Below are 72,089 nucleotides of genomic sequence, written 5' to 3'. Positions count from 1 at the left end.
ATCATAATAACAAGTCATACTCATCATCATCGATCATACAATTTCTACTCGATACCACATCATCATAGTCATCTAACTAATCCTACTTAGTTGTTCTTAGCACATGATCATGAGTATTATTAACTAGGACCTACTACCTTCTCTTAGGTAAAATAGCATAAAACAAGATAGGCCCTGACTCTCCATTATGGAGAATGGAGATTATCCTGTCTTCAATTCTTGCCTTTCACACGATGTTGCTTCCAAGTACCTCCTTACGACTGTCCACACATTTTTTCCATTCTATGATTTTCATGTCTCCACTTCTTTTAGAAATCCGATATGGATAGGTGAGACTCGTAGGATGACCTGGCCGTATGTTCAAAACATCAAGGCGACCATTCTGATACATCAGATGAGGCACACAATCATTCGGGATTTTCTATTGAAAAACATAGTAATAACTTCGTAGTTAGCAATGTAGTTATGTTTTAAAAGAATTTATGCAAAAGATGCATGGATGTCGTAATAGTAAAAAATCTTACCATGGCATCTCCATGGATGTTACCGTAGTTCAACACGTGCACTAATGGCATGTATTGACCATAATGTGGAGGAGTTTTATAATAGATATTTTCTCAAGATCGGTACAAAATGCGACGAGATGATTTTTCTCCTGATAAGTTAACTCAAAGCCATCAGTTTAGGTTCTGTCTACCATGTTCCACACATTGTTTGAACAATGAAAATAAGTTGTCAATGAAAATAAGCTGTCAACTATTTTGAAATGAACAGTATAAATTAATTAACAACTATGTTTGAGAAACTCACATAGCGGTAGAATTGGAAGCGTATCAACAAGGACCCAAATGTCCATATTGTCTTGGTCGATGTCAGGATCACCAAGATCCATGGTGACAAGCATACCCTCATAAAAAACATACATCTTGCAAAGTGCTTCCCAATTTTTGCAACCAAAATGGATTATGCTCTCAGAATTATACATATTTACTTCGAAATCCATATCATGATGGGTCCTTAGGTGAATTTTGTTTGTTTCGAAATTTTCATGGTCTTCAAAATCCATCCTCTCCAAGACATAGCGTCTTGCATGGAATGGGATAAGCTACTCGAATTGTAAAAGATGAAAATTACACGTTGAAATAGTTGAAGTCATGCTTAATTACGAAAAAACACTTTTCGTCGTTGCGTACCATTTCAACATCGAAGGTCTCCTGGAGCTTAATGCTGAAGCGCCGATCTTCATCCAGGTGAGGCCTGTCGCACAGACCTCGGTCGTCGTTGCACTGGCTGCACTCCCCCGGGAGACTTTCGTCGTCCGATGATGACATTTCCTACGTTCATAATTCAAAGATTAAACTTATACAATTCAATATATGTACTATAAAAATTAAATTAGATCATTATTATTCATCACGGGTTGACTATCGGTTTGTCGAGTCTATATGGTGGAGACTCTCCCTCACTGATTCCTCTCTGACATTTGCGACCGTCGGTGATGGTTGTTACTCCTCCTTCCCCTAGTGCATAACAATGGTCTAGCACAAGGAGAAGAAGGAGAAACGACCCCCACGACAACAGTCGTGATTCTTCGTCCTCTCTCATATATGGTGGATACACTCCCTCATTGATTTTTAGACCGTCGGTGATGGTCGTTATTCCTCCTCCACCTAGTGCATAAAAAGGTATAGCACAAGGAGAAGAAGGAAAAATGACCCCCGCGACAATAGTCGGGCTTCTTCGTCCTCTCTCATATATGGTGGATACACTCGCTCACTGATTTTTCGACCTTCGGTGATGGAGCCTCGACAGACTTAAAGTCAACCCGAAATGTCGTTTAATTATTTTTCGAGAAAATCCAGGCCAGTCGATATTTCCTACATATTCTAGCACAAGTCATGCCAGAATTTACAAAAAAAATCCGGCATGACCTTTGCTAAAAAAGGACATATCGAGCGCCTGAAATTTGCCGGAAGGAAATTAATCAACACTCCGGCAAAACATAGGCCACTATAGGAGGTGTAACCTGCAAACATGGCCGACCACTTGGGCAAGCACATATCCTATTTGAGCAACACAAGATATACATGTTTATATCTACATCATATGAGCATCCAAACTTGATGGAGTAGTTTTCCAATTTGAGCATTCAATAAGCAAAACCAAATCGTAAAATAAATTAGTATTCAAATTAGCATTCATTCAATAAGCAAAACTAAGCCATCTCTTTCGTCCATAGATAGTCGAATATTATCACTAATAGATATCGAATAGTATCATACATATAACATCACTAATACAGCTAAAACCGTAGCGAACGATGGGTATCAGTGCGGGCGGTGGACACCCAAAGAGAAGGAACCATCACAGGATCATAGCTCCATTGAGACCCCTAAAGAACCTCCCAGGTATTGGAGAACCTGCCCTCCAACGCAACCATGTAGCGACAGACGTGCTCGTCCTCCTCGCTGACACGGTGACATACCACCTCCGCGGAGTCCTCAAGCCTCCGCACCGTCACTGGCCCAGCCGACCGCCACCAAAGAAGGTTCGGGTCAACGACGGGCTGGCTCCTCACCAAGATACGCCCCCCGGAAGGTAGCACCGCCCAGTACCAGCCCGGTGGAGCCCAGTCCCGGACATGGCTCCTCACCAAGCCCAGGCCTCCTCCGCCGAGTTGACAACGAGGATGCAGGATAGGAATCATCGACGTCGATGTGGGAATAATTGGTTTAACTAAAAAAATAAACTAGTTCTATTAATTTTCTTACTAAAAATAAAGTAGTTCTATAGTAAAATTTTAATTAGATCATCAAATCTCATATACCTAATTTTTCTTACTAAAAATAAACTAGTTTTATTAATTCAACTAGTTCAACTAAGCACTTACTATAAATAAAATAAACTAGTACTTACTAAAAATAAACTAGTTTAACTAGTTCTATTAATTTTCTAACTAATTCTATTAAACACTTACTAAAAAACAGTAAAAAAACTATATTGAATTTTTCTATAAACTAAACACCACTACCCTAAATTAGCATCTACTTAATTAGTTACCTAACCTACTTCCCTAACTAAAAAACATCTAAGTTAATTAACTAAATTCACCTAAGTTAATTAACTAAATTCACCTAAGTTACCTAACCTAATGAACTAAATGGAGGGAGGAGTACCTCATGGTGGTGGAGGAGGCCCGGCAGGGGAGGAGGCCAGCGGGGGAGCAGAGCCGGTGCGGGCAAGGGTGGCTGGCGGGGGAGGAGGCCGGCGCGGGGGAGGGTGGCCGGCGGGGGAGCAGAGCCGGCGCGGGTGAGGGCGGCCGACAGGAGAGCTCCGGCGCGGGGAACGACGGTGCGCGGGGGACGGTGGCGGCGATGACGGCGGAGAGAGGCGAGTGAGTGTGTGAGGGCGGGGGAGTGAGAGAGAGGTCGAGCGCAGTCCCTTGGGATGGATAAAGAGCCCGTAGTAGTCGCGCTTATATGTAGAAAGCGCTACTGCTACGTCCGGTAGCAGTAGCGCTTCATACATAAAAGCGCTACTACGTACTATGCCTGGCCTGCCGGCAACGGCCTGGCAATTGTAGTAGTAGAGTTTTTTTAATAAAATGACGCTACTGGTAAGTGCATAGTAGTGGCGCTTTTTTATAAAAAGCACTACTGATAAGTAGTAGCAGCACTTTGTTATAAAAAGCGCTACTACTATGCTACTGTCTATAAGAATTTTCCTAGTAGTGATGGCCCGCGAACAAGTTCATCCTGCGATTTGACTACATCTACGACATGTTCCACATGACCAAGCTGGATTTCCAGTTCATCCGCATGTATGCGCTGTATCTGAACTACTTTGTCAGGGTCGAGAATATCAAATATATCTGCGTCGCGGACCCGTTCTATATGCACGAGAGCTTCTTGGCAGTTGGCAAAGAGCACCATGGCTATGCAAGCAAGTACCTCGGCGAGTTCATGATCGCTAATAAGGACAAGGAAGTGATTCTCTTTCCTTATCATCTCACGTAAGTCATCCGCACATATCATTTCGTAAGTGTTAATAATTCCTTTGTAGCAGGGAGGCTAATTTGAGGTGTACTTAATTTGCGCAGCGAGAGGGGGGGTCCTCATCGTTCTGTCCTTGGAATACTCCCATGCGATGCACTTGGACTCATCGAAGAACCTCAGGAAAAAGGATTACAAGCACATAAAGAGTGTTCTCGATAGTGCTCTGTTAACCTTCAGCCTGTCTGGTGGATATATCAAGGTGAAAAAGTACAAGAACCGCGGGCTGGCTTTCAATCATAAGATCTACTTCTGCCGCATCCAGCAACCGCACACCAGTATGGCTGATGGATTCTACCTCATGCATCACCTGCTCGAGTACAGAAGGATAATCAACGCCTTCACATGTCAGCTACTACCAACGATGCCGATATTGTCAGCTGGGCGACAAGCATAGGAACGACACCAGATCATTGAATCAGAGTTGAGTTTTATCACGTACAGTGTGAACTTTCCCAAGTGATCATGAAGTAGGTCCTTGAACCAACAGGGATGTTCTACCATGGGCCAATCACGCGGGAAGATGTCCGAGCACTGCTACTCGCTCAACGTCTGGACCTTAAGCCTTTCAACAAGCTCGGGTGCTTCCTCCCCGACTATGAAGATTGGACCACCGACATGGAGGACTGCTTATTGATGACAATGTGTCACTACTGTCTTTCTATGGCAAAACTTTGAATTTATGCACGGCGGAACTATGTGATGTAACTAAACCGTGGTCCTTAACTAGCATAGATCGCTCTAGTTAATTAGTTTGGGCATCAGGAACTTCGTCATTTATGTTTACTATTGGTTGTTTGTATTTTTCTAATTATGCCGCTTTGTTTTCTTAAGTACATTATGTTGCATATTATCGTTCAATTCATCAACTCATGATGCAGGTACATAGATCAAAGATGGCGAAGAGCTATGATACGTCTCCAACGTATCTATAATTTTTCATTGCTCCATGCTATATTATCTACTGTTTTGGACTATATTGGGCTTTATTTTCCACTTTTATATTATTTTTGGAACTAACCTATTAACCGGAGGCCCAGCCCAGAATTGTTGTTTTTTGCCTATTTCAGTGTTTCGAAGAAAAGGAATATCAAACGGAGTCGAAATGGAACGAAATCAACTGGAGAAGTTATTTTTGGAAGGAAACCTACCAGATAGACTTGGACCCTACGTCATAAGATGAAGGAGGAGCTCACATGGGTAGGGGTGCGCCCACCCCCTAGGGCGCGCCCCCCTGCCTCGTGGCCACCCCTTCGGTCCACCGACGTACTCCTTTCACCCATATATACCCACGTATCCTAAAACTTCCAGAGAGCACAATAGATCGTGAGTTCCGCCGCCAGAAGCCTCCGTAGCCACCGAAAACCAATCTAGACCCGTTTTGGCACCCTGCCGGAGGGGGAATCCTTCTCCGGTGGCCATCTTCATCATCCCGGTGCTCTCCATGACGAGGAGGGAGTAGTTCTCCCTCGAGGCTGAGGGTATGTACCAGTAGCTATGTGTTTGATCTCTCTCTGTCTCTCTCTCGTGTTCTTGATTTGGCACGATCTTGATGTATCGCGAGCTTCGCTATTATATTTGGATCCTATGATGTTTCTTCCCCCCTGTACTCTCTTGTAATGAATTGAGTTTCCCCTTTGAAGTTATCTTATCGGATAGAGTCTTTATAGATTTGAGAACACTTGATGTATGTCTTGCCGTGGATATCTGTGGCGACAATGGGATATCACGTGATTCACTTGATGTATGTTTTGGTGATCAACTTGCGGGTTCCGCCCATGAACCTATGCATAGGGGTTCACACACGTTTTTGTCGTGATTCTCTGGTAGAAACTTTGGGGCACTCTTTGAGGTTCTATGTGTTGGTTGAATAGATGAATCTGAGATTGTGTGACACATATCGTATAATCATGCCGATGGATACTTGAGGTGACATTGGAGTATCTAGGTGACATTAGGGTTTTGGTTGATGTGTGTCTTAAGGTGTTATTCTAGTACGGACTCTAGGGCTGTTTGTGACACTTATAGGAATAGCCCAACGGATTGATTGGAAAGAATAACTTTGAGGTGGTTTCGTACCCTACCATAATCTCTTCGTTCGTTCTCCTCTATTAGTGACTTTGGAGTGACTCTTTGTTGCATGTTGAGGGATAGTTTTATGATCCAATTATGTTAGTATTGTTGAGGGAACTTACACTAGTGAAAGTATGAACCCTAGGCCTTATTTCCTATCATTGCAATACCGTTTACGCTCACTTTTATCATTAGTTACCTTGCTGTTTTTATAATTTCAGATTACAAATACCTTTATCTACCATCCATATACCACTTGTTTCACCATCTCTTCGCCAATCTAGTGCACCTATACAATTTACCATTGTATTGGGTGTGTTGGGGACACAAGAGACTCTTTGTTATTTGGTTGCAGGGTTGCTTGAGAGAGACCATGTTCATCCTATGCCTCCTACGGATTGATAAACCTTAGGTCATCCACTTGAGGGAAATTTGCTACTGTCCTACAAACCTCTGCACTTGGAGGCCCAACAACGTCTACAAGAAGAAGGTTGTGTAGTAGACATCAAGCTCTTTTCTGGCGCCGTTGCCGGTGAGGTGAGTGCTTGAAGGTATATCTTTAGATCTTGCAATTGAGTCTTTTAGTTTCTTGTTTTATCACTAGTTTAGTTTATAAAAGAAAATTACAAAAAAATGGAATTAAGTTTGTCTCATACGCTTCACCTTTTTAATATATTTCGTGAGTATGATGTAAAGGATAATTGTGCTCAAGTGCTAGAAGAAGAAATCTATAAAATGTTTGGCACTAAATATTTGAATGATGAGCATGATTGCAATGTTGTTAGTATGAATTCTTTGAATATCCATGATGCTAATGATATGCAAAGCCACAAGCTTGGGGAAGCTATGTTTGATGAAGATGATATTTTTTGTCCCCCAAGTTTTGATGAGCAAATTTATTATGATGAAAGCATGCCTCCTATCTATGATGATTATTGTGATGACACGTAAGCTTTAAAGAATAATGATAACAATGAAACTTGTCATGTTGATTTCAATTTTCAATCACATGATAATTATTTTGTTGAGTTTGCTCCCACTATTATTCATGAGAAGAATTTTGCTTATGTGGAGAGTAATAAAATTTATATGCTTGTAGATCATGAAAATAATGCTTTAGGTGATAGTTATATTGTTGAATTCATTCATGATGCTACTGAAAATTATTATGAGGGAGGAATATATGCTTGTAGGAATTGCAATAATATCAAGTTTCCTCTCTATGTGCTTAAAGTTTTGAAGTCATGCTTGTTTTGCCCTCCTATGCTAGTTGATTATTGTTCCCATAAGTTGTTTGCTCACAAAATCCCTATGCATAGGAAGTGGGTTAGGCTTAAATGTGTTAGTTATATTCTTCATGATGCTCTCTTTATGTTTCAATTCTTATCTTTTATGTGAGCATCCTTCGAATCATCGTGCCTAGCTAGGGGCGTTAAACGATAGCGCTTGTTGGGAGGCAACCCAATTTTATTTTTGTTCCTTGATTTTTTCTCCTGTTTAGTAATAAATAATTCATATAGCCTCTGTTTAGATGTGGTTTTATGCTTTTAATTTGTGTTTGTGCCAAGTAGAACCTTTGGGAAGACTTGGGGAAAGTCTTGTTGATCATGCTGTAAAAAACAGAAACTTTAGCGCTCACGAGAATTGCTGCCATTTTTATTTGGAGAGTTATATTTAGTTAATTCTTTTTACATATGATTAATAGACAAATTCCTCAGGTCCAGCAATTTATTTTAGAATTTTATGAGTTCCAGAAGTATACGTTTGATTCAGATTACTACAGACTGTTCTATTTTTGACAGATTCTGTTTTTCATGTGTTGTTTACTTATTTTGATGAATCTATGGCTAGTAAAATAGTTTATAAACCATAGAGAAGTTGGAATACAGTAGGTTTAACACCAATATAAATAAAGAATGAGTTCATTACAGTACCTTGAGGTGGTGTTTTTCTTTCTTATACTAACGGAGCTTACGAGTTTTCTGTTAAGTTTTGTGTTGTGAAGTTTTCAAGATTTGGCTAAGGATTCGATGGACTATGGAATAAGGAGTGGCAAGAGCCTAAGCTTGGGGATGCCCAAGGCACCCCAAGGTAAGACTCAAGGACAACCAAAAGCCTAAGCTTGGGGATGCCCCGGAAGGCATACCCTCTTTCGTCTTCGTTCATCGGTAACTTTACTTGGAGCTATATTTTTATTCGCCACATGATATGTGTTTTGCTTGGAGCGTCAATTTATTTTGTTAGGATTTGCTTGCTTTTATTTAGAACAATATTTTGCATCTTTTATTTCAATAAAAGTGGCATTGATAGCCTTTACTATGACTATTTTAGAAGTCCACATGTTGCTGTTTGAAAACCGAAAGTTTACCACTGTTGCAATAATTCCCTAGAAAAGTCAGAATGTGATATAATGTTGAAACCTTTTGCATATTAAGCTATGATAAATTTACTACAGTGGGAATTTTCTTTCATAATTTTTGGAGCTATGGAAGTATGGATGTTGCAGCATTCTTTACAGACTATCCTGTTTAGGCAGATTGCTGTTATGTTTGCATTGTTTGCATATGTTTGCTTCTTTAATGATTCTATTTGTGGATAGGACTATTAAATATGCAGAGGCATTTAGTATGCAATGTTGAATAATAATTTTAGCGATTTGCTACAGTAGAGTATGATAAGGTTTTGGCAATGGTTTATACTAACTTATCTCACGAGTCCTTGTTGAGTTTTGTGTGGATGAAGCTTTTGAGATTTAGGGAGACCGTGATATGAGAGGAATTAAGGAGACACAAAAGCTCAAGCTTGGGGATGCCCAAGGCACCCCAAGATAATATTTCAAGAAGTCTCAAGCATCTAAGCTTGGGGATGCCCCGGTTGGCATCCTACCTTTCTTCTTCAACAACTACCGGTTAGTATCGGTTGATCCTAAGTTTTTGCTTCTTCACATGATGTTTTCTATTCTTAGAATGTCATTTTCTTTTTCTTTGCTTGCTGTTTGAATAGAATACCAAGATCTGAAATTATTAAATGTTAGAGAGTCTTCACATAGTGTCGGTGTACTAGAGTAGGGGTACCCTAGTATCCCGAACTTGTGCACGGGCAGTCGCAGCATCCCGCGGCAAGGCTTGCCGGGTGACCGCCAAGGTCCTCCGTGGTTCCTTTGGAGCCATTCAAGGACAAAGTATCCAAGCCAAGGAGACAAGGCCCCGGCAAGAGGAGCTTGCCGGGAAGGCCAACCAAGGCACCTCAAGGAACTTGCCACGACGCGCCACGCGTCCCGGCAAGGCCCGGAAGTATCCAAGCCAAGGAGACAAGACCCCGGCAAGAGGAGCTTGCCGGGAAGGCCAACCAAGGCATCTCAAGGAACTTTCCGTGACGCGCCATGCGTCCCGGCAAGGCCCGGTGAGCGACAAGCTCCTAGACGCGACAAGACAACGACCGCGGCAAGGCGCTTGCCGCGGCAAGCCACCACTCTGTGCCCGCGCTCCAGCACATCCACCAACGTGTCACTCTGGGACCCTTCCAAGCGTACGTGGCGGGAGGCTGTGCAGCCAGCGGTGCACGGTGGCAAGCGGCACTGACAAGATTGCCATCGTGGCGAGCGGTGGCGTCCCTGACGGTCCCTTTTGCACTATTTAGGCGACGCAGACGGACATTTAATGCCCTGGTCCCCTGCCATCAGGGTTAGGTATGATACACTGTAGCAGGTTGCTGTACCAACCGCAACACCTTTCCATTTTTACCCTTGTCTACGTTGCCACCTGTCGGTGACCCCTTGAGCATATAAAAGGAGGCCCATGCGCAACGTAGAGGGGGGGGGGGGAGGAAGAGAACACTCAGGCTCGGTCTCATTAGCTGCTGGGGTGTACTGTAGCACTCCGCGCTCCCGAGCAAGAACTCAATACAAACCACAAAGCAGGAGTAGGGTTTTACGCATCCGTGCGGCCCGAACCTGGGTAAACTGCTCGTGTGCTTCGCCTCGATCCGCTCTTCGTGCGACCCTCGCCCCCGCCGAATCGAAAGGGACTCGGTCCGCCGGTCCCATAGGTGCTCGTGTATTAGTGGCCCCCGACATCTTTGGCGCGCCAGGTAGGGGGGTCGAGGTTGTGTGAACCAGATCCGGCGTTCACACGAGCTAGATCTTCATCATCTTCACCGACATGCCGCCGAAGAAGAAGGCTTCGGAGGCATCTGCTCCGTCCGCGCCAAACCCACCACCGCCGGAGCAAACGGCTGATGGGGCAGACGCCGGCGGAAGAACGGGCATCGACGAGGGAGCTCACGGTGCTGCCAGGTCCAAGGACAAGGCTGCACTGCCCATCGGCGGCGTAGCCGGCTCCCTCAACGACCGGGCGCACTCCAAGACCTCGGCGTCCGTACACGCACCGCGCCCATCTCAGGAGGGGCGGGACCGGCAGCGTCATGGTACTCACGGTACCATGCGTTTGCTGGACCAAGATCGAGCTGGTGGATCTCGGAGTGCTCAAGACCAGCATGCACGCCAACATGCTGGCATGAGCGAGGCACGGTCGCCTGGACGGGATACTGCTCCTTCTAACATAGTTAGAAGTCCGAGCATATCCCGCTCCTCGCACCGTTCGCCACCGCCACCCGCCACTACAGCAGAAGCTTTGGCGCGAGCTCAACTGCTCCTGGACTACCCTCCAACGGCAGACAAGATCGACGACTGGAGGGCCACCATTCAGAGTCTCATCGGCTTCGCCAACGGCGACACTCAACGGCAGCCGAGCACGTCGCAGCCGCTGCAAGTAAGCCAGGCACGAGCCGGTGGCGACAAGACCGGTGGGGGTGCAACCACTGTGCACTCTCCGCCCCGAAGGCCAAGATCGCGGACTCGCCGGATCCACCTCGACAGCGACTCCACCGCGTCATCAGATCCACGAGCTCGTCGCGATCAGCGCCAAGTTCTTCACGAACGACAGCAAGAAGACGCTCGTACTCGCATCGAGCGCCGAAGAGAAGCGCGACGTCAATCGGACCAGCGCGCTGGGCCCTCTGTCGACATGCATGCGCCAGGGGAACCAGGTGACTTGCCATACGCAGTAGGTTGCCCTACGTTTACTCGTGAGCTGCGGCAAGTCCAGTGGCCCAGCACGAAGAATTTCAAGCCAGACGTACCAGAGAAGTACGACGGCAAGTCGCATCCGTCGGAGTTCCTCAGCATCTATACCATCGCGGTGCAGGCTGCCGGGGGGCGGGACGACAAGATCCTTGCCAACTACTTCCCGCTGGTGCTCAAGCCCAACGTCAGGTCCTGGCTCATGCACTTGCCGGACGACTCCATATCCTCCTGGGCAGACCTATGCCATCAGTTTGTCGGCGCCTTTACAGGCGGCCACAAACCCCATGGCCAAGAGAGTGACTTCATCTGCTCGCCCAAAAGGAAGGAGAGCCCCTGCGCAAGTACATTCAGAGATTCAGCCGTGTACAGCACAACATCCCAGATGTCCACCCTGCCGCGGTCATCAACGCGTTCCATCAGAACGTGCGTAACCGCAGGATGCGGGAGGAGATGGCAATGTGCAAGATCAGAGACGTCAGTGAGCTGTATGCCCTGGCCGACAAGTGTGCACGTGCTGAGGAAGGGAGGAAACTCCCCAGAGAGAATACAGGAGCAGGAGGATCTGACAGCGAGGATGCTGCCCCGGCAAAGAAAAACCGGCGGCGGAACAATAGGAAGAAGAAAGGCAAAGATGTGCTAGTCATTGAGCAGTCCGGCAACGAAGGAGGTGCCAAGAAAGCCAAAGCTGGTAGCTCCGGCAAGGAGATTGCCGCATGCACCAACTGCCAGACTGTGGCGGTCGCCGACAAGCAGGACAGCACCAACAAGCAGTACTGCAAGATCCACCGCACCAAGGGCCATGACCTCCAGAGCTGCAAGAAGGTCGAGCAGCTTGTCCAGCAGCAAAAGGCTGAATACGAGCGACGCGACAAGGAGAGGGCCCAAGGAAGCGCTGGAGAATCCGGCAAGAAGCGCGCCGGCCGGGGAGGACGCCGCGGCAAGGCCAAGCAGCGGCAAGGAGACAGACCTCCCCGCGGCCGCGACAAGGATGAAGATGACGACGATGACGAAGACATGGATGGTGTCGAGACCAGTGAGCAGGAGTTCCAGAAAGCCACAGAGGTCTTGTGCGTTGACGATGGTGCTTCTCTGCATATTTCGCACCGCCAACTCAAGCAGTGGGTGCGGGAAGTCAATGCGGCGGAACCACCTGTCGAGTCACGCAAGCTTCTGAAATGGTCCAGCATGCCTATCATCTTTGATATTGAGGACCACCCTGATCGCACAACTGCGGTCGGGTGCTTGCCGATGTTGGTTTCACCAACTATCAGCAACCTCAAGGTCACAAAGATGCTAGTTGACAGCGGGGCCGGCTTGAACCTGATCTCCTCCGCTGTACTCCAGAAACTCCAGATCCCTGACAGTGAGCTTGAAGAGACCGGCATATTCCAAGGAATCAACCTGGGAAGGAGCAAGCCGAAGGGGAAGGTCACGTTGCCAGTAACATTTGGCAGCGAGGTGAACTTCAGGACTGAGAGGGTCACTTTTGACGTTGCCGATTTTCCATTGCCTTACAATGGGATACTCGGCCGTCCAGCACTCGCCAAGTTCATGGCAGCCTCTCACTACGCATACAACATGCTGAAGATGCCAGGCCGGATAAGTGTCATCTCTGTCCCTGGCGACAAGAAGGATGCTCTTATCTGCGCCGACAAGATCTACCGGGAAGCGGCAGCCGCAACAGATCGCAAGTCACCTGCCGTTAAAGCTCCCGGGGGGAAGAAGAAGACCAAGTCCAGCAAGAGTTCTGATGCCCACTCCGGCAAGCGCACCTCTTCGGAGTGCTGCGCTGCCGTCGAGGACGCACCATCGAGCTCCACCGACAAGTGTAAGAAGACAATGGCAGCTCCGCCAGAGACCAAGAAGGTGTCCGCCAAGGAGGACGGCACTGGTGGTACCTTCACCATCAGTGCCACTCTCGACCCTAAATAGGAAAGCGCGCTCATTGCTTTCCTGCGGGCGAACGTCGACGTGTTTGCGTGGCAACCGTCTGACATCCCCGGTGTACCCAGGAAAGTAATTGAGCACCATCTTGCCGTTTGTCCTCATGCGCGGCCCGTCAAGCAGAAGGTCAGGAAGCAAGCAGTGGAGCGCCAAGAATTCATCGCAGAAGAGATCAAGAAGTTGGAAGCAGCAGGCCTTGTCAGAGGAGTGCTCCATCCTACGTGGTTGGCCAATCCTGTAGTCGTGCGCAAGGTGAACGGGAAATGGAGACTTTGTATCGACTTTACCGATGTTAACAAAGCTTGTCCCAAAGACCCATTTCCTTTTCCGCGCATTGACCAGATTGTTGACTCCACGGCCGGATGTAACTTGCTTTCATTTCTTGACGCATACTCAGGATACCATCAGATCTTCATGGTAGAAGAGGATGAGGAGAAGACCACATTCATCACTCCATGTGGCACGTACTGTTTCATACGGATGCCTTTCGGTTTAAAAAATGCTGGTTCAACATTTGCAAGGGTAGTCCATGTCGCTCTTGAGCCACAAATACACAGAAATGTGGAAGCCTACATGGATGACATAGTGGTCAAGAGCAAGGACAAGGCAACTCTGATTCAAGATTTAGACGAGAAATTTGCAAATCTGCGCAAGATCAGCCTCAAGCTCAACCCCGAGAAGTGTGTGTTTGGAGTCCCCTCCGGCAAGCTTCTCGGGTTCTTTATGTCTCAGCGGGGAATCGAAGCCAATCCCGACAAGATCAAGGCCATTGAGCAGATCGAAGCACCAAAGCGCGTCAAGGATGTACAAAGACTTGCCGGTTGCGTGGCTGCTCTCAGCAGGTTTATCTCTAGGTCTGCTGAGCGCGCCCTGCCGTTTTTAAAAATATTGAAAAAGGCAGGTCCAATGAAAGTTGCTGCAAGACTTGAAGAGATACCTGTCCTGTGCTCCAACACTTGTCGCACCTAAGCCACAAGAGAAGTTGCTGCTGTATATAGCAGCAACCAATCAAGTGGTTAGTGCTGCGTTAGTAGCAGAGAGGGAGGCAGAAGACGAGCCAGCAACCACGGCAGGCGCATCCAGCGACAAGCAGGGGGCTTCCTCGACAAGCTCTGGTCCCGACAAGGATGGATCTGCGCAGACGCGCGAGGAGATACAGAAGAGAATGGTACAGTGCCCAGTTTACTTTGTCAGTTCCCTTCTGCAGGGGGCTAGGTCAAGGTACTCTGGCGTGCAGAAATTGCTTTTCAGCCTTCTCATGGCCTCGAGAAAGCTGCGCCATTACTTCCAAGCACATGAGATCACAGTTGTCACTCGTTTTCCGCTGAAGAGGATACTACAGAATCCAGAAGCGACAGGCAGGATTGTTGAGTGGGCACTGGAACTGTCAAGCTTTGGCCTCAAGTTTGAGAGTACTTCAACTATCCAAAGTAGAGCATTGGCAGAATTCATAGCAGAATGGACGCCAACACCAGATGAAGAAATTCCAGAAACGAGCATCCCCGTCGAGGAAGCAAGCAAAGAGTGGCTGATGTACTTTGATGGTGCCTTTTTGCTGCAAGGCGCCGGCGCTGGCGTACTGCTTGTCGCACCCACCGGAGAGCACCTCAAGTACGTAGTCCAAATGCACTTTCGCAAGGAGCAAGCAACAAACAATACTGCAGAGTATGAAGGCTTGCTTGCGGGTCTCAGGATCGCGGTAGACCTTGGGATCAAGAAGCTCATTGTCAGGGGTGACTCACAGCTTGTCGTCCGCCAAGTGAACAAAAGCTATCAGAGTCCGTTGATGGAAGCCTACGTCGACGAAGTGAGAAAGCTAGAAGAGCACTTTGACGGCCTACAGATGGAGCATGTTCCAAGAGCTCAGAACGCCATTGCCGATGGCCTATCAAAGTGCGCCGCACTTAAGTTACCTGTGGAACCAGGGATCTTTGTGCTCAAGCTGATTCAACCGTCTGTAACGCCATCAACTGGACAGAGCAAGAAGATGAAGTTGATTTCTGGTGACTATTTTCCGGCAGAGCTTCCCGAAGCCGCCGCCAAGAAGGTCCCCAAGATCAACGCCAAGAGTGCTGAGGAGCAGTCTGCTCCGGCAAGCCCTAGGGTTTGTTCCGTCGAAGCAGAAGCTCCCGACAAGTTTTGCTCCGGCAAGCTTGCCGGGGAACGTCAAGCTCCGGCAGAGCCGCGGGTTCTCGCCGTAGAAGCGGATGTTCCCGCAGTAGCAGATTTGCCTTTAGTCCTTGTTGTCGAGCCACAAGCCCCAGCATGGACACATCAGATTATCCGTTTCCTTCAGACAGGAGAACTTCCCAAAGAGCAAGAAGAAGCGGAAAGAGTAGCCCGGCAGTCAAGTATGTACCAGTTTGTGGACAACACACTGTACAGAAGAAGACTCAACGGTGTGAAATTGAAGTGTATTCACTGGGAAGACGGACAAAAGCTGTTGGCAGAGATACATGGAGGCATATGTGGTCACCACATTGGCGCAAGAGCACTTGCCGGCAAAGCATTCCGGCAAGGTTTCTTTTGGCCGACAGCCCTCCAGGATGCAACTGCACAAGTAACCAAGTGTGAAGCGTGCCAGTTCCATTCCAAGCAGATACACCAACCAGCTCAAGCTCTCCAGACGATCCCTTTATCCTGGCCATTTTCGGTCTGGGGGCTCGACATCCTCGGCCCCTTTCCCCGAGCAGTCGGGGGCTTTGAGTACTTGTACGTTGCAATCGACAAGTTCACAAAGTGGCCGGAAGTGGAAGCAGTGAGGAAGGTGACAGCACAGTCAGCAGTCAAGTTCTTCAGGTCGATTGTTTGCCGCTTCGGGATCCCTAACAGGATAATCACCGACAACGGTACGCAATTCACGAGCCGCACCTTCATGCAGTACGTCCAAGATCTTGGCGCCAAGGTCTGCTTCGCTTCTGTTGCTCACCCGAGAAGCAACGGTCAAGCGGAGAGGGCAAATGCTGAAGTGCTGCGTGGGCTCAAGACCAGGACTTTTAACAGGCTGCACAAGTGCGGAAGAAACTGGATCGAGGAGCTGCTGGTGGTTCTTTGGTCGATCAGGACGACGCCAAATCGAGCCACTGGCCAGACACCTTTCGCTCTAGTCTATGGAGCAGAGGCAGTTCTCCCCACGGAACTCGTATACGGGTCACCTCGAGTGCTCGCTTATGATGAGCTTGAGCAAGAGCAGCTGCGACAAGATGACGCGCTACTCCTTGAGGAAGACCGTCTTCAGGCTGCTGTACGAGCTGCTCGCTACCAGCAAGCTTTGCGCCGCTACCATAGCCGCAAAGTTAACGCCAGAAGTCTCGAGGAAGGCGACCTTGTTCTTCGGCGTGTTCAGTCCGCCAAGAATTCCAACAAGTTGACGCCGAAGTGGGAAGGCCCTTATCGGGTGAAACGAGTCACTAGGCCTGGCGCTGTCCGCCTTGAGACCGAAGATAACATTCCGGTGAGCAATTCCTGGAACATTGAGCATCTTCGTAAGTTTTACCCGTAAGGCGCGGTTGCCGGAACCTGTTCCGGCAACCACCTTTTGTACAAGTCTTGCCACTGTTGCATGTAATCCTTTGTACAAAGCCGGGCGCAGACCCCGTGCATAAGTAAAGCTCATATGCTCCGCACATCTTGTCAAATTCATGCTTTCTATTTTTTACATATGTGATCTGACACTTTGTGCAGCACCTACTCCCCGGTAAGCAATAACGAGCCGTAAGGCTCCATATCTTTATTTTCTCCTCTTTCTTTTTTCTCAAGGAAAGGAAGGTTCCCTCGCCCACAAGTTTGCCAGGGGGAAAGGAGAAGATAATGGTATGGACCAGGCGTCGTTCAAGAAAGTTTCGCCTTACCGGGAAGCAAACAACAGAAAAGCTAAGTTGCTAAAGTTTGAGCAATCAGATTTTTAAAATTTTTAAGTTATCTCCCTTGAACGACCGCACTTTGTATGGAAAACCTGTGCGCGGAGGAACCAACTCGTAGCTAGTTGCGCCCTTACTTTGTTTCGAGTCCGCTCAACAACTTAAGTGAGCTGCGACTAGTTGCGACAAGGTTTCTTGTCGGTAGTGGCACCGCCAGCAGGCTGCTGACGTCCCGCACTCAGCGCTCGCGGCTAAGTGCCTGCACCGGCAAGTTCCCTTAAAGCGTAGGGCAAAAACATACAAAGGGAGGAATCAAGTAAAGGGAATAACATTGCAATCATTACCCGGAATAGAGTTATATTACAAGGTAGCTTGTCGCGGCTCTAACAGATTGTTCTCATAACATGACCAGCAGCGACAAGAAAAGAAGAAAACGGGCGGCCTAGTCTACGCGATCGCCCTCAATCCTCTTGATCCCGCTCACCTTGTCCACAATGGGTGCGACAAGGGTCTTGAGCGCCTCCAGATCAGCATCCGGCGGCAGGGTCTTGAGGACGTTGGTAAGGTTGAGGCCCGGGTTGCGGAAGGCCACCTTCACCAACACCTTTTGAAGAGCTCCCGCGCAGATCTTGCACGACTCGTCGGCCAGCTGCTTTGGGATCTTCTCCCGGAGCCGCTGGAGGGCCGTCGCCATGCCTTTGAAGAACAAGGTGAGCTTGGCGATGGGTTGGAGGTTCTCATCAGAGGGATACCCGAGATCCTCCACCTCCAGCTGCGCCAGCTCCCTGTCGATATCTGCGGCAGCTTTCACGAGACCCTCCGTCCAGTGCTCCACATTCTCCCTAAAAGCATTCTGGGCGGCGGCAGCACTCGCCAGCAGCGCCTTGTCGGCCTTGATCTCCTCCTTCAAGGCCACCTCCTGCTCCCTGGCGCCGTCCAGCGTCTTGGTCAAAGTGGTCAGCTTCAACTCAAGATCTGCGTTGGAGTCCTTGGCGGCGCTAAGCTCTTTGCCCTTCTCGGCGAGACGAACCTGCATCTCTGAGTTGCTGTGGGCGTCCTTCTCCCGCTCACGCTTGAGCGCGGCAAGCTCTTCGCCACTCGCCTTGAGATCGGCCTCCAGCTGCGCCACCTTCGTCTCCAGCTCCTTCTCGGCGGCCTCAGCAACTGCGGCAGCATCCTCTGCTTGCTTAAGGGCTCCGTCGAATTTTTGCTCACGCGCGGCAAGCTCCTCCTCATGGCTATCGAGGTTAACTTTCCGCTGCACCAACTCGCCCTCCTGCGCAGACAGCTTCTCAGCGGCAAGCCGCTGTTGCTCTTCAACTTTGGCCTTCTCGAGGAAGAAGGCCTTCTGCTCTTCGGCGAGTTGCTCCCGCTCCTCTGCCAGGGACCGGAGAGCTTCCTGGTTGAGACCCCGGAGCTCCTCTGCACGCTTCTCGATGTCCGCTCCCGCCTTCACGACAAGCGCCTCGCGGGATTCCAGCTTGGCTTGCCGCGCGCGGTAGAGCGACAACAGCTTTCGCAGCAGACGCTCCTCCTCAGGCTCGCCGCCGCTGCTGCTTGGCGCATCAACTAGCGTCAGCCCAGCGGAGGCGAGCACCTCTCCATCAAAGCTCTCTCCCTCGACCGGCGCCCTGGAGCTTGACGCCTAGGGGAGGTTGATGAAGACGCCATCGCCGGCCTTCAAGTAGACGCCTAGCTGGGGCTCTTTGGAGCCTGGCGCTGCGGCAGCGGCGGACGGATCGGCGGTCGACGTAGCGCCTGGCGCTCCTGCGGCCTCAGGGCCGTCAGTGAGATCGCCAGACCCCTCGCCAGCTGCTGCGGCGGCAGCTTTGGCGGCCTCGTCGCCGGCGGGATCATCAGCGCCGGCTGCTTCTTCAGTGGCAGCGGCATCGTCGGCAGCAACCTCGGTCTCAATCAGCTCCGCAGCAGATGGGTCTGATGGCCGAAAAAGTGAGAAAAGTTAAGCAAAGACCCAAAAAGAAGAAGAACCCAAGGGAAGCTTTGAAGAGAAGATTACCTGTACTGGGTTCGGCAGTCGTAGTCTCCGCCGCCGGGGGGACGCCGGTGCTGTCCCTTGCCGGAGAACTCTCCCTTGCCGGAGGACTCTCCCTTGGCATTTCGGGGGCGGCCTTCGGGCGCTCCTGGTGGGGCTGCTCTGCTCCTACACAAACCAACAGTCAGATGTCAGCAAAGAAAGAGTATCCATGCGCGCCTAACAGCGGAAAGCGAGCCATATACTTACGCTGGGGGCTGCTCTGGAGAACAGTTGCCGGGTCCGGCAAGGTTGTCTCAGACGCACCCCCTGCTGTCGCGGGGGGTTCGTCCTCGATGACAATCACTGGGACCTTGGCTCTCTTCGCTGCTCTCTAGGCCAGAGTCCTAAAAAGGAATAAGTTCAGAGTAAAGCAAATGAGATACAAGACAAAACAGCAAGAATTGAAGAACTACAAGTACAACAAGAGAATCTTACTCTTCTTCTTCCTCGTCGGAGCTGAACGCGGAGAAGTCGAAGTCCGGCTCACGTCCGGCGCGAGGAGGCGGAGGAGTAGTTTCCCTTGGCCGCTTGGCGGGAACGGTGGCGGTGGTCTGAGACGACCCCGCTCCGGCTGCCGCCGCGGCGTGAGAAGCGGCAGGAGCAGAAGCGGTGGTTCGGGTGGACCCCGCTCCAGTTGCCGCAGCAGCGTGAGGTGCTCCCGCGGCAACAGTGCTTGCCGCGGTGGAGCGTGTCGCGCGGCGCAGTGACTGTTGACTTGCCCGCCGCCCCGCTACGTCCCCGGCCTTGCGGAGACGCCTTCTTGGTGGGGATGGAGGCTCTGCTTGCGGCGAGCTGCCTGAAGATGAGGAGGAAGAGGAGTTGATCTCCAGCGAGCCGCTCGTATCCTCGGCGGGCTCGCTCGACTCGACGTCATGCCCGGCAAGCTCTTTCTCGCCGACGAGCTCCTCTCGCTCGGCACGGCTTGCCTCCTCTGCTGCCTCTGCCTCCTCCATGGTGAATCCAAATTCGCCCGCGGCTGCGGTTACCGCCGCCTCTTCTAGCATAGTGGCGATGCGTGTCATCTCCGCATCGGTGGTGTCGCGGGTGAGGCTATTCTTTTCGTCGGAGCGGACCGGCACTTCTACCAAGCCATCAAAGAACTCCTGCACGACGTCGCTGCAGGCTCTTGCCAAGTTGGGACAATTCCATGCGAATCGCACAGCGGCATCATTGCATGGATACGGTCGAGCGCGGAGTTGTTGCACAGCGGAACGACCCCCTTCGGCAACCTGAACACTTCGGGATGTTGAGGGTCGTACTTGAACAGCTCCTGGAGCATCACGTTAAGCTCCAGAACAGTGAAGTTGAAGTTGAGGCCCAGACGCAGCCTCATGATATCCGCCGCATTCTTGAATTCCCAGGCGGGTCTCCTCCGTTCCTGCAGGGGGGCGATGCGGCGGCGAAGAAAATCTGCGCCAACAGCGCCTACAGTGAGCCCGGCAAGCCTGAGGCGTTGGATCCGGGTGACGGCAATCTTCAGCCTATCGTCTTCCGGGGCCACATCACTCCAATCGCTGCCGCGTGCTACTGGGGCTTGGCACCGGGTGGTAAACGGCTGCGGTTTCTCCTCGACAATCCAGCACGAGTCTGCTCTCCATTCCTCCCACTTGCCGCGGAACTCTCCCTCCAGATAAGTGTCCTTCTTGCCGGCCCTCGAGATCCAGGCGATTCCGCCGGATAAAGGCTCTCCTCTCTCTACTCGGGGCATAAAGAAGTGGCGAAAAAGGGCTACATTGGGATAGACTCCGATAAAGTTTTCGCAGAGATGTGCGAAAACTGCCATGGTCAGAACAACATTGGGGGTGAAGTCAAGGAGGCGGAACCCGTAGGTGTTCATAATATCGCAGAAAAACTCAAAGAAAGGCGGGCAGAGCCCGCAGTAGAAGAACAAGGCGAAGAAAGGATATCCATTTGGAGCCATTTTCCAAGCGGCGGCTGGAAGTACCTTCGTGCGCGGATGCGCTCGCGTCTCCGTCGACCAGAAGAGGTAGTAATTCTCCCTCAGCTCCCTCGCAGCGAGCTTGGGGGGGAAGATTGCCCGCTCCTTTCGCAGCGCCGCAAGCCGCTGCGCCTCAGTCAACTTCACAACCTTCCCTTTGTCGGCTCTCGGACCCATGGCGGAAGTGGTGGAGGAGGTCGACGGCGTTGGTGGTGCTGGTGGCGATGGGGGGCAGGGCGCTACTCTCTTTCAGCTTTGGGAAGACGAGGGAGCGGCGGAGGTTTCCGAGATTGGAGTAGCAACTGGCGAATGGGCGAACTACCCCTGTTTCCCATGCTTCTAAGGAGGGAGGGGGCGGACGTTCTGCCTTTCCGAATAAAGAAACCACCCACGATCTCTCCCACGATGCCGCATTCAACGCGTGCCGTTCGGGGAGGGCGCGGTGGATACGGGGAGAGATACGGCGTAACCCAGGCCGCGCGTGCCCGTGCCCTGTTTTGGGCCTGGCCCAACAGCGCTCGGCACCGTGTATGGCCCAGGCCCGGGGCTCCTGTCGGTGTACTAGAGTAGGGGTACCCTAGTATCCCGAACTTGTGCACGGGTAGTCGCAGCATCCCGCGGCAAGGCTTGCCAGGTGACCGCCAAGGTCCTCCGTGGTTCCTTTGGAGCCATTCAAGGACAAAGTATCCAAGCCAAGGAGACAAGGCCCCGGCAAGAGGAGCTTGCCGGGAAGGCCAACCAAGGCACCTCAAGGAACTTGCCGCGACGCGCCACGCGTCCCGGCAAGGCCCGGAAGTATCCAAGCCAAGGAGAAAAGACCCCGGCAAGAGGAGCTTGCCGGGAAGGCCAACCAAGGCATCTCAAGGAACTTGCTGCGACGCGCCACGCGTCCCGGCAAGGCCCGGTGAGCGACAAGCTCCTGGACGCGACAAGACAACGACCGCGGCAAGGCGCTTGCCGCGGCAAGCCACCACTCTGTGCCCGCGCTCCAGCACATCCACCAACGTGTCGCTCTGGGACCCTTCCAGGCGTACGTGGCGGGAGGCTGTGCAGCCAGCGGTGCGCGGTGGCAAGCGGCACTGACAAGATTGCCATCGTGGCGAGCGGTGGCGTCCCTGACGGTCCCTTTTGCACTATTTAGGCGACGCAGACGGGCATTTAATGCCCTGGTCCCCTGCCGTCAGGGTTAGGTATGATACACTGTAGCAGGTAGCTGTACCAACCGCAACACCTTTCCATTTTTACCCTTGTCTACGTTGCCACCTGTCGGTGACCCCTTGAGCATATAAAAGGAGGCCCATGCGCAACGTAGAGGGGGGGGAGGAAGAGAACACTCAGGCTCAGTCTCGTTAGCTGCTGGGGTGTACTGTAGCACTCCGCGCTCCCGAGCAAGAACTCAATACAAACCACAAAACAGGAGTAGGGTTTTACGCATTTGTGCGGCCCGAACCTGGGTAAACTGCTCGTGTGCTTCGCCTCGATCCGCTCTTCGTGCGACCCTCGCCCCCGCCGAACCGAAAGGGACTCGGTCCGCCGGTCCCATAGGTGCTTTTGGATTAGTGGCCCCCGACACATAGTTGCATAATTATTCAACTACTCATTGATCTTCACTTATATCTTTCAGAGTAGTTTGTTGTTTGCTCTAGTACTTCACTTATATCTTTTAGAGCACGGTGGTGGATTTGTTTTATAGAAACTATTGATATCTCATGCTTCACTTAGATTATTTTGAGAGTCTTAATGCATGGTAATTTTCTTAAAATCCTAATATTCTTCGTATGCAAGATTAATAATAAAACTCTCTTATGAGTGTGTTGAATACTATGAGAAGTTTGATACTTGATAATTGTTTTGAGATATGGAGATGGTGATATTAGAGTCATGCGAGTTGAGTAGTTGTGAATTTTAGAAATACTTGTGTTGAAGTTTGTGATTCCCGTAGCATGCACGTATGGTGAACCGTTATGTGATGAAGTCGGAGCATGATTTATTTATTGATTGTCCTCCTTATGAGTGGCGGTCGGGGACGAGCGATGGTATTTTCCTACCAATCTATCCCCCTAGGAGCATGCGCGTAATACTTTGTTTCGATAACTAATAGATTTTTGCAATAAGTATGTGAGTTCTTTATGACTAATGTTGAGTCCATGGATTATACGCACTCTCACCCTTCCACCATTGCTATCCTCTCTAGTACCGTGCAAATTTCGCCGGTACCATACACCCACCATATACCTTCCTCAAAACAGCCACCATACCTACCTATTATGGCATTTCCATAGCCATTCCGAGATATATTGCCATGAAACTTTCCACCGTTCCGTTTATTACGACACGCTTCATCATTGTCATATTGTTTTGCATGATCATGTAGTTGACATCGTATTTGTGGCAAATCCACCGCCCATAATTCTTTCATACATGTCACTCATGAGTCATTGCACATCCCGGTACACCGCCGGAGGCATTCATATAGAGTCATATCTTGCTCTAAATATCAAGTTGTAATTCTTGAGTTGTAAGTAAATAAAAGTGTGATGATCATCATTATTAGAGCATTGTCCCAGTGAGGAAAGGATGATGGAGACTATGAGTCCCCCATAAGTCGGGATGAGACTCCGGACGAAAATAAATAAATAAAAGAGGCCAAAGAAGCCCAAATAAAAAAAGAAAAGAGGCCATAAAAAAGATAAGTCCCTGATGGCACGTATTGACCATAATGTGGAGGAGTTTTATAATAGATATTTTCTCAAGATTGGTACAAAATGCGACCAGATGATTTTTCTCCTGATAAGTTAACTCAAAGCCATCCGTTTAGGTTCTGTCTACCATGTTCCACACATTGTTTGAACAATGAAAATAAGTTGTCAATGAAAATAAGCTGTCAACTATTTTGAAATGAACAGTATAAATTAATTAATAAATATTTTTGAGAAACTCACATAGCGGTAGAATTGGAAGCGTATCAACAAGGACCCAAATGTCCATATTGTCTTGGTCGATGTCAGGATCACCAAGATCCATGGTGACAAGCATACCCTCATAAAAACATACATCTTGCAAAGTGCTTCCCAATTTTTGCAACCAAAATGGATTATGCTCTCAGAATTATACATATTTACTTCAAAATCCATATCATGATGGGTCCTTAGGTGAATTTTCTTTGTTTCGAAATTTTCATGGTCTTCAAAATCCATCCTCTCCAAGACATAGCGTCTTGCATGGCATGGGATAAGCTACTCGAATTGTAAAAGATGAAAATTACACGTTGAAATAGTTGAAGTCATGCTTAATTACGAAAAAACACTTTTCATCGTTGCGTACTGTTTCAACATCGAAGGTCTCCTGGAGCTTAATGCTGAAGCGCCGATCTTCATCCAGGTGAGGCCTATCGCACAGACCTCGGTCGTCGTTGCACCGACTGCACTCCCCCGGGAGACTTTCGTCGTCCGATGATGACATTTCCTACGTTCATAATTCAAAGATTAAACTTATACAATTCAATATATGTACAATAAAAATTAAATTAGATCATTATTATTCATCACGGGTTGACTATCGGTCTGCCGAGTCTATATGGTGGAGACTCTCCCTCACTGATTCCTCTCTGACATTTGCGACCGTCGGTGATGGTCGTTACTCCTCCTTCCCCTAGTGCATAACAATGGTCTAGCACAAGGAGAAGAAGGAGAAACGACCCCCACGACAATAGTCGTGATTCTTCGTCCTCTCTCATATATGGTGGATACACTCCCTCATTGATTTTTAGACCGTCGGTGATGGTCGTTATTCCTCCTTCACCTAGTGCATGAAAAAGGTATAGCACAAGGAGTAGAAGGAAAAATGACCCCGCGACAACAGTCGGGCTTCTTCGTCCTCTCTCATATATGGTGGATACACTCGCTCACTGATTTTTCGACCTTCGGTGATGGAGCCTCGACAGACTTAAAGTCAACCCAAAATGTCATTTAATTATTTTTCGAGAAAATCCAGGCTAGTCGATATTTCCTACATATTCTAGCACAAGTCATGTCAGAATTTACGAAAAAAATCTGGCATGACCTTTGCTAAAAAAGGACATATCGAGCGCCTGAAATTTTCCGGAACAAAAATTAATCAACACTTCGGCAAAACATAGGCCACTATAGGAGGTGTAACCTGCAAACATGGCCGACCACTTGGGCAAGCACATATCCTATTTGAGCAACACAAGATATACATGTTTATATCTACATCATATGAGCATCCAAACTTGATGGAGTAGTTTTCCAATTTGAGCATTCAATAAGCAAAACCAAATCGTAAAATAAATTAGTATTCAAATTAGCATTCATTCAATAAGAAAAACTAAGCCATCTCTTTCGTCCATACATAGTCGAATATTATCACTAATAGATATCGAATAGTATCATACATATAACATCACTAATACAGCTAAAACTGTAGCGAACGATGGGTATCGGTGCGGGTGGTGGACACCCAAAGAGAAGGAACCATCACAGGATCATAGCTCCATTGAGACCCCTGAAGAACCTCCCAGGTATTGGAGAACCTGCCCTCCAACGCAACCATGTAGCGACGGACGTGCTCGTCCTCCTCGCTGACACGGTGACATACCACCTCCGCGGAGTCCTCAAGCCTCCGCACCGTCACTGGCCCACCCGACCGCCACCAAAGAAGGTTCGGGTCAACGACGTGCTGGCTCCTCACCAAGATACGCACCCCGGAAGGTAGCACCGCCCAGTACCAGCCCGGCGGAGCCCAGTCCCGGACATGGCTCCTCACCAAGCCCAGGCCTCCTCCGCCGAGTCGACGACGAGGATGCAGGATAGGAATCGTCGACGTCGATGCGGGAATAATTGGTTTAACTAAAAAAATAAACTCGTTCTATTAATTTTCTTACTAAAAATAAAGTAGTTCTATAGTAAAATTTTAATTAGATCATCAAATCTCATATACCTAATTTTTCTTACTAAAAATAAACTAGTTTTATTAATTCAACTAGTTCAACTAAGCACTTACTATAAATAAAATAAACTAGTACTTACTAAAAATAAACTAGTTTAACTAGTTCTATTAATTTTCTAACTAATTCTATTAAACACTTACTAAAAAACAGTAAAAAAACTATATTGAATTTTTCTATAAACTAAACACCACTACCCTAAATTAGCATCTACTTAATTAGTTACCTAACCTACTTCCCTAACTAAAAAACATCTAAGTTAATTAACTAAATTCACCTAAGTTACCTAACCTAATGAACTAAATGGAGGGAGGAGGAGTACCTCATGGTGGTGGAGGAGGCCCGGCGGGGGAGGAGGCCGACGCGGGGAGGAGGCTAGCGGGGGAGCAGAGCCGGTGCGGGCGAGGGTGGCCGGTGGGGGAGGAGGCCGGCGCGGGGGAGGGTGGCCGGCAGGGGAGTAGAGCCGGCGCGGGCGAGGGCGGCCGACAGGAGAGCTCCGGCGCGGGGAACGATGGTGCGTGGGGGACGGTGGCGGCGATGACGACGGAGAGAGGCGAGTGAGTGTGTGAGGGCGGGGGAGTGAGAGAGAGGTCGAGTGCAGTCCCTTGGGATGGATAAAGAGCCCGTAGTAGTAGCGCTTATATGTAGAAAACGCTACTGCTACGTCCGGTAGCAGTAGCGCTTCATACATAAAAGCGCTACTACGTACTATGCCTGGCCTGCCGGCAACGGCCTGGCAATTGTAGTAGTAGAGTTTTTTTAATAAAATAACGCTACTGATAAGTGCATAGTAGTGGCGCTTTTTTATAAAAAGCGCTACTGATAAGTAGTAGCAGCACTTTGTTATAAAAAGCGCTACTACTATGCTACTGTCTATAAGCATTTTCCTAGTAGTGATGGCCCGCGAACAAGTTCATCCTGCGATTTGACTACATCTACGACATGTTCCACATGACCAAGCTGGATTTCCAGTTCATCCGCATGTATGCACTGTATCTGAACTACTTCGTCAGGGTCGAGAATATCAAATATATCTGCATCGCGGACCCGTTCTATATGCACGAGAGCTTCTTGGAAGTTTGCAAAGAGCACCATGACTATGCAAGCAAGTACCTCAGCGAGTTCATGATCGCTAATAAGGACAAGGAAGTGATTCTCTTTCCTTATCATCTCACGTAAGTCATCCGCACATATCATTTCGTAAGTGTTAATAATTCCTTTGTAGTAGGGAGGCTAATTTGAGGTGTACTTAATTTGCGCAGCGGGGGGGGGGGGTCCTCATCGTTCTGTCCTTGGAATGCTCCCATGCGATGCACTTGGACTCATCGAAGAACCTCAGGAAAAAGGATTACAAGCACATAAAGAGTGTTCTCGATAGTGCCCTGTTAACCTTCAGCCTGTCTGGCGGATATATCAAGGTGAAAAAGTACAAGAACCGCGGGCTGGCTTTCAGTCATAAGATCTACTTCTGCCGCATCCAGCAACCGCACACCAGTATGGCTGATGGATTCTACCTCATGCATCACCTGCTCGAGTACAGAAGGATAATCAACGCCTTCACATGTCAGCTACTACCAACGATGCCGATATTGTCAGCTGGGCGACAAGCATAGGAACGACACCAGATCATTGAATCAGAGTTGAGTTTTATCACGTACAGTGTGAACTTCCCCAAGTGATCATGAAGCAGGTCCTTGAACCAACAGGGATGTTCTACCATGGGCCAATCACGCGGGAAGATGTCCGAGCACTGCTACTCGCTCAACGTCTAGACCTTAAGCCTTTCAACAAGCTCGGGTGCTTCCTCCCCAACTATGAAGATTGGACCACCGACATGGAGGACTGATTGTTGATGACAATGTGTCACTACTGTCTTTCTATGGCAAAACTTTGAATTTATGCACGGCGGAACTATGTGATGTAACTAAACCGTGGTCCTTAACTAGCATAGATCGCTCTAGTTAATTAGTTTGGGCATCAGGAACTTCGTCATTTATGTTTACTATTGGTTGTTTGTATTTTTCTAATTATGCCGCTTTGTTTTCTTAAGTACATTATGTTGCATATTCTCGTTCAATTCATCAACTCATGATGCAGGTACATAGATCAGAGATGGCGAAGGGCTATGATACGTCTCCAATGTATCTATAATTTTTGATTGCTCCATGCTATATTATCTACTGTTTTGGACTATATTGGGCTTTATTTTCCACTTTTATATTATTTTTGGAAATAACCTATTAACCGGAGGCCCAGCCTAGAATTGCTGTTTTTTTTTGCCTATTTCAGTGTTTCGAAGAAAAGGAATATCAAACGGAGTCGAAATGGAACGAAATCAACTGGAGAAGTTATTTTTGGAAGGAAACCTAGCATATAGACTTGGACCCTACGTCATAAGATGAAGGAGGAGCTCACGAGGGTAGGGGGCGCGCCCCCTGCCTCGTGGCCACCCCTTCGGTCCACCGATGTACTCCTTTCACCCATATATACCCATGTATCCTAAAACTTCCAGAGAGCACAATAGATCGGGAGTTCCGCCGCCAGAAGCCTCCGTAGCCACCGAAAACTAATCTAGACCCGTTCCGACACCCTGCCGGAGGGGGAATCCTTCTCAGGTGGCCATCTTCATCATCCCGGTGCTCTCCATGACGAGGAGGGAGTAGTTCTCCCTCGAGGCTGAGGGTATGTACCAGTAGCTATGTGTTTGATCTCTCTCTCTCTTGTGTTCTTGATTTGGCACGATCTTGATGTATCGCGAGCTTTGCTATTATATTTGGATCCTATGATCTTTCTTCCCCCTCTACTCTCTTGTAATGAATTGAGTTTCCCCTTTGAAGTTATCTTATCGGATCGAGTCTTTATAGATTTGAGAACACTTGATGTATGTCTTGCCGTGGATATCTGTGGCGACAATGGGATATCACGTGATTCACTTGATGTATGTTTTGGTGATCAACTTGTGGGTTCCGCCCATGAACCTATGCATAGGGGTTCGCACACGTTTTTGTCGTGATTCTCCGGTAGAAACTTTGGGGCACTCTTTGAGGTTCTATGTGTTGGTTGAATAGATGAATCTGAGATTGTGTGACGCATGTCGTATAATCATGCCGATGGATACTTGAGGTGACATTGGAGTATCTAGGTGACATTAGGGTTTTGGTTGATGTGTGTCTTAAGGTGTTATTCTAGTACGAACTCTAGGGCTGTTTGTGACACTTATAGGAATAGCCCAACGGATTGTTTGGAAAGAATAACTTTGAGGTGGTTTCGTACCCTACCATAATCTCTTCGTTCGTTCTCCTCTATTAGTGACTTTGGAGTGACTCTTTGTTGCATGTTGAGGGATAGTTTTATGATCCAATTATGTTAGTATTGTTGAGGGAACTTACACTAGTGAAAGTATGAACCCTAGGCCTTATTTCCTATCATTGCAATACCGTTTACGCTCACTTTTATCATTAGTTACCTTGCTATTTTTATAATTTTAGATTACAAATACCTTTATCTACCATCCATATACCACTTGTTTCACCATCTCTTCGCCGAACTAGTGCACCTATACAATTTACCATTGTATTGGGCGTGTTGGGGACACAAGAGACTCTTTGTTATTTGGTTGCAGGGTTGCTTGAGAGAGACCATCTTCATCCTACACCTCCTATGGATTGATAAACCTTAGGTCATCCACTTGAGGGAAATTTGCTACTGTCCTACAAACCTCTGCACTTGGAGGCCCAACAACGTCTACAAGAAGAAGGTTGTGTAGTAGACATCAAGCTCTTTTCTGGCGCCGTTGCCAGTGAGGTGAGTGCTTGAAGGTATATCTTTATATCTTGCAATCGAGTCTTTTAGTTTCTTGTTTTATCACTAGTTTAGTTTATAAAAGAAAATTACAAAAAAAATGGAATTAAGTTTGTCTCATACGCTTCACCTTTTTAATATATTTCCTGAGTATGATGGAAAGGATAATTGTGCTCAAGTGCTAGAAGAAGAAATCTATAAAATGTTTGGCACTAAATATTTGAATGATGAGCATGATTGCAATGTTGTTAGTATGAATTCTTTGAATTTCCATGATGCTAATGATATGCAAAGCCACAAGCTTGGGGAAGCTATGTTTGATGAAGATGATATTTTTTGTCCCCCAAGTTTTGATGAGCAAATTTATTATGATGAAAGCATGCCTCCTATCAATGATGATTATTGTGATGACACGTATGCTTTAAAGAATAATGATAATAATGAAACTTGCCATCTTGATTTCAATTTTCAATCACATGATAATTATTTTGCTGAGTTTGCTCCCACTATTATTCATGAGAAGAATTTTGCTTATGTGGAGAGTAATAAAATTTATAGGCTTGTAGATCATGAAAATAATGCTTTAGGTGATAGTTATATTGTAGAATTCATTCATGATGCTACTGAAAATTATTATGAGGGAGGAATATATGCTTGTAGGAATTGCAATAATATCAAGTTTCCTCTCTATGTGCTTAAAGTTTTGAAGTCATGCTTGTTTTGCCCTCCTATGCTAGTTGATTATTGTTCCCATAAGTTGTTTGCTCACAAAATCACTATGCATAGGAATTGGGTTAGGCTTAAATGTGTTAGTTATATTCTTCATGATGCTCTCTTTATGTTTCAATTCTTATCTTTTATGTCAGCATCATTCGAATCATCGTGCCTAGCTAGGGGCGTTAAACGATAGCGCTTATTGGGAGGCAACCCAATTTTATTTTTGTTCCTTGATTTTTTCTCTTGTTTAGTTATAAATAATTCATATAGCCTCTGTTTAGATGTGGTTTTATGCTTTTAATTTGTGTTTGTGCCAAGTAGAACCTTTGGGATGACTTGGGGAAAGTCTTGTTGATCATGCTGTAAAAAACAGAAACTTTAGCGCTCACGAGAATTCCTGCCATTTTTATTTGGAGAGTTATATTTAGTTAATTCTTTTTAAATATGATTAATATACAAATTCCTCAGGTCCAGCAATTTATTTTAGAATTTTATGAGTTCCATAAGTATACGTTTGATTCAGATTACTACAGACTGTTCTATTTTTGACAGATTCTGTTTTTCATGTGTTGTTTACTTATTTTGATGAATCTATGGATAGTAAAATAGTTTATAAACCATAGAGAAGTTGGAATACAGTAGGTTTAACACCAATATAAATAAATAATGAGTTCATTACAGTACCTTGAGGTGGTGTTTTGCTTTCTTATACTAACGGAGCTTACGAGTTTTCTGTTAATTTTTGTGTTGTGATGTTTTCAAGTTTTGGGTAAGGATTCGATGGACTATGGAATAAGGAGTGGCAAGAGCCTAAGCTTGGGGATTCCAAAGGCACCCCAAGGTAATATTCAAGGACAACCAAAAGCCTAAGATTGGGGATGCCCCGGAAGGCATCCCCTCTTTCGTCTTCGTTCATCGGTAACTTTACTTGGAGCTATATTTTTATTCGCCACATGATATGTGTTTTGCTTGGAGCGTCAATATATTTTGTTAGGATTTGCTTGCTGTTATTTAGAACAATATTTTGCATCTTTTATTTCAATAAAAGTGGCATTGATAGGCTTTACTATGCCTATTTTAGAAGTCCACATGTTGCTGTTTGAAAACAGAAAGTTTACCGCTGTTGCAATAATTCCCTAGAAAATTCAGAATGTGATATAATGTTGAAACCTTTTGCATATTAAGCTATGATAAATTTACTACAGTGGGAATTATCTTTCATAATTTTTGGAGCTATGGAAGTATGGATGTTGCATCATTCTTTACAGACTATCCTGTTTAGGCAGATTGCTGTTATGTTTGCATTGTTTGCATATGTTTGCTTCTTTAATGATTCTATTTGAGGATAGGACTATTAAATATGAAGAGGCATTTAGTATGAAATTTTGAATAATTATTTTAGCGATTTGCTACAGTAGAGTATGATAAGGTTTTGGCAATGGTTTATACTAACTTATCTCACGAGTCCTTGTTGAGTTTTGTGTGGATGAAGCTTTTGAGATTTAGGGAGACCGTGATATGAGAGGAATTAAGGAGACACAAAAGCTCAATCTTGGGGATTCCCAAGGCACCCCAAGATAATATTTCAAGAAGTCTCAAGCGTCTAAGCTTGGGGATGCCCCGGTTGGCATCCTACCTTTCTTCTTCATCAACTATCGGTTAGTATCGGTTGATCCTAAGTTTTTGCTTCTTCACATGATGTTTGCTATTCTTAGAATGTCATTTTCTTTTGCTTTGCTTGCTGTTTGAATATAATACCAAGATCTGAAATTATTAAATGTTAGAGAGTCTTCACATAGTTGCATAATTATTCAACTACTCATTGATCTTCACTTATATCTTTCGGAGTAGTTTGTTGTTTGCTCTAGTACTTCACTTATATCTTTTAGAGCACGGTGGTGGATTTGTTTTATAGAAACTATTGAAATCTCATGCTTCACTTAGATTATTTTGAGAGTCTTAATGCATGGTAATTTGCTTAAAATCCTAATATTCTTCGTATGCCAGATTAATAATAAAACTCTCTTATGAGTGTGTTGAATACTATGAGAAGTTTGATACTTGATAATTGTTTTGAGATATGGAGATGGTGATATTAGAGTCATGCGAGTTGAGTAGTTGTGAATTTGAGAAATACTTGTGTTGAAGTTTGTGATTCTCGTAGCATGCACGTATGGTGAACCGTTATGTGATGAAGTCGGAGCATGATTTATTTATTGATTGTCCTCCTTATGAGTGGCGGTCGGGGACGAGCGATGGTATTTTCCTACCAATCTATCCCCCTAGGAGCATGCGCGTAATACTTTGTTTCGATAACTAATAGATTTTTGCAATAAGTATGTGAGTTCTTTATGACTAATGTTGAGTCCATGGATTATACGCACTCTCACCCTTCCACCATTGCTAGCCTCTCTAGTACCGCGTAACTTTCGCCGGTACCATACACCCACCATATACCTTCCTCAAAACAGCCACCATACCTACCTATTATGGCATTTCCATAGCCATTCCGAGATATATTGCCTTGCAACTTTCCACCGTTCCGTTTATTACGACACGCTTCATCATTGTCATATTGCTTTGCATGATCATGTAGTTGACATCGTATTTGTGGCAAAGCCACCGTCCATAATTCTTTCATACATGTCACTCATGAGTCATTGCACATCCCGGTACACCGCCGGAGGCATTCATATAGAGTCATATCTTGCTCTAAATATCAAGTTGTAATTCTTGAGTTGTAAGTAAATAAAAGTGTGATGATCATCATTATTAGAGCATTGTCCCAGTGAGGGAAGGATGATGGATACTATGAGTTCCCCATAAGTCGGGATGAGACTCCGGATGAAAATAAATAAATAAAAGAGGCCAAAGAAGCCCAAATAAAAAAATAAAAGAGGCCATAAAAAAAGATAAGTCCCAAAAAAATAAAAAAAAATGAGAGAAAAAGAGAGAAGGGGCGATGCTACTATCCTTTTACCACACTTGTGCTTCAAAGTAGCACCATGATCTTCATGATAGAGAGTCTCCTATGTTGTCACTTTCATGTACTAGTGGGAATCTTTTATTATAGAACTTGGCTTGTATATTCCAATGATGGGCTTCCTCAAAATGCCCTAGGTCTTCGTGAGCAAGCAAGTTGGATGCACACCCACTAGTTTCCTTTGTTGAGCTTTCATATACTTATAGCTCTAGTGCATCCATTGCATGTCAATCCCTACTCACTCACATTGATATCTATTGGTGGGCATCTCTGCCGGGGTTTCTGATCCACGGGCACCTATGGGACTGGCGGACCGGGTCCCTTTTGGTTCGGCGGGGGGCGGAGGTTGCGCAAATAGCAGATCGAGGCGAAGCACGCGGGCGGTTGGTCGTGCGAGGAGTAAATCGAGGCGAAGCACGCGAGCGATTTACCCAGGTTCGGGCCGCAAGGATGCGTAAAACCCTACTCCTGCTTTGTGGATTGGTATTGATTTCTAGCTCGGGAGCGAGATCGAGCGTGGGTGTGTGGAATTGCTCCCCGAGGCTCTCAAAATGGCCGACCCCCCTCTACGTTGCCCCGGGCCTCCTTTTATATGCTCAAGGGGTTACTGACATAGGGCAATGGAGGGCAAAAGTGGAAAGGGTGCCGCGGGTAGGCACAGCTAGGTGTTGTAGTAGGCACAGCTACCCGCTACAGTGTTATCATACCTAACTCTGACGGCAGGGGACAAGGGCATTAAATGCCCGTCTGTGTCGCCTAGACAGCACCGAAAGGGACCGCTAGGGACGCCACCGTCTTGCCACGATGGTTGTCTTGTCAGCGCCTGCGTGCCACCGCACGCCCCTAGCTGCACAGCCTCCCACCACGTGCGCTTGGGAGGGGCCCCGGAGCGACACGTGGGTGGATGTGCTGGAGCGCGGGCGTGGGGGCTTGCCGCGGCAAGCGCCTTGCCGCGGCCGTCGACTTGTCGCTTCCGGGAGCTTGTCGCTCACCGGGCCTTGTCGGGGCGCGTAGCGCGCCGCGGCAAGTTCCTTGGAATGCCTTGGACGGCCTTCCCAGCAAGCGCCTCTTGCCGGGGCCTTGGGACGCTTCTGATGGCCTTCCCGGCAAGCTCCTCTTGCCGGGGTCTTGACTTCTTCCCGGCAAGCTCCTCTTGCGGGGGTCTTGTCTTGAGTACTTTGTTCTTGAATGGTCTTCAAAGGGACCACGGGGAATCTTGGCGGTGACCTGGCAGGCCTTGCCGCGGGACGCTGCGACTACCCGTGCATAAGTTCGGGGTACTAAGGGTACCCCTACTTTAGTACACCGACAGGAGCCCCCGGGCCTGGGCCAGACACGGTGCCGAGCGCTGTTGGGTCAGGCCCAAAACAGTGCACGGGCACGCGCGGCCTGGGTCACGCCGTATATCTCTCCGCTTCTATCGCGCACGCCCGGAACGGCATGCGTCAAACGCGGCGTCGTGGGTGACGTGGGCGGCGCACGCGCGCGTCTAAGCCCCGCGGGCATGCGTCAAGCCATGATGAAGGGGGACGGCCCACGCCCTCTTCTCCAAACGGAGGTAGGCGTGGGGGCGTGGCGCATTTACTGGACGGGGCCGGTGCGCGGTTTTCGAAGCGCCCACTCCCCGAGATTACGGGGTAGGGCGAGGCCGCCCCATCCGTCGCCTCAGTTCTGCATCCCCGCCACGCGGCTCCCATGCACTTGGGATCGCGGACGGTGGGAGCGGGAATCTGGGCCGTTGCGAGCGGAGGTGACGGGTCGGCCCGCCTCCCTGCTCTTCCTGTGCCTTGATTCGTTGAGCGGGGCGGCTGGGCTCCCACTTCGCTCCTTTATAAGGAGCGGGAAGGGAGCACCGAAGCCTGCACGAGCTCGTCTCCTCCTTTCTTCAGCTTCTGCTCCCCTTTCTCTCATTCGCCATGGAGAAAGGGAATCCTGGGCCTTCATCGGTGGCGGCGAGGGTCACCGCCAGATAGCGCACCCTCCCCTCTTCCTCGCTCGTGGTGGCAGAGCCAGCCGTAAGGGGAAGAGGGAGGGGGCGAGGTCGTGGACGGGGTCGAGGACGAGGTCGAGGCGCTCGGGGAAGAGGCGGACGGGGCGACGCGCCGGCTTCGCCCCCGCCGGCGGCTCCTCCCCCCGCGGCGGTCCATAGGGGACAACCCTTGTGAGTTCTTCGTCAAGCTGCGCCGGGCGCCTCGTCGTCGCCTCCGGCTCCCAGCTCCGTTCGCGAGCGCGATGGAGTCGGACCCGCCCGAGACACTGAGGTTGCACATGAGGGGCTGTGGGATCAGCGGCGCGCGAGTCCGCGTCGTATTCCCAGCCCCTAATGTGATGTATCTTGATCGAGGGTGGAAGACGTTTGCCCGTATCCACAGCTTGACGGGGGGACTCACCCTCCACTTTAAGTTGATGGAGGGCGGTCTCCTCTCCGTCAAGGTCTTCGGGTGCTTTGGCACTCGGGCGAAGTGCTGCGTGGACAGCTCCTCCGATAGCGAAGGCTCCTCCTCGAGTGAGAGTGACGAGGAGGAGAGCGGCAGTGATGGTGAGGGTGGCGGGCGGCAGGATGGCGGCTCCGACTAGGTGTCGGGCGCCGTCTCGTGCGGCACCGGCGACCCCATCATCTGCGCCGCCGGCTTCTTGAATTCCCCGGGGGCGTCTCCTTGGGCGGCTGGCGTAGGGAGGCCACGGAAGGGGAAGAGGGCTGGCGACAAGGCCGTCAGGTCGGAGTACGAGGGCATGGTGCCCTCGACAGCGTGCTGACGTCCTGCCGCCCCTCCTTCGCACCCTTCTCCCGGCGTCGCCATCACCGTCCGGCCCCCGGGATGTTCTCTTGGTGTCTTCTGGCACCTGTAGCTCGCCTTGGCGCCCCTTTCGCCTTTTCGCCTCCTTGATCTACCTCCTGAAGAGAGGGACAGGAAAGGGATTACGGGCACCTTATCTTTTTAATTGTAAGCCCTCGGGCCTTAGTTGTATCTAGAACTTGTAATCCTCTCTTCATGTTTTTCATCCTCTACGGACTGTACCTGTATGGGATGTTTTTTAATGAAAAGGGGATGTTTGCCGGGTTATTTGCCTCGCGGGTCGAACCCACGCCAAGGAGCAAATCCTTGATGTCCCTCGGACAGACATTCCGTCTCCCGGCAACAGGCCCTGCCGCCTTCCCACGGCGCTCGACCTTCCTCACGCTTTTGACGGAGGCGGGAACGAGGTGGGTGCGGCCTCCTCGTTTCATCCCTTTGCTGTCGCGGCTACGACCAAACTTGGCCCCAGGAACGCGCTTCAGGGCCTAGAGTTGGGGGAGCACGACAGTTTCCGGGAAGAAACGCGGTTTCATATTCCCCAGTCCATAAGAGGATGCATGAAGAGGGATGGAAGACTTATCTGATAAGCAGCCCCCGGCAACTCTGGCTTGCCGGGGGTGACATCTTGGCATTCGCAGCCCCCGGCATTCTCGCCGGGGCCCAGGTGCCGGCGCGCCCTTCTTCTCCTTTTCGTCTCCAGGTGGTCTGGCCAGGACGTGCGAGCCCTGCGAACGAAGGAAAAGCAAAGGGACGGACACTCGACCTCTAAGTTAGGGGTTAGCCGCTGTTAGGGACTATCGACCCTAACCAAGGACGAGACTCAACCTAGCATGCATGCTAAAACCCCCGGGGTATGCAGCGCTTCATTTTCTGGTGCTCAGGGTCTGCGCCTGGCTCTGTACAGAGGATTACATGCAACAGCGGCAAGACTCGTACAGAAAGGTGGTTGCCGGACGGGGTCCGACAACCGCGCCTTACGGGTAAAACTTACGAAGATGCTCGATGTTCCAGGAGTTGCTCACTGGAATGCCATCTTCGGTCTCAAGGCGGACAGTGCCAGGCCTTGTGACTCGTTTCACCCGGTAAGGGCCTTCCCACTTCGGCGTCAACTTGTTGGAATTCTTGGCTGACTGAACGCGCCGAAGAACAAGGTCGCCTTCCTCGAGACTCCTGGCATTGATTCTGCGGCTATGGTAGCGGCGCAGAGCTTGTTGGTAGCGAGCAGCTCGTACAGCAGCCTGGAGACGATCTTCCTCAAGGAGCAGCGCGTCATCTTGCCGCAGCCGCTCTTGCTCAAGCTCATCGTAAGCGAGCACTCGAGGTGACCCGTATACGAGTTCCGTGGGGGTAACTGCCTCTGCTCCATAGACTAGAGCAAAGGGTGTCTGCCCAGTGGCTCGAGTTGGCGTCGTTCTCATCGACCAAAGAACCACCGGTAGCTCCTCGATCCAGTTTCTTCCGCACTTGTGCAGCCTGTCGAAAGTCCTGGTCTTGAGCCAGCGCAGCACCTCGGCGTTCGCCCTCTCCGCTTGACCGTTGCTTTTTGGGTGAGCAACAGAAGCGAAGCAGACCTTGGTGCCGAGATCTTGGACGTACTGCATGAAGGCGTGGCTCGTAAATTGTGTGCCGTTGTCGGTGATTATCCGGTTAGGGATCCCGAAGCGGCAAACAATCGACCTGAAGAACTTGACGGCTGACTGTGCGGTCACCTTCCTCACTGCTTCCACTTCCGGCCACTTTGTGAACTTGTCGATTGCAACGTACAAGTACTCAAAGCCCCCGACTGCTCGGGGAAAGGGGCCGAGGATGTCGAGCCCCCAGACCGAAAATGGTCAGGATAAAGGGATCGTCTGGAGAGCTTGAGCTGGCTGGTGTATCTGCTTGGAATGGAACTGGCACGCTTCACACTTGGTTACTTGTGCAGTTGCATCCTGGAGGGCTGTTGGCCAGAAGAAACCTTGCCGGAATGCTTTGCCGACGAGTGCTCTTGCGCCAATGTGGTGTCCACATATGCCTCCATGTATCTCTGCCAACAGCTTTTGTCCGTCTTCCCGGGGAATACACCTTAATTTCACACCGTTGAGTCTTCTTCTGTACAGCGTCTTGTTGACGAACTGGTACATACTTGACTGCCGGGCTACTCTTTCGGCTTCTTCTTGCTCTTCGGGAAGTTCTCCTGTCTGAAGGAAACGGACAATCTGCTGCGCCCATGTTGGAGCCTGTGGCTCGACAACAAGGACTAAGGGCGACTCTGCTGCCGCGGGAACATCCGCTTCTACGGCGAGAAGCTGTGTCTCTACCGGAGCTTGACGTTCCGCGACAAGCTTGCCGGGAGCTTCTGCTTCAACGGAACAAACCCTAGGGCTTGCCGGAGCATCTGGCTCACCGGCGCTCTTGGCGTTGATCTTGGAGATTGCTGCGGGAATATCCGCTTCTACGGCGAGAAGCTGTGTCTCTGCCGGAGCGTGACATTCCGCGACAAGCTTGCCGGGAGCTTATGCTTCAATGGAACAAGCCCTAGGGCTTGCCGGAGCAGACTGCTGCTCAGCGCCTTCGGTGTTGATCTTGGGGACCTTCTTGGCGGCAGCTTCGGGAAGCTCTGCCGGCAGGTAGTCACCAGGAATCAACTTCCTCTTCTTGCTTTGTCCAGTTGATGGTGTCACGGACGGTTGAGTCAGCATGAGCACAAAGGTCCCTGGTTCCACAGGTAACTTAAGTGCGGCGCACTTCGACAGGCCATCTGCAATGGCGTTCTGAGATCTCGGAACGTGCTCCATTTGTAGGCCGTCAAAGCGCTCTTCTAGCTTTCTCACTTCGTCGACGTAAGCTTCCATCAACAGACTCTGATAATTCTTGTTTACTTGGCGGACGACAAGCTGTGAGTCACCCCTGACAATGAGCTTTTTGATCCCAAGGTCTGCCGCGATCCGGAGACCGGCAAGCAAGCCTTCATACTCTGCAGTATTATTTGTCGCTTGCTCCTTGGGAAAGTGCATCTGGACTAAGTACTTGAGGTGCTCACCGGTGGGTGCGACAAGCAGCACACCAGCGCCGGCGCCTTGCAGCGAAAAGGCACCATCAAAGTACATCAGCCACTCTTTGCTAGCTTCTTTGTCGGGGATGCTCGTCTCCGGAATTTCTTCATCTGGAGTTGGCGTCCATTCCGCTATGAATTCTTCCAATGCTCTGCTCTGGATAGTTGAAGTGCTTTCAAACTTGAGACCAAAGCTTGACAGTTCCAGTTCCCACTTAGCAATCCTGCCTGTCGCTTCTGGATTCTGCAGTATCCTCTTCAGCGGAAAGCGAGTGACCACTGTGATCTCATGTGCTTGGAAGTAATGGCGCAGCTTTCTCGAGGCCATGAGAAGGCCGAAAAGCAGTTTCTGCACACCAGAGTACCTTGACCTAGCCCCCTGCAAGAGGGAACTGACAAAGTAAACTGGGCGCTGCACCATTTTCTTCCGTATCTCCTCGTGTATCAGTGCGGGTTCATCTTTGTCGGGACCAGAGCTTGTCGGGGAAGCCCCCTGCTTGTCGCTGGATGCGCTTGCCGCGGTTGCTGGCTCATCATCCGCCTTCCTCTCTGCCACTAACGCAGCACTAACTACTTGATTGGTTGCCGCTATGTACAGCAGCAACTTCTCTTGCGGTTTAGGTGCGACAAGTATTGGAGGGGAGGACAGGTATCTCTTCAGGTCTTGCAGCGCAGCCTCCGCTTCCGGAGTCCATTTCATTGGACCTGCCTTTTTCAATGATTTGAAAAATGGCAGGGCGCGCTCGGCAGACTGAGAGATGAACCTGCTAAGAGCAGCCACGCAACCGGCAAGTTTCTGTACATCCTTGACGCGCTTCGGTGCTTCAATCTGCTCAATGGCCTTGATCTTGTCGGGATTGGCTTCAATCCCCCGCTGAGACACGAAGAACCCGAGAAGCTTGCCGGAGGGAACTCCAAACACACACTTCTCTGGGTTGAGCTTGAGGCTGATCTTGCGCAGATTTGCAAAAGTCTCATCCAAGTCTTGGATCAAGGTTGCTCTGTCCTTGCTCTTGACCACTATATCATCCATGTAGGCTTCCACATTTCTGTGTATTTGTAGCTCAAGAGCAATATGGACTACTCTTGCAAATGTTGAACCAGCATTTTTTAATCCGAAAGGCATCCGTACAAAGCAGTACGTGCCACATGGAGTAATAAATGCGGTCTTCTCTTCATCCTCCTCTGCCATGAAGATCTGGTGATACCCGGAGTATGCATCAAGAAATGAAAGCAAATCACATCCAGCTGTGGAGTCAACAATCTGGTCAATGCGCGGCAGAGGAAATGGGTCTTTGGGACAAGCTTTGTTAACATCGGTGAAATCGATGCAAAGCCTCCATTTCCCGTTTGCCTTGCGCACGACTACAGGATTGGCCAACCACGTGGGATGGAGCACTCCTCTGACAAGGCCTGCTGCTTCCAGTTTCTTGATTTCCTCCGCAATGAATTCTTGGCGCTCCACCGCCTGCTTCCGGACTTTCTGCTTGACGGGCCGCGCACGAGGACAAACGGCAAGGTGGTGCTCAATCACTTTCCTGGGAACACCGGGGATGTCAGACGGTTGCCATGCAAATACCTCGACATTCGCCCGCAGGAAAGCAACGAGCGCGCTTTCCTATTTAGGGTCAAGCGTGGCACTAATGGTGAAGGTACCACCAGTGCCATCCTCCTTGGCGGACACCTTCTTCGTCTCTGGCGGGGCTGCCATCGTCTTCTTGTGCTTGCCGGTGGAGCTCGATGGTGCGTCCTCGACGGTAGCGCAGCACTCCGAAGAGGCGCGCTTGCCGGAGTGGGCATCAGAGCTTTTGCCGGACTGGGTCTTCTTGCCGGTGGAGCTCGATGGCGCGTCCTCGACGGCAGCACAGCACTCCGAAGAGGTGCGCTTGCCGGAGTGGGCACCAGAGCCCTTGCCGGACTTGGTCTTCTTGCCGGTGGAGCTCGATGGTGCATCCTTGACGGCAGCGCAGCACTCTGAAGAGGTGCGCTTGCCGGAGTGGGCACCAGAGCCCTTGCCGGACTTGGTCTTCTTGCCGGTGGAGCTCGATGGTGCGTCCTCGACGGTAGCGCAGCACTCCGAAGAGGTGCGATTGCCGGAGTAGGCACCAGAACTCTTGCCGGACTTGGTCTTCTTGGTCCCGGGAGCTTCAGCGGCAAGTGGATCGCGGTCTGCCGTGGCTGCTGCTTCCAAGGTAGATCTTGTCGGCACAGATAAGAGCGTCCTTCTTGTCGCCAGGGACAGAAATGACGCTTATCGGGACTGGCATCTTCAGCACGTTATACGCGTAGTGAGAGGCCGCCATGAACTTGGCGAGTGCTGGACGGCCAAGTATCCCATTGTAAGGCAACGGGATATCGGCAACGTCGAACGTGACCCTCTCAGTCCCGAAGTTTAACTCGCTGCCGAATGTTACCGGCAGCGTGACCTTCCCCTTCGGCTTGCTCCTTCCCGGATTGATTCCTTGGAATGTGCCGGTCTCTTCGAGCTCACCATCAGGGATCTGGAGTTTTCGGAGCATAGCGGAGGAGATCAGGTTTAAGCCGGCCCCGCCGTCAACTAGCATCTTGGTGACCTTGAGGTTGCGGATAGTTGGTGAAACCAACATCGGCAGACACCCGACCGCGGTTGTGCGATCAGGGTGGTCCTCAATGTCAAAGATGATAGGCGTGCTGGACCACTTCAGAAGCTTGCGCGATTCGAGGGGTGGTTCCGCTGCATTGACTTCCCGCACCCACTGTTTGAGTTGGCGGTGCGAGGTATGCAGGGAAGCACCCCCATCAACGCACAAGACCTCTGTGGCTTTCTGAAACTCCTGCTCACTGGTCTCAACGTCATCCATGTCTTCATCCTCCCCGTCGTCTTCGTCGTCGTCGCGACTGCGGGGAGGTCTGTCTCCTTGCCGCTGCTTGGCCTTGCTGCGGCGTCCTTCCTGGCCGGTGCGCTTCTGGCCAGGCTTCTCGGCACCCCCTTGGGCTCTCTCCCTGTCGCGCCGCTCGTACTCAGCCCTCTGTTGCTGGACGAGCTGCTCGACCTTCTTGCAGCTCTGGAGGTCATGGCCCTTGGTGCGGTGAATCTTACAGTATTGCTTGCCGGAGCCGTCCCGCTTGTCGGCGACCGCCACAACCTGACAGTTGGTGCACGCGGCAACTTCCTTGCCGGAGCTACCTACTGTGGCCTTCGTGGCGTCACCTTCATTGCCGGACTGCTCAACGACCAGCACCTCGTTGTTCTGCTTCTTCCTGTTGTTGCGCCGCCGGCTTCTCTTCGCCGGGGCGGCATCCTCACTGTCAGATCCTCCTGCTCCAGTGCTTTCTCCGGGGAATTTCCTCCCCTCAGCGCGTGCACACCTGTCGGCCAGGGCATAAAGCTCGCTGACGTCCCGAATCTTGCACATCGCCAACTCCTCCCGCATCCTGCGGTTACGCACGTTCTGATGGAACGCGCTGATTACCACGGCAGGGTGGATATTTGGGATGTTGTGGTGTTCACGGCTGAACCTCTGGATGTACTGGCGCAGGGGCTCTCCTTCCTTCTGGACGAGCAGATGAAGATCGCTCTCTTGGCCATGAGGTTTGTGGCCGCCTGTGAAGGCGCCAACAAACTGATGGCACAGCTCAGCCCAAGAGGATATGGAGTTGTCCGGCAAGTGCATGAGCCAGGACCTGACGTTGGGCTTGAGTACCAACGAGAAGTAGTTGGCAAGGATCTTGTCGTCCCGCCCCCCAGCAGCCTGCACCGCGATGGTGTAGATGCTAAGGAACTCGGACGGATGCAACTTTCCGTCGTACTTCTCTGGTACGTCGGGCTTGAAGTTCTTCGTACTGGGCCACTGGACTTGCCGCAGCTCACGAGTGAACGCAGGGCAACCTACCGGGTACGGTAAGTCGCCTGGTTCCCCTGGCGCATGCATGTCAACAGAGGGCCCAGCGCGCTGGTCTGACTGACGTCGCGCTTCTCTCCGGCGCTCGATGCGAGTACGAGCGTCTTCCCGCTGCCGTTCTTGAAGAACTTGGCGCTGATCGTGACGAACTCGGGGATCAGACGACGCGCTGGAGTCGCTGTCGAGGTGGATCCGGCGAGTCGGTGATCTTGGCCTTCGGGGTGGGGAGTGCACAGTAGTTGCACCCCCACCAGTCTTGTCACCACCGGTTCGTGCCTGGCTGACTCGCTGCGGCTGCGACATGGTCGGCTGCCGAGGAGTGTCGCCGTTGGCGAAACCGATGAGACTCTGGATAGTGGCCCTCCAGTCGTCGATCTTGTCCGGCACTGGAGGGTAGTCTAGGAGCAGCTGAGCTCGCGCCAGAGCTTCGGCTGCGGTGGCGGGCGGCGGTAGCGAACGGTGCGAGGAGCGGGATAAGCTCGGACTTCTAACTATGTTAGAAGGAGCAGTATCTCGTCCAGGTGACCGCGTCTTGCTCGCGCCGGCTGGTTGACGTGCATGGTGGTCCGGAGCGCTCCGAGATCCACCAGCCCGATCCGGGTCCAGCGAGCGCATGGTACCGTGAGTACCATGACGCTGCCGGTCCTGCGCCTCCTGAGATGGGCGCGGTGCATGCACGGACGCCGAGGTCTTGGAGTGCGCCCGGTCGTTGTGGGAGCCGGCCACGCCGCCGATGGGCAGCGCAGCCTTGCCCTGGGACTTGGCAGCACCGTGAGTTCCCTCGTTGATGCGTGTCCTTCTGCCGGCGCCTGCACCACCATCCGTTTGCTCCGGCGGTGGGTGGCTCGGCGCGGACGGAGCGGCTGCCTCCGAAACATTCTTCTTCGGCGGCATGTTGATGAAGATGGTGAAGACCGATGAAGTAGATGAAGATCTAGCCCGCAAGAATGCCGGATCTGATTCACACAACTTCGACGCCCCCTACCTGGCGCGCCAGAGATGCCGGGGTTTCTGATCCACGGGCACCTATGGGACCGGCGGACCGGGTCCCTTTTGGTTCGGCGAGGGGCGGAGGTTGCGCAAAGAGCAGATCGAGGCGAAGCACGCGGGCGGTTGGTCGTGCGAGGAGTAAATCGAGGCGAAGCACGCGAGCGATTTACCCAGGTTCGGGCCGCAAGGATGCGTAAAACCCTACTCCTGCTTTGTGGATTGGTATTGATTTCTAGCTCGGGAGCGAGATCGAGTGTGGGTGTGTGGAATTGCTCCCCGAGGCTCTCAAAATGGCCGACCCCCCTTTACGTTGCCCCGGGCCTCCTTTTATATGCTCAAGGGGTTACCGACATAGGGCAACGGAGGGCAAAAGTGGAAAGGGTGCCGCGGGTAGGCACAACTAGGTGTTGTAGTAGGCACAGCTACCCGCTACAGTGTTATCATACCTAACTCTGACGGCAGGGGACAAGGGCATTAAATGCCCGTCTGTGTTGCCTAGACAGCACCGAAAGGGACCGCTAGGGACGCCACCGTCTTGCCATGATGGTTGTCTTGTCAGCGCCTGCGTGCCACCGCACGCCCCTAGCTGCACAGCCTCCCGCCACGTGCGCTTGGGAGGGGCCCCGGAGCGACACGTGGGTGGATGTGCTGGAGCGCGGGCGTGGAGTGGGGGCTTGCCGCGGCAAGCGCCTTGCCGTGGCCGTCGACTTGTCGCTTCCGGGAGCTTGTCGCTCACCGGGCCTTGTCGGGGCGCGTAGCGCGCCGCGGCAAGTTCCTTGGAATGCCTTGGACGGCCTTCCCGGCAAGCGCCTCTTGCCGGGGCCTTGGGACACTTCTGATGGCCTTCCCGGCAAGCTCCTCTTGCCGGGGTCTTGACTTCTTCCCGGCAAGCTCCTCTTGCCGGGGTCTTGTCTTGAGTACTTTGTTCTTGAATGGTCTTCAAAGGGACCACGGGGAATCTTGGCGGTGACCTGGCAGGCCTTGCCGCGGGACGCTGCGACTGCCCGTGCATAAGTTCGGGGTACTAAGGTTACCCCTACTTTAGTACACCGACAATCTCCATAGCCCATTGATACGCCTAGTTGATGTGAGACTATCTTCTCCTTTTTTGTCTTCTCCACAACCACCATTCTATTCCACCTATAGTGCTATGTCCATGGCTGACGCTCATATATTGCGTGAAGATTGAAAAAGTTTGAGAACATCAAGAGTATGAAACAATTGCTTGGCTTGTCATCGGGGTTGTGCATGATTTTAATACTTTGTGTGGTGAAGATAGAGCATAGCCAGACTATACGATTTTGCAAGGATAGCTTTCTTTGGCCATGATATTTTGAGAAGACATAATTGCTTAGTTAGTATGCTTGAAGTATTATTATTTTTATGTCAATATGAACTTTTGTCTTGAATCTTTCGGATCTGAATATTCATATCACAAGTAAGAAGAATTACATTGAAATTATGCCAACTAGCATTCCACATCAAAAATTATGTTTTTATCATTTACCTACTCGAGGACGAGCAGGAATTAAGCTTGGGGATGCCTGATACATCTCCAACGTATCTATAATTTTTGATTGCTCCATGTTATATTATCTACTGTTTTGGACTATATTGGGCTTTATTTTCCACTTTTATATTATTTTTGGGACTAACCTATTAACCGGAGGCCTAGCCCAGAATTGCTGTTTTTCTTGCCTATTTCAGTGTTTCGAAGAAAAGGAATATCAAACGGAGTCGAAACGGAACGAAATCAACTGGAGAAGTTATTTTCGGAAGGAAACCTACCGGATAGACTTGGACCCTACGTCAGAAGATGAAGGAGGAGCTCACGAGGGTAGGGGGCGCGCCCACCCCCTGGGGCGCACCCCCTGCCTCGTGGCCACCCCTTCGGTCCACCGACGTACTCCTTTCACCCATATATACGCACGTATCCTAAAACTTCCAGAGAGCACAATAGATCAGGAGTTCCGCCGCCAGAAGCCTCCGTAGCCACCGAAAACCAATCTAGACCCGTTCCGGCACCCTGCCGGAGGGGGAATCCTTCTTCGGTGGCCATCTTCATCATCCCGGTGCTCTCCATGACGAGGAGGGAGTTGTTCTCCCTCGGGGCTGAGGGTATGTACCAGTAGCTATGTGTTTGATCTCTCTCTCTCTCTCTCTCGTGTTCTTGATTTGGCACGATCTTGATGTATCGCGAGCTTTGCTATTATATTTGGATCCTATGATGTTTCTTCCCCCCTCTACTCTCTTGTAATGAATTGAGTTTCCTCTTTGAAGTTATCTTATCGGATTGTGTCTTTATAGATTTGAGAACACTTAATGTATGTCTTGCCGTGGATATCTGTGGTGACAATGGGATATCACGTGATTCACTTGATGTATGTTTTTGTGATCAACTTGCGGGTTCCGCCCATGAACCTATGCATAGGGGTTGGCACACGTTTTCATCGTGATTCTCCGGTAGAAACTTTGGGGCACTCTTTGAGGTTCTATGTGTTGGTTGAATAGATGAATCTGAGATTGTGTGACGCATATCGTATAATCATTCCCACGGATACTTGAGGTGACATTGGAGTATCTAGGTGACATTAGGGTTTTGGTTGATGTGTGTCTTAAGGTGTTATTCTAGTACGAACTCTAGGGCTGTTTGTGACACTTATAGGAATAGCCCAACAGATTGATTGGAAAGAATAACTTTGAGGTGGTTTCGTACCCTACCATAATCTCTTCGTTCGTTCTCCGCTATTAGTGACTTTGGAGTGACTCTTTGTTGCATGTTGAGGGATAGTTTTATGATCCAATTATGTTAGTATTGTTGAGGGAACTTACACTAGTGAAAATATGAACCATAGGCCTTATTTCCTATCATTGCAATACCATTTACGCTCACTTTTATCATTAGTTACCTTGCTGTTTTTATAATTTCAGATTACAAATACCTTTATCTACCATCCATATACCACTTGTTTCACCATCTCTTCGCCGAACTAGTGCACCTATACAATTTACCATTGTATTGGGTGTGTTGGGGACACAAGAGACTCTTTGTTATTTGGTTGCAGGGTTGCTTGAGAGAGACCATCTTCATCCTACACCTCCTACGGATTGATAAACCTTAGGTCATCCACTTGAGGGAAATTTGCTACTGTCCTACAAACCTCTGCACTTGGAGGCCCAACAATGTCTACAAGAAGAAGGTTGTGTAGTAGACATCAGGCTACTACGCCGTGTACGCTGGGAGAGTTCCAAGAGTGTACGACCACTGGCCAGCCGCTCAGGCCTAGGTGCACAGGTACCCGGGTGCTCGCCACAGAGGGTTCGACAGCAGAGCCGAAGCAGAAAGTAGTTACTTGAGGTGGACACTCCAACATGAGCAGGGGCGGGACCGCCGGTACTACATAGTCGCGCTCTTGCTCATGCTGATCGCTCTTCTCTTCTACATCATGGTTTAGATAGAGAGTATGAAACTTGTGTGTGTGCCATGACCATGCAATTGCACTTATTCGAGACATGACATGATCGCATTTGTGTATCGCTATTTTCGAGATGTGATGATATTTGTGTTGAATGATGATGATGATGGTATGACGAGACTACTGTATGTCTATGATATGATGAGAATAGTGTATGTTTAGTATGATCTGATGAAACTATTGTATAGAGCCTGTATAAATACCGCACAAATACATAGAGGGGTGGGGATCGGTGAAAGCAGCAACATTAGCAGTAGCGCTGTAAATCACCTAGCAGTAGCGCTGGCTTAGCAGCAGTGCTTCAGATAAACAAGCGCTACAGATAGTTAGCAGTAGCGCTGCTGCAGGAAGTGCTACTGCTAAGAATACTTACCAGTAGTGCTGCCCATACCAGCGCTACTGCTACAACTTAGCTGTAGCGCGGTAGCAGTAGCGCTGTACCTAGCGCTACTGCTATGCATATTTCAAGCGCTACTACTAGGGTTTTCCCTAGTAGTGTTGTGGAGGAGGAAAAATTAAGGAGGCCTCATATTCTTAGGTCTATAAACGCCTTGAAAAGCGGACGCGAAGTATCTACACATGAGCTCAAATGCACCATAATGAACAGTGAAATCAAAAAAATAGTAAAACTATTCAAAAAATTCTGAAAAAAATTCTTAAGGCACGGTGCATTAACTTCCACATCGTTTCTTATTTCTTGACATAAATAAAAGAATCAACTAATAAAAAATGTAAGACATGTATGCTTTCAGTTGCTTGAGACTACCAAACATGACATACAGTGGTCAGTCCATTGTATGTAATGCTATTAATTAGCAAATAAACACTAAGTTATCTCGTTTTTTCCTCCGCCTTGGTCGCGATGCACAACCTTAGATGACCTATACACCTAGACGGAGGGAGTACATTGGATCTATCGTTCTTCGTGCTTGTGCACTTGGTTTTCACAGATACACAACTAAACATAAAGATACACTTTCTAACAAGAAGAGACCAAATGCACGTCAGTGGCAACAGTCAATGCCACAAAATTTGATGGTTGCTATCCATCCTACCCCAAATAAATAAATAAAGATAATCTGACAATAACTCTTCTTTTTTACTTGTACATGTGAAACATTATGATATTCTCTGAGGTAAAACAAAAAACACAACAAAACATTATGTAACAATCTAAAATAAAACAAAGACAAACTTAGACAAAACTAGTAAAAGTGACATGAATAATCTCCAGATGACAATGGACGACACGTCGGAGGTGGCAATACCAAAGTGTTTGTCGTGTGTACAAGGAACTAACATGGTTGTAGTGAAACAATAAATCAATGAAAGAAAAAGATTTGGGAGAGAAAGGAGCTATAACAATCTTACAGTAATTTACATGGAGAAAAGATTGTCACAAATCAAAACAGCCTTGTACTTCATCAGTGGTTTAATGGTTGACCATGCTGCACTTCTTCCTGATCTCACCTTGGCTTCCAGTGAGCGGGTTAGCGTTGCCCATCTTGATCATCGAGGCGGCGAAGTTGGCGAAGAACTCGTCCTTAAAGGCGCCGGTAGCATGGTGCTGGACGTAGGCGCGGGTGGAGGGGTCGGTGAGGAGGGCGCTGTCGGAGTGGAATAGGCCCCTCCTCTTGCTCACTAACTTGAAGTAGTCGGTGTCGAAGGTCTTAAAGCTGCCAGGGTCCATGTCCACAAGGGTGGTGTTTTCATTGAGGCTGGCACACTTGCTCTTGAGCCGCATCATGTACTGCGGCTCCAGCGTGGGGTCGATGTCGCTGGGCTTCTCCATGCCGGTGAAGTTGTAGAGTCGGTCGGAGAAGGAGAAGCTCCAGCGATCCATTTATGGACTGGTGCAAGCCTCTCGGAGTTGGAATAAACGCTTTGATAGTGTGATCAAAGCATATGGTTTTATACAGACTTTTGGAGAAGCCTGTATTCACAAGAAAGTGAGTGGGAGCTCTGTAGCATTTCTAATATTATATGTGGATGACATATTGTTGGTTAGAAATAATATAGAATTTTTGGATAGCATAAAGCGATACCCGAATAAGAGTTTTTCCATGAAAGACCTCGGTGAATCTGCTTACATATTGGGCATCAAGATCTATAGAGATAGATCAATATGCTTAATTGGACTTTCACAAAGCACATACCTTGATAAAGTTTTAAAGAAGTTCAAAATGGACCAGTCAAAGAAAGGGTTCTTGCCTGTCTTACAAGGTGTGAAGTTGAGTCAGACTCAATGCCCGACCACTGCAGAAGATAGAGAGAAAATGAAAGTCATTCCCTATGCTTCAGCCATAGGTTCTATCATGTATGGAATGTTGTGCACTAGACCTGTGTGCCTTGCTATAAGCATAACAGGGAGGTACCAAAGTAATCCCGGAGTGGAGCACTGGACAGCGGTCAAGAACATCCTGAAATACCTGAAAAGGACTAAGGATATGATTCTCGTTTATGGAGGTGAAAAAGAGCTCACCGTAAATGGTTATGTCGATGCAAGTTTTGACACTGATCCATATGACTCTAAGTCAGAAACTAGATATGTATTTTTATTGAATGGATGAGCTGTCAGTTGGTGCAGTTCCAAGCAAAGCGTCGTGGCGGGATCTACGTGTGAAGCGGAGTACATTGCTGCTTCGGAAGCAGTAAATGAAGGAGTCTGGATGAAGGATTTCATATCCGATTAGGTGTCATACCTAGTGCATCGGGTCGATTGAAAATCTTTTGTGACAATACTGGTGCAATTGCCTTGGCAAAGGAATCCAGATTTCACAAGAGAACCAAGCACATCAAGAGACGCTTCAATTCCATCTTTCATCAAGTGTCGGAGGGATACATAGAGATTTGCAAGATACATACGGATCTGAATGTTGCAGACCCGTTGACTAAGCCTCTTCCACGAGCAAAACATGATCAACACCAAAGCTCCATGGGTGTTAGAATCATACTATGTAATCTAGATTATTGACACTAGTGCAAGTGGGAGGCTGAAGGAAATATGCCCTAGAGGCAATAATAAAGTTATTATTTATTTCCTTATTTCATGATAAATGTTTATTATTCATGCTAGAATTTTATTAACTGGAAACTTAGTAAATATGTGAATACATAGACAAAACATATTGTCCCTAGTATGCCTCTACTTGACTAGCTCATTAATCAAAGATGGTTATGTTTCCTAACCATAGACATGTGTTGTCATTTGATGAACGGGATCACATCATTAGGAGAATGATGTGATGGACATGACCCATCTGTTAGCTTAGCATTATGATCGTTACAGTTTCATTGCTACTGCTTTCTTCATGACTTATACAAGTTCCTCAGACTATGAGATTATGCAACTCCCAAATACCGGAAGAACACTTTGTGTGCTACCAAACGTCACAACGTAAATGGGTGATTATAAAGGTGCTCTACAGGTGTCTCCGAAGATGTTTCTTGGGTTGGCATAGATCGAGATTAGGATTTGTCACTTCATGTTTTGGAGATGTATCTCTGGGCCCTCTCGGTAATGCTCATCACTATAAGCCTTGCAAGCATTGTGACTAATGAGTTAGTTACAGGATGAAGTATTACGGGACGAGTAAAGAGACTTGACAATAACGAGATTGAACTAGGTATGATGATACCGACGATCGAATCTAGGGCAAGTAACATACCGATGACAAAGGGAACAACATATGTTGTTATGCGGTTTGACCGATAAAGATCTTCGTAGAATATGTAGGAGCCAATATGAGCATCCAGGTTCCGCTATTGGTTATTGACCGGAGATGGGTCTCGGTCATGTCTACATAGTTCTCGAACCCGTAGGTTCTGCACGCTTAACGTTCGATGACTATTTGTATTATGAGTTATGTGTTTTGATAACCGAAGTTTGTTCGGAGTCCCGGATGAGATCACGGACATGACGAGGAGTTTCGAAATGGTCAAGACATAAATATTGACATATTGGACGGCTATATTCGGACACCGGAAGTGTTCTAGAGAAGTTTCGGATAAAACAGGAGTGCTGGAGGGTTACCGAAACCCCCCGGGGGAACTAATGGGCCACATGGGCCTTGGTGGAGAGAGAAAGGGGCGGCTAGGGAAGGCCGCTTTCCCCTCCCCCTTTGGGTCGGAATTGGACTAGGGAAGGGGGGTGCGACTCCCCCCTTTTCTTCTCCCTCTCCCTCTCTTTCCTTCCCCCTCTCTCCCTCTTGGTGGAATCCTACTAGGACTAGTAGTCCTAGTAGGACTCCCTTCTAGGGCGTGCCCTAGGAGGGCCAGCAGGCCTCCCCCTTGCTCCTTTATATACGGGGACAGGGGGCACCATAGAACACACAAGTTGATCTTTTTGCCATGTGCGGTGGCCCCTCCAAAGTTACACACCTCGGTCGTATCGTCGTAGTGCTTAGGCGAAGCCCTGCGCTGGTAACTTCATCATCACCACCACCACGCCATCACGCTGAGGAAACTCTCCCTCGGCCTCAACTGGATCAAGAGTACAAGGTACGTCATTGAGCTAAACGTGTGCTGAACGCGGAGGTGCCGTACGTTCGATACTTGAATCGGTTGGATCGCGAAGATGTTCGACTACGTCAACCGCGTTAACTAACGCTTCCGCTTTCAGTCTACGAGGGTACGTGGACACACTCTCCCCTATCTTTGCTATGTATCACATAGATAGATCTTGCGTGATCGTAGATTTTTTTTTGAAATTACCGCGTTCCCCAACAGCCATATCTTCACCTTTGTTGCAATGAACTTAATCACAAACTCGGTGGCCAGATTAATCCCATCGACACTTATGCGGCAGTACAGCTTCTCTTCTTCGAGAATCTAGATATATTGCCGACAGGGGTGATGAGCTCGATCTCTGCAACCTAGCACATTGTTGGATGCAAGAGCCAGAGCTGATCTTCATAAGCCCACCAGCCTCCCACAACATTGCCACCATGGACTTTTGCCACGAGCACGAGCCGAAGGAAGAGGAAAGCGATGGCAGTTTCCCTTAATTGATACCAACACCTTGCCGGCCTTGGGAGTCAATGTGACACCTTGTTTTTTGCTTGTTTCTTTTTGCCATCATACTTTTCATCTGCCTTTTCTTTGAGTTGGATTTTAAGTTAATTCATTTGGACTTGCACTTGGGCATTGTTTTGATTTTCACCCAAGTGACCCTCTCACCTCTCACAACCTCTCCTGATCCCCCATTCATCATCAAAATGCTTTGGAATATTTATCTTATAAAGAAAATATTCATTTTCCTCTTGAAAATGGAATATTTCCACTTCCCTTCCAAAGCAACCCCTCTGTTTCTTTCTAAGAAAAATCTAAGAAAATTCTCACACATCCTTTATACAGTGCCTCATCACCCTATGCAAAAATATCATATGGTCATGTGACCAAATTTTGCTAGGGAAAATCATTTGTATTCTACCCTGAAAATGCACTTTACAAAGTAAGTGTATTATTCCTTGATCCAATGAAGCTGATTTTTCTTGAGCTTCATTACCTTCCTAAGAAAACTTTAACCCCAAGAGATTAGCCCTAAACTCCTTCTAGAACCCCTCCAAACACAGTGCACAAGTTTCTGTCCAGAAACTTGTTGCTGAGCTCTTGTTCAATCCGGTCGGCCTGGCAGTGTGCCATCTCTTCTCATAGACCAAACATTGCATGGACAACACACTAGACAAGGCCTGGCATCTCCTGGGCATCGTGTTGGCATAGTTCGCATGGTGACCGCGTGTGGACACGGGCACTGGCATGCATTCGGCGCGCTCTGCGCTGTGCCTGAGCCCCTGTTCAGTGCGTGCCCGTCGCAGTGCTCGCCTGCGACTGCCGCACCGCGCCACCAGCTTCGATGCATCACCCTTGACCTCTCCCTGCAGCTCGCCGATGCCGAAGCCGCTGCAGCGAGCACGGACATGTCGCGGCCACGCGCATGGTGCGCCCATGCCTGTGTCCCCGTCCTCACTCATGCCCTATGCTCGTCCTCGAGCTTCCATAGTGGCCGTGTGAACCCTAACCTCTTCTCCACCTCCCTCTGGTGCTCCTCGTCACCGTGCGCCACTTCCAGAGCCCTTCGGCGGAGCCGAGACCCCCATCCCCTTTGCCAATAAATAGAGCTCCCCCCTGGCCTCTCTGAGCATCTCAACCCACTCATACAACCACCACAACATAGCAGATAAGCCGCAACCCGGCCGGGCAGGCCTATGGATGCCGTCCACGACCCGAGCTCGCCGGCGATCCCCTCTGCTGCTCCCCACCTCTCCAGTGGCCCTGGAGTTCCATCTTCTTCTCCGGCGACTCCCTGGACGTCCACTGGTGATAGCTGACCCTGTTGGAGCCCCTGGAACCGCCCACCTTCGCTGTCTTCCTCATCTCCGGCTAACTCCGTCCGCAGCCGCCGTTGGAGATGTCATTTCTGAGCTACTCCAGCCACCCCTCGCCAAGCTACGGGTATAGGCAGGTGCGCCAGAGCCTCCTCTACCCATCCCTCCCTCTCAAATCGCCGGCCGACCCCTGCTCGCCGAAGAGAGCCCCGGTGAAGCGCCGTCGTCCCCTGTTTCTCTCCTCCTCTCCTCAAAACCCAACAGGCAGGGCTCACTGTCAGCTTCTCCACTTGCGCCCGAAGCGGTACGAGTGGAGGTGTATTCTCTGAATAAGTCTCTGACGTCACCCCCCATTTTTCTTTTATTCAAATTTAAATTCATTCTAACAACAACTTTGACCAGCTCTAACTCCTAAACCATATGTCCAAATGAGTTGATTCTTTTTGAAATGTTTTGCATTGGAATTCTCTAGCAGCACACAAAATTTGAGATTTTTCCTTATTGTCTAGAATTTCTGGTGAATTTCAGAGTTGTTTTTGATATCTTCTTTTGTTGTTTTAATTATTTTCAGAGGGAGAATCTTGCCTAGAGGAGAACCAGGAGGAGTGTGACCCTCCTCTGTGCTAAGGCAAGCCACCACAAATATTCGCATAGTGTCATTTCAATAACTATGATTTTCCAACTTGAATATGCTTTATTCATGCATTAAATCATTTATATAATATTGCTTAAGTTATTGCATTTGTTATTATAGAAGTGTTTAGCTTGTTGTGGTACTTGAGTGCATGGACTAGTTTAGTGCAGTAGAGATACTTTGATAATATGACTATGGTTGATAATGCTCGGTATTATTTTCATACGATGGTTAATATTTATATTCTCACCATGCTAAAGTCATAACTAAAAATGATGGAGTTTAACCAGTACCTTCACATGATCAGTAGTGCATGATGATTCTTTGAGGTTGATCCGTTTCATCTCAGTGATATGTGAATATAGTTGCATGTCATATGGTTGGATGTTCATGGCATACTTTGGCTCGAGTTATTTTATTTCAAGTTAAACCTGATGATAATTCAACTTGAACATAATTGTTGATCGATTCATGGTGCCACCGAATCGAGCTTCCCGATGCAACCCCATTTGCCTTTATGGGAAGGCCCTTATTCGGTCCGTTGTCATGCCTATGGTCGGTGCCTCCAACAAAGGAAGGTTATGGGCATGTGGTACCCTGGCCCAGTAAGCAGACATAACCTTGTGTGCCCATTGTTGTTTTGGTACCATGTCCCCGTTTGGGACCTTTGATGTTTTTATCATGACGGTGGCCGTTGGATGCCACGGGTTGGCATCGGGGCCACCCATGACTTAGCCCAGAGGGGAGTATGTCGGAGTGGCCGAGAGTGTGTCATGGAAATGTGTTGGTTTTGTCATAATGCCGTTGGTCCACCCGAATGGGAGTTGGAGGCCATGGGTTCCGTGGTGTGGGTACAATGTACTAACCTCTACAGAGTGTATATTAAATCTATCGATAGCCACATCCTCGGTTATGGACATAGCTCGTAAGTAAGTCACACCATGGATCAACATGAATAAGTTAATCGTGCACACTAAAGTTATATGGTTGGCACTTGTTATGTGATGAGATGGTTGAGACCATGAAGATGGTTGTTCTGTGGGAACCAAATAGTTGGTTTCGTTTGTGATCCGGGAGTGATCACCGTATTGTTGATGGTTGTTATGAGGTAACCCATTTGGTAAGAGAGTCCGAGGGACTCGGTACACAAGCATGTTCACTTCATGAGTAGTCTGCATAGCCTTGCATTTAACCTACTTAATCATCATGTTATTGTTTGCCATTATGCTTTTACTTGTTGTGAGCTTGCAAGTACATTCAATATACTGACCTGGCGTGTCATGCCAGATTTCAGGAAAGTCTTACTGGATCGGGGTGCTTCCCATGTATAGGCCGTGTCCACATCAGTGTCCATGTGCTATGGAGTTCCGCGTCGTCGTCGTTCCACGGCCACGTAGTTGTTGTGATCAAGGCCCCCTTCATGTTCATTAAATAATGTATGTACTGTTCAGCCGCACCGTGTGTGCCGCTGGGCCTCGCTACCTGATGTAATATCAAACCTATGTTTCTGCTAGCATCAATAAAGCGATTGTTTTTTGTACCAAGTTGTTGTGTGTTGCCAGAAGACTAGATCTCTGGGCTGGCAATGTAAGGTAAACCGGTTGCTCTGAGCCGGGGTGCCACAGGAAACCACCTTGTACATGGTTGATAACATCGCGAACTCTAAAGATGACGCTTTTGATGAGGGCGCACTGGCAACACGCATGACACCGATACCGAATACCAACAACGCCTCCAAAAAGCTAGAAGCTAGTCGTAAGAAGATGTAGCACCCGCACTTGCACCAGTAACAAGAGCGCGGTCGCCTCTTAGAAAAGAAGACCCAACCGTAGCCTCCATCAGGTTAGTCCAGAGTAGGCAGAACATAGTGTGTTATCTGAAGATGCGACCAAACTTGTCGCCCAGGCCCGAGCAATGCAGCAATACATGGAGTTGCGCCCACCAATTCCGCAATGTTTCACACCCCACCATAAACCTTATGGTTGCAATGGGGCAGTGAACGACATCAAACTCCTAGACGATCATTCAGGCCAGGAGCATTTTGAGCATGCCAAACTTTTGCTCCAAACATTTGCGGTACGACAAAGTGTTTGCATAGGATTGAAGACCAAGGTGGGGACATCGAACGACATGCAGAACAGACAAGTTCACCCCACTGGAATTGAACGTCCACTAGTTCGCAAAATCATGCAGTTGCCAACCTATCTCCGCCGACATGCTCGCCAAGTCGCGCGCTCGCCAACCCTGAGAGAACACCATCACCCCACTATCTGCTGGGAAACATAGTAGAAAACTAAAAAATTGCCCTATCATCACAATCCAGGAACACTATGAAGATGCATTGGATGTTTAGATTGGATTGTTATCAACTTAGAGTTGCATCATAAGAAGAGTTGATGTAGATCATTGATGAAGTTCCGTGAACCGTTCATGAACGATCCATCGAGCATAAGAACAAGCCTAAGAATATCCCTCCATCGTCGGAGGAGCAAATCCCACTCTTGAGCTATCTAGCCCCTTGTCACACTTTTCGATGAACCTAAAAGTTGTCGTTATGATCACCATGTTACAGAAGATGTTTGAGAAACCCCAAAGTTTATTGTCTGGTATGAAGTGACTACGATACCCCCATGGTCCGATGAACTAAAGTATACGTTACCTCTCCTTGTTATATCAATAGACTTGTGAGATTACATCTCAAAGAATATCAATCAAGTTGGATCAATTCAATATGATCATTCTTCTATCATCATACTATCAAAGTTGTATTGGTATCCTCACTACTCTTAACAAAATACCTATGACCAAGAAAACATGATCATAACATAACACTTGAACTAGTCCTAGGGGCAAGACTAGGAATCAGATTTTACTGTTTATTATTCTACACGTGCATATGTGTTTCCTCCGAATCGCATATTCAAGAATCAAAGAAAGTATAGCATAGAATATAAACTCTTAATTAGAAATGTGGACATAAATAATACAAATATAATTGCCTCTAGGGCATATTTCCAACAGACTCTCACTTACCCTGGAGCGAATAATCTAGTTACATAGCTTCTCTAACACCAATGGCTATTCGATGTTACTCATGTTTTGGTCATCATAGAGGCTTCATCATCTGGTCTAACATATTCAAACCATTGTGAATCTTGAGTACTTTCACAAAACATTTCTATGCTATCGGATGATGTGATACCTGCGTTTGACAACCCTGGTCTTCATGTGGGACCTTGGTTCCTTTTCTTGGGTAATGACACCACTATTATAACAATAGAGCTCCTTTGGATTCAACACACTTGGTACCACACCAATCTCTTCAACAAACTTCTTGATCGAGACTGCCTCCTTCAAACCTTCTGAAGCCGCAATATATTCTGCTTCCGCCATAGAATCTGCAACAATGCTCTGCTTGGAACTTTTCCAAACCACTGCACCACCATTAAGAGTGAAAACATAGCGCGATTGATATTTATAGTCATCTATATCAGTGATGAAGCTATTGTTAGTGTAACCACTTACAACGAGCTATTCATACCCTCCATAGGCAAGAAGAATGTCCTTCATCCTTTTGAGATACTTAAGAATATTTTTACTAGCTGCCCAATGAGCCAATCCTGGGTCACTTTGGAACCTTCTACTAACACTTAGCACATAATAAACATCTGGTCTTGTACATATCATAGCCTACATGATAGAACTAATTGCGGAGGCATATGGGAGTCCACTTATTTGCACACGCTCATCAACTATCTTGGGAGATGATTCTTGCTAAGTGTTGTGCCAAGTGACATTGGAACAAAACCTTTCATAGTGTTCTCCATTTTAAACCTCTTTAAAACATTGTCCATGTGCGTGCTTTGGCTTAGCACAATTAGACGTCTCAATCTATCTCAATCAATCTTAATGCCCAATATATAAGTTGCTTTGCCTAAGTCTCTCATTGAAAACATACTTTTCAATGAATCTTTTATTGTGATAGGAACTTTACTTCATTCCAATCAATAATATTTCATCCACATATAAGATTAGAAATGCCATAGAGCTCCCACTAAACTTCTTGTATACACAAGCTTCTTCATCATTCTTAATGAAGCCAAACTCTTTAACTACTTCATTAAAATGTTGATTCCAACTCCTCAATACTTGCTTCAAACCATAAATTGATATTTGAAGCTTGCATACCTTACCAACATCCTTAGGATCTACAAAACCTTCTAATTGCATCATGTTACATCCTCTTTAAGATTTCCATTTGGAAAAGTCGTTTTGATGTCTATCTGCCATATCTTGTAACCGAAATATGCAACAATTGCCATCATAACCTCAGACTTTAACATGTATACTAGTAAAAAGGTCTCATCATGATCAACTCCCTCGATTTGCAAACAATCCTTCACGCCTAGTCTTGCTATATAGGTAAGTAGGATTACCATCCATGTCCGTTTTTCATTTGAAGATCCATTTATATTGTATGTGTTTTACACCCTCTAGAGGATCTACCAAGTTACAAACTTTTGATTCTCGTACAAGTCAGCAAGTTTGCTAACTCTTCCTGACCTACGCGGTTCAGTTACTGCTACCTCTTGAGCATGCGTTGGTTTTCTCTTGAAGAGGAAAGGGTGGTTGAGGGAGTCCTGGATTAGGGGGTGTTCGGATAGCCGAACTATACCTTCCGCCGGACTCCTGGGCTATGAATATACAAGATTGAAGACTCCGTCCTGTGTCCGGAAGGGATTTTCCTTGGCGTGGAAGGCAAGCTTGGCGATACGGATGCTCAGATCTCCTACCATTGTAACCGACTCTATGTAACCCTAACCCTATCCGGTGTCTATATAAACCGGAGGGTTCTAGTCCGTAGGATAACATACACATCAACAATCATACCATAGGCTAGCTTCTAGGGTTTAGCCTCTCCGATCTCGTGGTAGATCAACTCTTGTAATACCCATACCATCAATATTAATCAAGCAGGACGTAGGGTTTTACCTCCATCGAGAGGGCCCGAACCTAGGTAAAACTTCGTGTCCACTGCCTCCTGTTACCATCCGGCCTAGACGCACAGTTCGGGACCCCCTACCCGAGATCCGCCAGTTTTGACACCGACATTGGTGCTTTCATTGAGAGTTCCTCTGTGCCGTCGCCGTCAGGCTCGATGGTTCCTACGATCATCAATGGCGATGCAGTCCAGGGTGAGACCTTCCTCCCCGGACAGATCTTCATCTTTGGCGGCTTCGCACTGCGGGCCGATTCACTTGGCCATCTAGAGCAGATTGAAAGCTACGCCCCTGGCCGTCAGGTCAGATTCGGAAGTTTAAACTACACGACGACATCCGCAGGGACTTGATCTTCGATGGATTCGAACCACTGCCGAGCGCGCCGCACTGTCACGACGAGCATGATCTAGCTCTGCCGTCGAACAGTGCCCTGGAGGCCGCACCTGCATCGGCTCCGGCCCCTGGTTCGGAGCCGACCGCGCCGATCAAGGATGGGTGGTTGGACGCCGCCTCGGGGGCTGCGATCCCAACGGCGGTTGAGCCGAACACCAGCCCCGTACTCTGCAAGACTCGTGACTCCATGGAGCTGGATTCTTCTCCGGACTCCGAACCCTCCATGCCCCTGCCGAGCGAATCCGATTGGGCGCCGATCATGGAGTTCACGGCCACGGACGTCTTTCAGCACTCGCCTTTCGGTGATATCCTGAAATCACTGAAGTCTCTCTCTCTGTCAGGAGAGCCCTGGCCGGACTACGGTCAGCAAGGTTGCGGTACGGACGATGAAGAAATTCAAACCCACCACCCACTTTGTAGCCACTGTCGACAACTTAACCGACATGCTCGACTTCGACTCCGAAGACATCGATGGTATGGACGCCGATGAAGGAGATGATGAAGAACCAGCGCCTACTAGGCCCTGGAAAGCCACCTCGTCATATGACATATACATGGCGGACACCCCAAAAGAGGTAGAGGGCGATGGCACAGCGGAGGATGACCCCTCCAAGAAACAGCAAAAGCGCCGGCGTCAGCGGCGCCGCTCAAAATCCCGCCAACACGAAAACGGCGATTCCAGCACGGGAGATAATAATACCCTGGAAAGCGCCGAAGAACATCCCCCCGAGCAAGATTTAGCACAGGAGGATGGAGAAACCAGCCCCCATGCGAGAGCGGCTGACAGAGAGGTCGAGGACGATAATCATATGCCTCCCTCCGAAGACGAGGCAAGCCTCGACGACGGCGAATTCGCCATGCCAGAGGATCCCGTCGAACAAGAGCGTTTTCAACGCAGGCTTATGGCCATGGCAAGAAGCCTCAAGAAAAAACAGCAACAGCTTAAAGCTGATCAAGATCGGCTAGTCGATAGATGGACTGAAGTCCTCGCGGCCGAAGAGCATAAACCTGAACGCCCCTCCAAGTGCTACCCGAAGCGCAGGTTGCTACCCTGATTAGAGGAGGAAGCACTCGATGCGGCCGACAGGCCACCTCGTGGCCGCGACAGAGAGGCCTCATGGCCCTCCACCCAAGCCGCACCCCGTACCAAGGCACGGGAATATGTGCCGGACTTACGAGACATGTTGGAGGACAAGACAAGGCAAACAAGATCGATCTACAGATCGCATAGGCGCCCCGCGGCTCGAGACGACAACCGTCACGCCGGCCACAAATTCGGCAGGGCCGAACACAGTAGACAAAGCTCATTGGAGCTATGTCATGATATCGCCCAGTACAGAGGCGCCGCACTCCCGTTGTGCTTCACAGACGAAATAATGGATCATCAAATCACCGAGGGTTTCAAACCCGTAAACATCGAATCATATGATGGGTCAACAGACCCCGCGGTATGGATCGAGGATTATCCCCTTCATATCCACATGGCCCGCGGCGATGATTTTCACGCCATCAAATACCTCCCACTCAAGCTTAAAGGACCAGACCGGCAGTGGCTTAACAGCCTGCCAACAGGGTTAATGAGCTGTTGGGAGGACCTGGAAGCCGTATTCCTTGACAATTTCCAGGGCACCTATGTGCGACCCCCAGACACTGACGACCTAAGCCACGTAATTCAGCAGCCAGACGAATCGGCCAGGTAATTCTGGACACGGTTCCTAACAAAGAGAAATCAAATACTCGACTGTCCGGACGCAGAGGCCTTAGCAGCATTCAAGCATAATATCCGTGACGAGTGGCTTGCCCGACACCTAGGACAGGAGAAGCCGAAATCTATGGCAGCACTCACGGCACTCATGACCCGCTTTTGCGCGGGAGAAGACAGCTGGCTTGCTCGTAGCAACAATATGACCAAGAACCCTGGTCGTTCAGACACGAGGGACATTAGTGGCAGGTCGCGTCGCAACCAACAGAAGCGTCGCATCAACGGCGACAATGCTAAGGATACGACAGTTAATGCCGGATTCAGAGGCTCTAAATCCGGTTAGCGGAAAAAATCATTCAAAAGGAATCCCAGGGGCCCGTCCAGCTTGGACCGAATACTCGACCGCTTGTGCCAAATACATGGCACCCCTGAAAAGCCGGCCAATCACACCAACAGGGACTGTTGGGTGTTCAAGAAGGCAGGCAGATTAAGCGCCGACAATGAAGACAAGGGGTTGCATAGGATGACGACAAGGAGCCCTGGCCACCGAACAACAATGGACAGAAGGGTTTTTGCCCACAAGTGTGGACGGTGAACATGATATACGCCACCCACGTCCCCAAGAGGGAGCGGAAGCGCGCGTTAAGGGACGTATGGTAGAGCCAGTCGCCCTAAAGTTCAACCCATGGTCCTCCTGCCCGATCACCTTTGATCGAAGAGACCATCCCACTAGCATCCGTCATGGCGGATTCTCCGCCTTGGTTCTCGACCCAATTATTGACGGATTTCATCTTACTAGAGTCCTTATGGACGGCGGCAGTAGCCTGAACCTGCTTTACCAGGATACAGTGCGGAAAATGGGCATAGATCCCTCGAGGATTAAGCCCACCAAAACGACCTTTAAAGGCGTAATATCAGGTGTAGAGGCCAGCTGTACAGGCTCAGTCACACTTGAAGTGGTCTTCGGATCGCCGGATAATTTCCGAAGCGAGGAGTTAATCTTCGACATAGTCCCGTTCCGCAGTGGCTACCATGCACTGCTCGGGCGAACCGCATTCGCCAAGTTCAATGCGGTCCCGCACTACGCATACCTTAAGCTCAAGATGCCAGGCCCTCGAGGAGTAATTATGGTCAATGGAAACACCAAACGCTCCCTCCGAATGGAGGAGCACACGGCGGACCTTGCAGTGGAAGTACAAAGCAGCCTCTCCAGGCAGTTCTCCAGTCCGGCCATTAAACGTCCGGACACAGTCAAGCACGCCCGGAGTAACCTACAATAAGACCACCTGGCACATTCCGAGCAGGCGTAGCAATGCGGCCCCAACCCCAGCCCCCGCAAAAAAGGCGACGCCAGTACTTCGCGTACATAACTACGCCCTAGAAATACCATGGGCATAGGGGAAGGGGCACTATCACAGCACGCCCAAAACACGGCTTAAACCGCACCAGGGGCTGCCGACCTTTTTTACACTTTTCTCTTACTTCCAGGACTCTACTCTTCGGAAGGCTTGTTCGGCAGTTCAATTGCCGCACAAACGATGCAAGGACCAGGGAAGCAGACAAGCCATGCCGCATTACGGAAATCCTAGGTGGTCTCTATCACGAGCAGTATACCCGTTTCGCATACTATCCCGCAGCTTGCCCCTGAAGCAGACATGTTAAATAGTCCAACTTTTTGTTTATCACATCACTTGTATCGTTCTGCTTTGATCGCAGCTATTTTAATGAACAATGCATAGCTTTCGTCTATTTTTTGCATTACCTTTTTTAATATATATATGTTCCTAAATGACATGTTGCACCCGTACACTTTGGTACAGACAAAATACGCCAGGGGCTTCAGTACCCCTCAACATGGTCTAAGAAGTCCGAACACTTTAACAAGTGCGGCACCCCGAACTTATAGCAGTATATGCATCGGCTCCGACTCATGTCTTGGGTCAAATAGTTGGGTTTGCCCGGCTCCTATGTTTTGGTGCCTTACGTTCCGCTATATCGGCTAAGGTAGCACTAGGAGAACCACTGCGATTGTGCCCCAGTTGAGCTGGGCCGAGCACCTCAGTGGAGAAAGCTAAAACTAACTGTCATGATGAAGCAAGAGCTAGTCGCTGTTCGAGAGGTTCTTTCGAGTCCCTAAAGACTTATGCCGCTTCGGGCGAGGAGTCGGCTCCTGCCGGCCAAGGCATGGATAGCGCCCCGAAATTGGTCTTCCGAATACTAGGGGCTTCGCCGAAATTTAAAATTATAGAATTCTATGGCTAAGTGAGAGTGTTCACGTATTTTAGTCCAATTGCCTCGTTCGTTGGGCTGAGCGCCTCCCTCGAAGGACCCAAATATGGGAAAAAGAGCGCCCAGGTTTATCCCCGAACACCCCAGCACTAGCATCATGGGGGCAGAAGCCGACGACTCGCCATCTCTCAGTATTGATAAACAGCCGCACAGAAGGTAATATTTTAAGTTCAAGCAGCATTACTTAGCGCATATGAACGAGTTTCCAGTGCACAGGATAACACGAGCGGGTTTTACTCAAAAAATACATCCTTGGTACATTCATCCGCAACAAGGCGGGCACCCTTCAAAACATCCTTATAATAATTCTCGGGCTTGCGATGCTCCTTCCCCGGCGGTGGCCCGTCCTTCACAAGCTTCTCCGCATCCATCTTGCCCCAGTGCACCTTAGCACGGGCGAGGGCCCTACGGGCACCTTCAATGCAGACGGAGCGCTTGATGTCTTCGAGCCTCGGACAGGCCTCCACCAGCCGCCGCACCAGCCCGAAATAGCTCCCAGGCAGAGCCTCTCCAGGCCACAGCCGAACTAGGAGGCCCTTCATGGCCTGTTCGGCCGCCTTGTGGAGCTCGACCAGTTGCTTCAGCTGGTCGCTCAGGGGCATGGGGTGTCCGGCCTCAGCGTACTGCGACCAAAACACCTTCTCCGTCGGGCCGCCCTCCTCGGCTCGATAGAATACAGCGGCATCAGATACACTCCGGGGAAGATCTACGAACGCTCTTGGAGAGCTCCGGATTCGGGTAAGTAACAGGTAACTCACGTTTATGCGTTTGCTTTGCATAAAGAATGCCTTACCCGCCGCAATCTTCTTCACCTCATCCAACTCCTAGAGGGTCTTCTGGGACTCGACCTTGGCAGACTTGGCATTTTCTGTAGCTGCCGCGAGCTCGGACGCTCGCGTCTTCGAGTCAAGCTCCAAACTCTCATGTTTCTTCATGAGAACCTGGAGCTCTTGCCGCACCTTGCCAACCTCTGCCTCATACCTTCCCCGCTCGGTGCGCTCCACGGCCGCACTCTTCTCGGCCCCGAGCAGCGCTTGCTTAAGGGCCGCCACCTCAGACGTGGCCCCTGCAATAGCCATGTCAATCCTATCATTTTTTGCAATTGCACCTTTTTTATATACATATTCAAATAGGGTATTTCTTACCTTCCCTCTCCTCGAGCTACTTCTTGGCACGCCCGAGCTCTTGCTCGGACTTCTCGAGACTCTGCTTCAGCACGTCCACTTCCGCAGTCAGTGCGGCGGACACTAGTAGAGAAGCCTGCATACGCATATTGACTCCTTTTGTTAGACTCCTGCGAATTCTTTGATCCTCTATTCGGCTTTTCTTCCCGAATGCCCAACAGAGCATCAGGGGCTACTGTCTATGCGGTAAAATTATGTGAACATTCGTTACTTACCTCAAAGCCTGTTAAAAGGCTTGTACAAGCTTCAGTCAGTCCGCTTTTGGCGGACTGAACCTTCTGGATCACCGCACTCATAATAGTGCGGTGCCCCTCGTCGATGGAGGCACCTTGGAGCGCCTCCAACATATTGTCCGGCGCCTCTAGTTGGACGAAGGTCACCAACACGGTAGGCTTGCTCCTCTTGGAAGGAGGTTGCCCGCCGGACTCTGGAACCCTTGAAGATTCCGGAGCTGTGTCCGGCCTTAAGCCGGACTTGGAGCCCTGGGGGGTTTCATCCCCTTTACTCCTGGAGTCCGGGAGGTCGCCTTGCCTCGCCTCCAAGACCACCTCCTCCCGGCTTGGAACCTGTTGGGACAACACTTCGGTGTCGTCCGCAGGGCGGGGGGATGAAGCCGCCGGAAGCGAGTTCACCTCCGACGGGTCCAGTGAGCCGCTCGACGATGCGTCGAGCCGGTCTTTGGGTGGGCTGCGTAAACATATTCGACATAAGGGAAAGCTGTTCGAAAAACAAATACTATAAACTACTCCGGTATCCGGACACTTACGATTTCTCCAGGGGCTTGGCCCTGGGCTGCCACTCCTCTTCGTCGTCGTCGGGATCGGTGGAGCAGTCCGGGGGAAGGGTTTTCCCCTTCTTCTCTCCTCCCGCTGGAGGGGGAGAGGTCTCTTCTTCTTCCTCCTCGTCTTCATGAGAGGAAGGCGCTTCCGGACCGTCAGATGACGAATCCGACACCTCCTGGCGTTGGGCACTCTTTCGAGTCCCCGTGGCCATTTTCGTGGCCTTCTTCTCCGGCACCACATAGGGCGCCGGAACCAGCAGCTTCGCCAAGCAAATGTCCGCTGGGCCTTCGGGCAGAGGAGCCGGACAGTTGATCTGTCCGGACATCACCACCCAATCCTATCCAAGATAAGGGAACTCAGATCCCACATAGAGTCAAACTATGAAAAACTGATACCCTGTAAAAGGAGAAAAACAGCTTACCGCATGAGCGTGATGTCGAGTACTGAATCTGCGATCCTCAGCAGCGGATGCGGGAGCCTCGGCGCCCTTGAAAAGCACCCTCCAGGCATCTTCGTACATCGTGTCGAAGAGCCTGTTAAGAGTTTGATGCCGCGCCGGGTCGAATTCCCAAAGGTTGAAGGCCCGTCGTTGACACGGGAGGATCAGGCGAACAAGCATAACCAGGACTATGTTGACAAGCTTGAGCTTCTTGTCCATCAGGGTTTGGATGCATGTTTGGAGTCCGGTCAGCTCTCCTTTTTTACCCCAAGGCAGGCCTGTCTCCTTCCAGGAGGTGAGCCGCGTGGGGGGGGATCGGAACTCAGGGGGTGCGACCCATTCGGCGTTGCGTGGCTCGGTGATGTAAAACCACCCAAATTGCCACCCCTTCAGGGTCTCCAGAAAGGAGCCCTCGGGCCCCAGGACGTTGGCCATCTTGCCAACCATGGCGCCGCCGCACTTCGCCTGGCTGCCGCGCACCACCTTTGGCTTGACGTTGAAAGTCTTAAGCCATAGGCCAAAATGGGGGCGGATGCGGAGGAACGCCTCGCACACGACGATAAACGCCGAGATGTTGAGGATGAAGTTCGGGGCCAGATCATGGAAATCTAGGCCATAGTAGAACATGAGCCCCGGACAAATGGATGCAGAGGGAAGCCCAGTCCGCAGAGGAAATGGGGGAGAAATACCACCCTCTCATGGGGCCTAGGAGTGGGGATGAGCTGCCCCTTTTCGGGGAGTCGGTGCGCGATGTCGCTAGCCAGATATCCGGCCTTCCTCAACTTTTTTATGTGTCCCTCCGTGACGGAGGAGACCATCCACTTACCTCCCGCTCCGGACATGACTGGAGAAGGTTGAGGTGGTAGTGCGGACTTGGGCGCTGGAGCTCGAGTGCGCAAGAATGGATAGGCAAAGGAGGAAGAAGGCGTGGGTGAAAAGGTGGATCCTTATCCCCTTATATGGGTGGACGCAACAACGTGTCCCCACTAGCCTGGTAAAACTCGCTTATCTCCAAGCGCCGTAATCAATGGCGCAGTTGGGTTACCCACACCTGTATTGATGAGAATCCCGGAATAAAGGGACACGATCTCTGTTTTGACAAGACGTGCCAAGGAAACTGCCTCGCACAACACGCTGAGGTGGGAGAATGAAACGATTTGGATAAAGGCTTGGCCGTGGCGTGTCGCACCACGGAATACGTCGGCAGATTAGATTTGTGTTAATATTATTATTCTCTCTAGGGCAATATGTGGAAACTTATTTTGCAGAGCCGGACACTATCTTTGTGTTCAAAATCTTCTATGAAGTACTTGGAGGAGGAACCTGCCTTGCAATGCCGAAGACAATTTGTGCGCCGGACTCGTCGTCATTGAAGCCTGGTTCAGGGGCTACTGAGGGAGTCCTGGATTAGGGGGTGTTCGGATAGCCGAACTATACCTTCCGCCGGACTCCTGGGCTATGAAGATACAAGATTGAAGACTCCGTCCCATGTCTGGAAGGGATTTTCCTTGGCGTGGAAGGCAAGCTTGGCGATACGGATGTTCACATCTCCTACCATTGTAACCGACTCTATGTAACCCTAACCCTATCCGGTGTCTATATAAACTGGAGGGTTCTAGTCCATAGGACAACATACACATCAGCAATCATACCATAGGCTAGCTTCTAGGGTTTAGCCTCTCTGATCTTGTGGTAGATCAACTCTCGTAATACCCATACCATCAATATTAATCAAGCAGGACGTAGGGTTTTACCTCCATCGGGAGGGCCCGAACCTGGGTAAAACTTCATGTCCCCTGCCTCCTGTTACCATCCGGCCTAGACGCATAGTTCGGGACCCATAATTGCTTAGTTAGTATGCTTGAAATATTATTATTTTTATGTCAATATTAAACTTTTGTCTTGAATCTTTCGGATTTGAATATTATGTTTTTATCATTTACCTACTCGAGAACTGTGCATCTAGGCCGGATGGTAACAGGAGGCAGGGGACACGAAGTTTTACCCAGGTTCGGGCCCTCTCGATGGAGGTAAAACCCTACGTCCTGCTTGATTAATATTGATGGTATGGGTAGTACAAGAGTTGATCTACCACGAGATCAGAGAGGCTAAACCCTAGAAGCTAGCCTATGGTATGATTGTTGATGTGTATGTTGTCCTACAGACTAAAACCCTCCAGTTTATATAGACATCGGATAGGGTTAGGGTTACATAGAGTCGGTTACAATGGTAAGAGATCTGAACATCCATATCGCCAAGCTTGCCTTCCATGCCAAGGAAAGTCCCTTCCGGACACGGGATGGAGTCTTCAATCCTGTATCTTCATAGTCCAAGAGTCCGGCTTGAAGGTATAGTTCGGCTATCCGAACACCCCCTAATCCAGGACTCCCTCAGTAGCCCCCGAACCAGGCTTCAATGACGATGAGTCCGGCGCGCAGATTGTCTTCGGCATTGCAAGGCGGGTTCTCCTCCAAATTCCGTGTACCTATTTGAATAAAGTCTGGTTTCTTGTAGATGTTGCACTCCTCGGCTTCTACGCCCAATAATGGCCGCTTTCCACGTGCCAAACGAATATGAAAAGTCTGAGTGCTTTTACGTTCACACCCCTCGCCATGTAAATGAGTTGCCCTTTTTAAGGGGATGAGGATTTAGGTCCAATCCACACCTTCTCCCCTCCACGAGTGTTCATCAGAGCGCATCCGTCAAAGGTCCATTCCACCATGGCCAGCCGCCGCAACTCCTCCTCTCGTCCTTCTAGCCCTAAGCTTGGATATTGGGAGAGATGTTCTACTCCGCATAGCGAGCTAGTGACGCTTCAGACCAAGGGATTTCTCCCCCGGCCGATATTGTCCCGGTCCGAGCCGGTCTTGCCGTCTACAACGGCGGAGAGCAAGCAGAGAATGCCCATAATCCATCCAAAGGAGAGCGGGTGTGCCTCGTTCCTTACTTAATGAGGGGGCTCGGATTTCCCATCCACCCGTTTCTCCGGGGGCTGCTGGAGTTCTACGGCCTCCAGCTACATCATCTCACGCCTGCCTCAGTATTGCACATCGCGGGCTTTGTAGCCCTCTGCGAGCTGTTCTTGGGTATTGAAGCTCATTTCGGACTGTGGAAGGAGCTATTTTGCCTCGTGCCCCGTTCCAAGAAAGGGTCAATGTATCAAGTGGGCGGAGCCGAAGTATGGCGCATTGCCGGGACCGAATATCTGTCCGGAACCCCAAAGAAGGCGTCCGAAGACTGGCCCTCGGAATGGTTCTATATAGAAGACGTCCCGCTGCCGGATCCTATCCGGATCGGCCTCCGAGAGTTCGACAGTGCCCCTTTAAAGAAGCGCCTAAGCTGGCGTCCACGGAGCCCTCAAAGGGAAAGTGACAGGGACATTGTTTATCTCATGGGCCGAATAAGATTGTTGGCCCATTCCGGACTAACCATGATCGGAGTTATGGCCGAATGCATCATGCGGGGGGTGCAGCCGCTTCAGTACAGAAGCCACCCCATGTGGGATTTCAACGGGGAGGACGACGCCACCCGCTACGGCCGCAAAGGGCCAGATTCAGTTGCCGCTCTATTAAAGATCTTGTCCACTTTGTACAAGGGAGAAGAGGAGGAATTTCTCCATGTCAACCCACAGGGCGGATTCTCTATGCACAATCCCCCAAGCTGGGTAAGTGGTCGCATTTACTTGCTCATCCGTTTAGTGTTCCCACTTGAAAGTGCGTTATATCGACTAGAGGGGGGGGGGGTGAATAGGCGATTTTTATGAAAGTCTTCAAAACATGGAAGTTATGAAGACAAACGATAGAAATAGACCTATTACCATACAGCGGAAGGTAGACTACACTAGGCATGCCATAGTCAAGTATTCAATAAAGTGAAAACACAATGACTTAATAGCAGCAATGTAGTAAGGATTAGGTAGGAAGATATTATGAAGCCATATAGAACATGCAGTCACTCAGTGAAGACAAAAGATAGTGCAAACATACAATAACTTCACAAGGAGCAACAGTAAGTAAAGTGAAGGGAAGATGAAACCAGTGACTCATTGAAGACAATGATTTGTTGGACCAGTTCCAGTTGCTGTGACAACTGTACGTCTGGTTGGGGCGGCTAGGTATTTAAACCTTAGGACACACAGTCCCAGACACCCAGTCCTGAACACACAGCTCAGGACACCCAGTCCTCACCGTATTCCCCTTGAGCTAAGGTCACACAGACGTCGCCCAATCACTCTGGTAAGTCTTCAAGGTAGACTCCCAAACCTTCATAGACTTCGTTCACCGGCAATCCACAATGTCTCTTCGATGCTCAGAACGCGACGCCTAACCGGTTGGAGGATGCACAGTCCTCAAGTGTAATAAGTCTTCAGATCACACAGACAAGAAGACTTAAGTGATGCCCAATTCTCTTTGGCTCTGGGTGGTTAGGGCTTTATCCTCGCAAGGAATTCTCTCTCAAAGGCTTCGAGGTGGGTTGCTCTCAAACGACAAAAGCCGTACTCTTAATCTGAGCAGCCAACCATTTATGGTTGTGGGGGGTGGACTATTTATAGCCACTTGGCAACCCGACCTGATTTGTCCGAAATGACCCTGGGTCACTAAGGAGCTAACACGTGTTCCAACGGTCAGATTTCAAACTCACACGGCAACTTTACTTGGGCTACAAGCAAAGATGACTTGTCCGACTCTGGACAAGATTCGCTCTCATAGTCTTCACTCGAAGACATAGGTTTTTGGTTAGGCATTACTTCAGTCATTCTGACTGGTTCTCTTGGACCCCACTTAACAGCACGGTGGTTCCTATGACTCAACACAAAAGAAAAAGAACTACAAAAGATCTAAGTCTTCGAGCTCCAAAGGCTTCATGTGGTATCTTCTCTTGTCATAGTCTTCAATGTGAATATCTTCATATACCACCTTTGACTTCAGTGTCTTCATACATTTTTAGGGGTCATCTCTGGTAGGAAAACCGAATCAATGAGGGACTTCTACCTGTGTTATCCTGCAATTCTCATAAACACATTAGTCCCTCAACTAGGTTTGTCGTCAATACTCCAAAACCAACTAGGGGTGGCACTAGATGCACTTACAATCTCCCCCTTTTTGGTGATTGATGACAAACTAGTTGAAGTTTTCAACGGGGAATATAATCTGTGAAATTGTAAAGGATAAGGAATTGTCTTCATAAGCTGCAAGGGCCCCCCTGAAGATGTGCATATAAGTAATTTGCTTTTGGAATGCAAATGCACATGGCAGGTTGTACTTGTGGAGATCCACTTCAACTTATGATGACAATCCACTATGCATGTGAAAGTATATGAAGATAATGACAATGCATAATGGAAAATGGACGTCTGCAGAATGATCTAAGTGCGGAATTTATCGTCGCACATGCGGAATTTATCATCACAAATAAAGTGGCAGATAAGTAGCAGACGACCATCGAGTTTAAGTGTTACAACTCAAAGAACCAAATGTAGCAAAACGAGAGTTGTAAGCACGAAGCAAAATATAAAGCACCCGCCCATATGGACCCGCTTGAAGACTATCAACCTCATATGCTTCTCCCCCTTTTTTCAGTAAGGACCAAAAAGGTTTGAAGACATAGAGCATCTACTTGTTCCCATGTGGAGTAGGTGAAGTAGCAGGGTCGTTGGTGGTGTTTGGCGGTGCTGAAGAGCTTGGAGCAGAGTTGACGCATGCTGAAGG

At 49.2% G+C, this 72,089-nt stretch overlaps 1 pseudogene; it reads right to left on the bottom strand.

Moving 5' to 3' along the window:
- Nucleotides 1-49,064: 49,064 nt before the first annotated feature.
- Nucleotides 49,065-49,454, bottom strand: LOC125533001 (peroxidase 1 pseudogene; annotated as a pseudogene).
- Nucleotides 49,455-72,089: the final 22,635 nt, after the last annotated feature.

The sequence above is a fragment of the Triticum urartu genome, chromosome 1A (assembly GCF_056163025.1).
Source record: "Triticum urartu cultivar PI428250 chromosome 1A, HENAU_Tu73, whole genome shotgun sequence".
Lineage (NCBI taxonomy): Eukaryota > Viridiplantae > Streptophyta > Magnoliopsida > Poales > Poaceae > Triticum > Triticum urartu.
The sequence above is the reverse complement of the archived record's forward strand: the minus strand, read 5'-3'. Positions and strand labels throughout refer to the sequence as shown.